Source organism: Lathyrus oleraceus, chromosome 2 (assembly GCF_024323335.1).
Source record: "Lathyrus oleraceus cultivar Zhongwan6 chromosome 2, CAAS_Psat_ZW6_1.0, whole genome shotgun sequence".
In the NCBI taxonomy this organism is placed as follows: Eukaryota; Viridiplantae; Streptophyta; class Magnoliopsida; order Fabales; family Fabaceae; genus Lathyrus; species Lathyrus oleraceus.
Window position 1 is genome coordinate 488,429,185 of NC_066580.1, and position 72,089 is coordinate 488,501,273.

General features: G+C 34.2%; 3 protein-coding genes and 1 long non-coding RNA gene across 4 annotated transcripts; 1 reads left to right on the plus strand and 3 right to left on the minus strand.

Annotated features, from left to right (window-relative positions):
• Positions 1 to 9,351: 9,351 nt before the first annotated feature.
• LOC127120830 (NAC domain-containing protein 100) lies at positions 9,352 to 11,759 on the plus strand. The gene is made up of 4 exons (XM_051051398.1): positions 9,352 to 9,530; positions 9,614 to 9,810; positions 10,141 to 10,421; positions 11,169 to 11,759. The coding sequence occupies exons 2-4, from the start codon at positions 9,615 to 9,617 to the stop codon at positions 11,694 to 11,696; spliced, it is 1,005 nt and encodes a 334-aa protein (XP_050907355.1). The 5' UTR covers positions 9,352 to 9,530; position 9,614; the 3' UTR covers positions 11,697 to 11,759.
• Positions 11,760 to 32,132: 20,373 nt separating this feature from the next.
• LOC127120833 (uncharacterized) lies at positions 32,133 to 35,592 on the minus strand. The gene is made up of 7 exons (XM_051051399.1): positions 35,430 to 35,592; positions 35,222 to 35,338; positions 34,188 to 34,676; positions 33,437 to 33,576; positions 33,243 to 33,363; positions 32,642 to 32,782; positions 32,133 to 32,501 (listed from the first exon to the last, which is right to left on the minus strand). The coding sequence occupies exons 1-7, from the start codon at positions 35,493 to 35,495 to the stop codon at positions 32,424 to 32,426; spliced, it is 1,152 nt and encodes a 383-aa protein (XP_050907356.1). The 5' UTR covers positions 35,496 to 35,592; the 3' UTR covers positions 32,133 to 32,423.
• Positions 35,593 to 42,595: 7,003 nt separating this feature from the next.
• Positions 42,596 to 48,028, minus strand: LOC127120834 (hexokinase-3). The gene is made up of 9 exons (XM_051051401.1): positions 47,453 to 48,028; positions 45,706 to 45,856; positions 45,424 to 45,603; positions 45,190 to 45,264; positions 44,268 to 44,423; positions 44,076 to 44,174; positions 43,867 to 43,997; positions 43,312 to 43,393; positions 42,596 to 43,238 (listed from the first exon to the last, which is right to left on the minus strand). Exons 1-9 carry the CDS (start codon positions 47,722 to 47,724, stop codon positions 42,888 to 42,890), a joined length of 1,497 nt encoding a protein of 498 aa, XP_050907358.1. The 5' UTR covers positions 47,725 to 48,028; the 3' UTR covers positions 42,596 to 42,887.
• A 17,677-nt stretch (positions 48,029 to 65,705) lies between these two features.
• Positions 65,706 to 67,546, minus strand: LOC127120835 (uncharacterized). The gene is made up of 4 exons (XR_007803267.1): positions 67,157 to 67,546; positions 66,848 to 67,018; positions 66,201 to 66,270; positions 65,706 to 65,966 (listed from the first exon to the last, which is right to left on the minus strand). It is a non-coding gene; the product is annotated as an uncharacterized LOC127120835 (long non-coding RNA).
• Positions 67,547 to 72,089: the final 4,543 nt, after the last annotated feature.

Sequence of the window (72,089 nt, forward strand, 5' to 3'; positions counted from 1 at the left end):
ATTCTTGGACCTGTTTGTGTTAGATTTGTCTGTCTGTCAGCATTAATCATACACAAATCATGCATATACATTCATAATTATATCATTCGGATATTCATGTTGCATTCGTTGCCATATATCTTCGCTTGTTATCTCCTGCTATTGATGAAAAATTCTTCCTCAAGCAGATGTTTGTGTCTGATCTCTCCATATAGAGTCAGCCCCATAAGCAGAAAATGTCTATCTTTCCTTCTTTATTCCCCACTGAGTTATGTCCTCGTGGATGATTATTGTTTTAAGTTTCCTTCCCAGTTGTATATCGGGATGGAATTACTCCCCCTGAGTTATATCCTCATCGGGTTGAGTCTTGTTTGATTGTGTCTTTCTAGTTTGTTCCTAGATTGACTCATTTCTTGTTATCCCCTGCAGTTTCCTGTGGTTTAGTTGTTCAATTGCTCAATAACCAGTCATTATTCATCATTTTCCCCAGTGGATTTTTGTGTCCTTCTACCCAGTAACTGGTAGTTGTAAGTCCTTTTTCTGTGGTTTTCTACCTAGTAACCGGTAGATGTAATCCCCTCTTTGTTGGTTATCTTTACCCAGTAACCGGTACTGATGTTCCTTCGTTTTGAGTATACTACCCAGTAGTCGGTGATATATCTCTTTGGTAATTGCTTTTGTTAGGCAATTTACCCCTTGCGAGTCATCTTTCATTTACCCGTGATTGGTCATCATTTTATACCCAGTAGTCGGTATCCCGATGTCCTTTCTTTTCGGTTGATTTATCCTTCATTAACCCAGTAACCGGTTGTGGATAATCTTCCATGCGAGTATGTTATCTACGTTATGACGGTAATAGATAATATATCTCATGCGCTCTTCAGTCGAAGTCTTTTTCTTCCCCAGTTGAGTAAGATTCGTATTTCCTTGTGGAATTGAATGTCCATCCTATAAGTCGAGTTTGCTTTTTCAGCCCTTCTTTTGGATGACGAGTGTCTTGGATGTGTTCCCAATTCACGCTTGGTTGGTCACCTACTATATACCCAGTAACCGGTATCCCTGGTGTTCCTTCCTTCTGCTCCCTATTATGACTATTTGTCCCCTATGGAGTCAGATTTTCCTGAGTTGAGATGTGCCTTTTGGGTCCTCCTAAGATGTTTCGGATGATTGATATCTATCACCCTTATATCGGTCTTAGATATTCTTTCTCCTTGAGCGTGTTATTCTCTCACCCAGTAACCGATGTTTTGATAACATGTCTCTCTTTGAGCTTATTACCCAGTAGCCGATAATATCTCGTTGTTTCTTCCTCAGCTGAGTCCTTTATGGACATCCCCGTCTGAGTCCGGATCTTTATCCGAAGTATCCTTTATGGATAGTTTTGTTGTATTGGCATATCCCCCAATACATGCATCCTTGCGTCAGCTCGAGTCTTTCCATTGATTTATTTTCGTGGAATCCCTTCGTGTCTCCCCGCAAGTTTTCAAGTCGTGACCTGCTCACACATTTTCACTTTTCCCCAGAGTCTTTGTCTCTCTAGTGAGTATGTTACTCCTATGAACTTTTTCATTCTTTCCCGATTTCTTTTCCTTTCATGGCAATTATTCACCATGAAAAATTTATTTTGCATGCATACATTTGCATCATGAGGTCTCTTAGGCACCAAAATTCGTCTCTTTGTTATTATTTAAGTCCATTATACCTCGTCGAGACGAAGATTTTAACCTTCATATCTCCAGCTAGAATGAACTTAAATATGGGCATATGTAAGACCCTAATTTTGACCCTAAGATCCCTCATGGCATCATATCATTGCTCAGTGCATTGCCTCAAGGATCATAGCATGTTTGGCTCCTTAACCCTAGGGTTGGGACTTGTGTGAGTGGTTTGAAACCAACGAGCATGCTTGTATTGTATATTATTGATTTTCTTATTTTATTATTAACCAAAAGCACAAAAATATGTCACTAACTCTTTTTGTTTTGAAGCTCGAGTGATCATGTGCTCCCATGCTCCTAGGAGGCTCCTAAGCTCAAAGAAATGGCTAGATGAAGATGAGAAAAAGCATGGCAATGGTCCACAAAGCTCTTAATCATCATATATGTCTCCCAAGTATCTCAATTTGCCAATTTTATCAAGATAACCCAAAGGGCTTGAGGATTGTTTCCCAAGGAAACCCTAATTCAACTATGCTTTGATTGTGCCTTGTTCGTGAAGCAACCTCAACCTATAATCAAATTTAATCAATGGAAGTTCTTTAATTCACTATTTTATGCATATATGAGCCTATGTTAGGCCCCTCAATAATTTATTCATCAAAATTGGAAGTTTGGCCTTGAAAAGTTGACCAGTCAAGTCATCTGACTAAACTGAGGATCACTAAGATATAACTTTTAATGTGTTTGTTAAATGAAGATGACCCCAAGAGAACAAGTGTTATTAAGAACCATATGGACAACTTTCATGTTCATCACAAATCCATTTGAAACTTAGAATGTCATCATTCATTTCAAAACATTATAGGTCATTTTAACTGAAACCCTAATTTTGGGTCAACTTACCAAGGACCTAACTTCCTTAATTTATATTATTTTGAGGTGATACCCAATGAATTGGAAATATTAAGATGTCTACTTCAAATGTTATGTTGGAAGAAATTTCATAATCCTAAAAGAAATACATGTGATAATACAAAACATTATAGGTCACTTTGGACCTAAGTCATTGAATTTGAAAAGTTCCCAACTTCGAGTGCCCATAACTTTCTCATGAAAAATACAAATGATGCAAACTTTGAGTCTAAATTGATTATATTGAAAATATATACAACTTTTATGTTGGAGGTTTTTCCATTTGAAGCATGCATCATTGAAACAAAGGGGCTTGAAGATGCTTGCTTTTGGTGAAAATTTTCAAAGGGTGACTTAGACATGTTTTGTGCCCAAACTTTCCCAACATGACTTTTGTTCCTTATTTCAAGAGCTTTCCAACCATTACTCACATTAATTTTTTGGACTTTCCATGTGGGAGTTTCGAAGAGCTTTCTTTTTATGTCCATTTTGGCATTTCAGGATGTAACTTGATGTGCAAGCTTGTGAAGATCATTATGCACGTCCAATTCATTTCCAGATGATCTCAACATGTTGTATCACCCATCATTGGGCCTTACATGCGCCTGTACAGGCCCGTGCAAGAGGAATTCAAATCCCATGCACACGAGAGAACCAAGCCTTGCAATCCATTTCAGCTATAAATAAGTGTGCATTCTCATTCAATTGGCAACCAAGTGGAGATCTGAATTGCTGGTGAATTGAAATCCCAACCCTCACTAAAGGAATTTTCAGTTTTCTCTTTCTCTTTCAAGCTTGAAATTCAACATCATTAGTTGATTTTCAAAGCTCAATTCCTTAACCTATCATCACCATCACACTTCCAGAGCAAAAGCAGATCAAGATCTTGGAGAATTCGTGGCATTTGAAGCTTCATTTCAGAGGTAGAACCTCAAACTTTTTTGATCTAGATCTTGTAATACAATGTGATTTTCTTTGGTTTGTGTGGTTTTCTGAAGTCCTCTCACTTGAGGCAGGCCAATGGTGGTCTTAATTGTTCAAATCGTGCCATTTCAGTTCACACACCATGATCTTCAAGCTCACATTTCTCCCTAAATAGGAATAGTGAGGATGATCTATGGTTACAGTGGTGATGTACATCACCTCAGCTTCATTTTGATGTCCTCTTTTTTCATTTTCATTGCAATTTATTTTCCTGTGCGTGGTGGCCGGAAATGGTTAGATCACCGGAGAAGATGGTGGTTTCCACCACCATCCCCACGTGTTTGAGTCCCAGCCATTGGATCGTGCCTAAACGTTTTAATCTTGGCCATTCCATGTGTTGACTTGTTTTAATGCCATGTGTTGCGCGCTTGACTTGAGATCACCATGAATCCGCGCCTCTGAGCCATGTGATCCATGCCACGTCAATTAATGAAATGATCTGATGGCGCTGGATTTTTCTATTTTTCTTATTTTCTTTTAATTTCAGTTAATTCCTTTTATTTTCAAAAATTCATAAATATTTTATTTGAAGTCACAAAAATATGAGACCAATGCCAAAAAAATTCTTGAAAAATCTAGTTTCATATTTTGATTTCTAATTATTTTTGTGACTTTATTTAGTATTTTTTGTGAATTATTTGATTTTTAATAGTTTTAATTCATTTTAATTACTTTTTGATATTTGAAAAATCCAAAAATATTTTCCTAACACCTTTGGATCATGATAAGTCAATGAAAAATAGTCTCATCAATTTCTTATTTGATTTGAGATTTACTTGAGATTTTAATTCATATTGTGTTATTTTTATTGTTTTTAATTGTTTTTAAATAGTTTCTGATTTCAAAAATTGTTGAAAAAATTTGTTAAAGTTTGTTTGACCATGTTAGACCTATGAGAATTTAATTGGACTTGTTGAAGTTGATTTGAATTAAATTGGAGGTTTTACCATATTTTGTTTATTTTATTTTGCATTTATTTTTAATTCAAAAAATACCAAAAAATTATGGTTGACTTGTTGACTTGTAATCTTCATTTCTCTTCTGTTTAACATTGATTGATGATGACTTGGTTCACATTTGATCAATTGAATTTGATACTTGGATTCTCTTTCCATTCATTTCATCTTCATCCCTTTCTATTTATTTTGGCCAATGAGTTAATGTCTTATGGTTGGTCTTGACAAATGAGAGGTTTAATCTTCTTTGATCCAAACCAAACTCAACTTGATCCAAGATCAGGTGAGTTGTTTTGTGTCCAAGATAGATTGCTTCTTGGTCAAGCAAAAAACCTAAAGTCCATACAAGGCCTCTCCCCTTTTGTTTTGGCATGGCAAGTTTTTGGAGCTTGGCTTACTAGTCATGATCTCTAACTTGTGTGTATTTGCCTGTAGTTTTATTGACCGGCCTCAGATAGGTGTGACTACTATATTAGTCCACTTACGATTGCTTAACATAGCGCTACATTGTCTTATGACAAACTAACATAACTTCACTAATTACTAACTTTAATTTGAGCATTTAATTTTTTGCCCTTTACTTTAATGCACTTTATTTCTTGCTCATTTATTTACATTGCTTTTCACTTTGCTCACTTGAGCACATATTTTATGTTTATGTCATTTTTCTTTTGCTCATTTGAGCTCATTATTGTATATAAATATATTGTTGTCTTGTGGTTGTTTTGCCTTTGTTTTGTGTGAACCTAATGCAAAAAGTAGAAAGGACTTAGAATTAGGATATACCTATGCTTAAAGGATTTCAAGAGCAACTAGGCATCATGCCTTTAGAATGCTAAATTTGTTGAAAAGCAACCAGGCCTCATTCCTTTAGAATGCTAAATTTCAAAGTTGACTTCAAAGGACTTCCCTTCCAAAACTTATTCTTTGTCCATTCCCCTTATTGTGTTGTGAACTTTTTGATGTTTGCTCTTGTGTGATAGGGATTCCATCTTGAGATAGTAAAGAGGACCATTGTCATGAGTAGCCAAGTTAAGAGAGACAAGTCAAATGGAGATCCTAGGAGCTTGAATCTAAATAACTGCTTGATTGCTTGATTGTGTTTGCTAAGTCCAAAGGAAAGGAGCATCTTGAATCATCTCTATGATTTCAAGAAAAGGAACTCCAAGGGTTTTATCTTCCCTCTTATCTTTATATGCTTTAGGACTAGCCCTTCTCTTCTTCTCCTCACTCTAACCAAGCCAAAATCTTTTCTTTCAAACTTTGAGATTGTTTCAAATTAGAAACCTAGGCCTTATGCCTTTGATTTTTCAAAATCTTTTCATTAATACTCATTGTGAATGAATCTTAATCCAACTTTGACTTCATTTTGCAAATAAATCTAACTTGTAAATATAACTCACTTCAAGTTGTTTTGTGGTTCCAATGGCCACCTTATTAAAACCTTTTCAAAAATATTAGTCATAGGTTTGAGTTATCATAGTGGTTGATGTAAATCTCACCTTATCCTTAGTGATTGGATTATAAGTCTTCCATACTTATTATAGGGTTAACCCCTCACTAGTATGTTGAAGCTCTCCTTACATGGTGGATTGTTGGTTTAGGTTGAGTTTTCTCCCTTTGATAACAAAAGACCTTAAGGCTTTTGATCAAATCAATTCACCAATCTTTGTGATTTTTACCCCGAACTACGAGGTTTTGGTCCTCCTTTGTGATGGTACGTAGGCAATGGGTTCATCCATTCAAACAACAAAATTTGTACATATAATCTATTCTCTTCTCATCCCCCCAATCTTTTGCACATAATTTCACAAATACAAACCTACAACACCTAATTGCAAAAAGAGGTTCCCTTAGATTACTAAGGATGTTTTTGGTGCGTAAAACCTTCCCATTTCATAACCAACCCCCTTACCCAAATCTCTGACATTTTTATTAGTTTTTGATTTGATAAAACTTCTTACTTGACTTTTGTTCGCTTTTTAGCCTTTCCTTTGGACAAATAAAAGTGTGGTGGCGACTCGAATTGTATGTTTACTTTTGGTTTAGTCAATAAACTTAAAGGTAACGAAAACCCCGCTACAAATCCAACACTGTTACAATATAAAAACATAATAAACAAAATAAATTAAATTAACATACTTTGTAAAATGAATCCAACACTTAATAAACAAAATTAAATTATATACATGCAGGAGAGTAGGATATCCACCGAGCTGCTTGCAACTGAACATGGACGCATCTCCAAGGTATCTGTATAGAGTAACCAATGTAGCGGCTCCCCAACTATATCCCAAACATCTATCTAAGTCCGTAAACAATAAGAGATATCGTGCCTCAACAAGTGTAAAGGTCTTGTCGGAAAAAATTGGGGAATCCACCAACATCAACAAATATGCTCTAGTCGCATATGCCCATCTAGAAGCAGATCTATGTTGTACTAATAAATCGTATAACCACTCCAATTTATAATAAGAACCCCTGCAACTACGCACATGTGATTGTGCCTCACTATGTGACACTCATAAGTAGTCAACAACAAGTTCAACAACAACCTCTTCAATGACATCTTGAGGACTCCAGAACACACCTCTGATGGGAAAATGAAGCAGACATGAGACGTTATCCAAAGTAATGCTCATTTCACCAAACGACATGTGAAATGAAGATGTCTCTAGATGTCATCTTTCCACAAATACGAATACCAAATTTATGTCTATCTTGTTCAAACTAGTTCTTTGAAGTGAAGATAACCCAGATCTAGAAATTCAACTCTCCACCTGTTGTGGAAGAGCTAGTGGAACCCCCCATGTCAGCTTAAGTCCGTGTCCAGCAACCTTTAACTCTTTCTTATGACCTCTTTCCTGAAAACAATTAAAACACATATTATAAAATACAATATAAATTATTCAAATGTTATTCAATTTCAAATATACGTCGTTTATTTACCTCACCAAACCATAAATGGTGAGCAACATGATGCTCGTACTTTACCAAAAGAGACGTATCGTACGACCCTCCTGGATAGCCAGTCGGCTCTGCTGCAGATGAAGATGCGTCCATCCTAAACTACAGTCTAGAATCCTACCGTCAACACCTCGTCTTCGAACCACTATAAAAAAATATTATAAAAACACACACTGGAACACTTCTAAAATGAGTTCCGGTGTGATGAAAACACAGGTTGAGTTCCGGAACACTTTCCATAAGACTTTCGGTTAAATGAATGAAAATCGGAAATCTTTTACAAAGAGTTTCAGTTAACACTCTTCCAAACCGGAAGTCTTTCTTAAAGAATTCTGGTTCAACGCCCAAAAATTACAGCAAACCAGAAGTCTTCTGGAAAGTGTTCTAGTATATATTTTGTGAACCGGAAGACTTACTCTTAGTATTCCGATTTACACGGCCAAAAACGCTGATCCGAAAGTCTTGAAGCGAAAATGAAAAAAAAAATCAAATTTTGGAAAAGATACCTTATTTAGACGAGGACATTTAGGTCCAAAAAACTATATTATAGAGGTATGGGTATAATTATAGGGGTACGGGGTAAAACTTCTTAATTACAAAGATAGATTAGTCAATACCATACTTAAAAATAACATTTGCTTGTTAGTTAAGGATTCGTTTGATTTTCATTTTCATAGTGTCACGTATATTTGTTTTTAAAAAATTACATTTTTTTTAAAGTTTCAAATGAAAATTTTATTTAAATAGTTATTCCTAAAATATTATTTTAGGTATTTTATTATTTTATATAATTTTTTTAATATCAAAACTTCAATAAAATCACTTAAATTTGAAGCTATTTCAAATAACTTATTATAAAAATCATTTTTGAGATATATTTTTTTGAAATATTATGATTTGGTTATTTGATAATCTTCAAAAATGTATATTTATGTTTCATGATATCAAAAGTAGTCTTTCAAATTATAAAAAATAAATTTAATATTTTTTAAAATATTTTTATAAAAATCATTTTTAAAATTATAAAAAAAAAAATTAAGGTAAACAAATGGGCATGTATAGTTAAATGGTTGAAAATTACGCATTAAAATATATCAGATTTTAAATTTCATACACAACTAATTATATAGGTTACTTTTTGAAGCAATTTGATTAAAATTTAAATATTTTTCTTAATAATTTGATGATCATGATTGATTGATGATATAATTTTTTTAATGCTGATAAATTTCCCATTATACAATATATATTATGTTTAGTTTAGAGTTTCAATAAAATTTAAGAGATGATAATTATTTTTTTTTTTGTGAGATTGAATGTGATTGGATATTCATCACTTGAGTTCACAAGATCCTCATTGAAGCAAACTAAAAATTATTACGTTTTAGGTTTATGTATAAAAAGAAATACATTTCAATAAAACTGTGTGCTCTTTATCAATAAACGACAATCTAGTTAGTAGAGCTTTTATCATCTAAAACATCATCTTGATTAAGTCATGATAAATATTGTTTCAATAAAAGTGCATTGGAACTCGATATTTAACCGTTTGTGCTTTTAGGTATTTGAAACTGACTTTCCAGTACTCTAGTTTTCATCTACTTATGCTTATGCATCTCTGATATTAAGGTCTATTTGATCAAGATCAAACAATCCTACCTTAACCTCAATATTTGAAATCATATAAAAATAAATAAATTATGTATTTTTAATCAATATTGTATAATCTTAATTAAATAATCATTGATATCACCGACTATATTAATTTAGGTAATCCCAAAAACCATCATTTCACAAGTTTCACCTTTTAATTTTGGACATATTAAACCATACACATCATCATATAATACCTACAACTTAAAACATGAAACATTGAATCCTCCCTAAATTTTCTAATATACCACATTATGCATCCCTAAAAGACTAGTATTTAAGGAGTATTGTATTCGTATAACTCAATACCTTCATTACTTTCACATACAAAAATCGTCTTGCATCATTCACTCTTTTTTCCATCACTCAACCAAAGATTTATTTTCTCGTCTCATCTCGCTCCATTTTTAAACACTCATAGGTTGGTGTCATACTAGTTCTTTTATAACTTCAACTTAATTATGATACATTTTTCTTATTTTTAACATTATTTTTTTGGTGTAGGATGGGATCAAATGTTAACGTTTCCGAACCAAAAATGGATAATAAAAAATTTGAATTTCCGGCAGGTTTTCGATTTCATCCAACTGACGTAGAACTCATAAATCAATATCTTGTCAAGAAGGTCAATGACAATAGCTTCTCTTTTATAGCTATTTCTGAAGTTGATATGAATAAGTGTGAACCATGGGATTTGCCAGGTGATTTCAATATTGTTTTTATTACAAATTAATGTTAGTTGTTAGTATATTATATTAATATTAGGGAATCGAGAAATTACGCCGGAGATATATTATGTATTTTCTCATAATTAATATGTAGCAACTAAAAATCATAAAGTATTAGAATCCACACCGACATGATACTAATAAATGAAGTTAAATTTATTTATTTTATTTTCTCTAATTATTAATAATTTTATTATTATTATTATTATTATTATTATTATTATTATTTATCTATCTGTTGGTATCGTGGTTCGTGTCTGTTTCAATGTTTAATAATATTTTTGTTGTTTTTTATTTTTTTAGAGTTGGCAAAAATGGGAGAAACAGAATGGTATTATTTCTGTGTGAGGGATAAAAAATATCCAAATGGTCAAAGAACAAATAGAGCCACTAATGCTGGTTATTGGAAGGCTACGGGAAGAGATAAGAAGATTTATGACAAAAATTTATTGATTGGGATGAAGAAGACATTGGTTTTCTATATAGGAAGAGCTCCGATTGGTGTAAAAACTAGATGGGTTATGCATGAATACAGATTGGAGGGTACCACACTCTCTAATGACATTTTAGCGAAGAGAGAAACGGTAAATTTGCTATGTTTATTTTACACCTCTAACTTAAGGTGATTTTTTTTAATGTATTTTGATAAATATTTTACTTTAAAGTTTTGACATAATTGTGGTTTCATAGTCATTAAATTATTGTCACCCAGAATATTCATTTAAGATCTATTTGTTATGGATTTTTCTTTTATATTTATAATTTAAAATGAATTTAAATATTTATTTAGTCTTTGAAAATATGTCACATTATTGTTTTAGTTCATAGAATTGTTTTGTTTGATTTAGACATTAAAGAATATGTTATTTTACTTTTTATCTTTATTTTATTTATTTTAGTCTTTAAAAAATTGATTTATATTAAAATTTGGCATTGCCATTTTTATAATATTTTACTTTAGAACCTCAAATATTAATGACATAAGTTAGTTTATCGAAAATAATTTTATATTAGATTCATGTTTAAATGGTTAAATCTCATATCGACTATGAGTATCTAAAAAAAGTTAAATTTATAAAAAAAAAAGACACATATTTAATATCTCAAATTTTAGATCGAAACATGGAGTTGCACTCTTGAGTTATTCTGAATATTTGGATCCTTGTTGCTCACAACTTTTCCAAATCTTCAATATTTCTCATATAAAATAATTTTTAATATTTTTAAAATTCTCATATATTAAAATATTTGTAACAACTTGATAAAAAAAAACACTTTATTTAAAAAAATATTTTTTCTCCTAACATTGTGTGTTTACCTTTTTTTTATAGGGTGAATGGGCTATCAGCAGAATCTATGAGAAGGGTAATTATGAAAAGAAAATGTGTGGTTCAAGACTTGGAATGTTTAACTCCTCTAGAGAAGAACCACTAAACACTAATGAATCTCCATTGATGAATTCTTCTCCATACACTAATGGGGAGTTCTCTTATGCAATTAATTCATTCACCATTCCAAATCAAATGCAAGACAACAACATTGTTGGTAACAATGAAGCTAGTATCATGAACGTTTCATCCTCTTCAAAACAAATTGATGATTACCCTTTTGCTGAAGCAACACAAAACTATTTCTTATCTCAAGAAAAATCTATGATGAGGATGCAATCGGAGAATGAAAATTATGGATCAAGTTCAAAGCAAACTCTTCAACATGATTTTTCTTTTGGTGGAGATCTTGATGCTGATATCTCATCAGTTGTATATGGAAATGACATGTTTCCAAGGTGGTATGAGAATCAAGAATTGATACCTGATTCTCATGGACCCGTGGTCACTAATCGCTCGTGGAATTACTAATGAATAAGGATCAAGAATATCATATAGTTTTATTATTATATAAATAAAATATGTCTTGTATAATTATATTTAGTAGGGGAAAAACAGATACTAATATATATATATATATATATATATATATATATATATATATATATATATATATATATCTTTTTTTTCTATTCTATTATGTTATATATATTTTTATTGGGTGTATTGATGTATAATGTTTGCTTAACTAATCTATTTTGGTTTAAGATTCCGATATTTATTATTTGCATTTATTTAAATTTTAATATTGATGTTATGTATTTTAAAATAGTATTAAATATATTAAAATTTATGTTGTCAAAGTTAAATTTGTCTAAAATAATAATCAACCAAAAATTAATAATAGTTAAACTTACATTATTTTTTGTTGTTAAAATGTTATCTTTGTATTAAAGGAAAATAAACTTTAATTAACTACAACAATATGATTTTGTAACCGAAAAGAGTAAAAAAAACATTACATGATGAGTCATTATATATTAATTAAGTTCACATTCTTTAGGCGTCATCTTGAAGGTTACGGAAACACAAGAAAGGAGAGTTTGAATTTAGTTTCTAGAATAAAAATCTTTTACAACCCAAAACAACAAGGAGAGAACTTAGAATAAAAATAATGAACACAAATATTTTTATCATGGTTCCCTATTAACGAAACTACCTTAAGTCCACCCTCCAAGGTGATTTCGTCTTATCACAAAGACTTAATCCACTATAATCAAACTTGATTACAACCACAAAGACAAACTGTAAATGTCTTCTTGAGAAATTCTGACTATACCCTAGTCTCTCAAGGAAATACAACTAAAAAGTTGAGAAACAAAATGTGTTACAAAGATACTACTATGAAAGCAGATTACGCAAATGTATTACAAAGATTTACACATAAAAGTGTTTTATATGAAAGTGTATGAACTAAAGTTCCTTGTGCGTATACTTTTCTTTCTCTCAAAAGTTTCACAGTATTCTAGTTTTTTAGTGCGTGGATGTTGTTCCATTCTTTCAAGACTCCTTTATATAGGCAATAGAAAGATCTATTGAAGGGTGTAAATGGAATTCCACAAGTAGTTGTATCCTTGCATAACGGTTTGTGAAAATGAGAGACAAAATTGTACAATAGTACAATCATTTTCCCACAAAATCAGTATAGTGGAAGAAATATTGATCTTGTACTATGTACTATTTTCTCATGTAATTTTTTTTATCTTATCTTCTAATATTTAGAGGCTTCAGAAAGAGAGTTGATGAAACATGCATAGGAAAATCAAAGTCTGTATGAGAGTCTTTAGAACATGATCTTCAGAGTCTTGATCCAGAGTTTGGTGACACAGTTCATCAGAGTTGTTGAGCGCAAGACTTCATAGCTTGCTAACATCAGAGACTTCTCTTATCGGAGTCATAATCCGAAGCTTTCTGGATTGTCGCAATGCTAAACCATCGAACGCACATATAATATCGAAATAAAAAAAAACAATTAAAGTGTATGCGAGGCTAAACATAATGTACTAAAAAGTCAGTTTATACGTAACGACAACAAGCGAATATTGTACCTAAGTGTAACAAAATGAGTCATAAACGCGAAAAATATTATATCAATATATCGAAACTAAAATCCATCGGCATAACGACATGAAAGTGATGTCGAATCCGCAGACTAATATCCGACTAAATAATGCAAGTAAAAATAAAAACAACAACAATTCAAGAGGCTATAGAATTACCTCCCCCAATGAGGTCTGATCATGATATTAATGCTCAAAGAAGGCTTTTTGATTCCCAACATAAGGCCATACATATATAGCCTCACCACCAAAAGGAAGCCATTGAAATTTGAAGGATTTGTAAGATATGTTAGTGGCGGGACTCATTCGTCCTAATGTAAGTCCTTTCACTAGTCCCTTGATTTTGGTCAAGAAAAAAGATGGAAGTTGGCGATTTTGCACATATTATAGAGCATTAAATAGGATTACCACTCCTAACCTGTCTCCTATTCCATTGATAGATGAATTATTAGATGAGTTGTCGGAGTACTCATATTTTCCAAACATGATTTGAAATTCGGATACCATCAAATAAAAATAAAGAATGTAACATTCCCAAAACCTCCTTTAGAACTCGTGATGGCCACTATAAGTAATTAGTGATGCCCTTTTGTTAACTAATGCATCACCAACCTTTCAAGCTATCATGACTTAAATTTTTAATCCCTACTTCAGGGGAAGAGACATCGAGGAGTTTGTTAGGAAGTGTAATGTGCCTTGGGGTGTTTTCAGAAGATCTCACTTCCATCACACTCCTCTTTGGTTTTGCATTTCATTTGGGTGATGCTAATGTTTCATGAGTTTCTACTCTTCACTCAATTTTCGTGTAATCTCTTTTTAGGCTTTGCTTCTTTTTATATCCAAAAAACAGAAATATAACAATTGGGATAATTGATAACATTACGTCAAGTTAAAACTACATCATCACTACCTAATCAACATTATAACATGAAGCATTACATCAACCACTTTCCAACATGCAATGTCAGCGAAAATAGGAAAGTAAAAAAGAACAAAAAGACATTAACAACATTGGAGATTTTAGTAACCACTGGTTTATAACAAATGAGAAAGAGTCTTGATGTGCATAGTAGTGGAGTGCGGATCTAAAATATATGCTCAATCCAAAACATGCAGAAATAGCTAACAAAAGGACTGACTTATTTTGCCACTCGTCAATATATATATATATATATATATATATATATATATATATATATATATATATATATATATATATATATATATATATATATATATATATATAAAATAAAAATTATTTTAAAATTAATATATAAAATCATCATATTATTAATTAAGAATGTTTTCTTGTCACTTTATAAACCGTTAATTTATAAACACACACTGATTAACTTATTAAACATGAACTATAGTTATCAATTATAAGTTACATGCTTCCTATCTCCCAACTTATTAGTTATGAACTATTTTTTCAACTTAGAGCCAAAATGAGTGGGATGAAATTTTTCAAGGCTATTGAAATTTATTTTTCCCATACCATAGAAAGAAGGAGGGAATTGAAATGTATTTTCCCCTAACTCCCAGCAACTTGCAACGTATCAAAGGCAAGACTTATTTTGAGGGTTAATGTAACAATCCAATAATATGGGTGCCTAGAATCACATACTATTAAGGGTTAAATATGGTATAAAACATAATACAATAGTAGAACTATATTAGTATAACGGTTTTGCATCTAAACAAGGCATGCCAAAATAGTATAAATATAAAAAAAATTCAGTCATTATAACAAAATACAACAGAATCACATCAAGATATACTAAAGTAAGGTCTTCTCGTGGACATCCTCAAGCATCCTTATCCTTACCTTTAACAACTAATTGGATACCTGTAATCATTATAATAAGGAAGATGGAAAATAACTATCTCAGTGAAATTCTCCTATCTTAGAAATCCTCTCGGTCATAGAATGTACTAGTACTAATTAGAAAAAAAATACAACTCTCGTGAGTTATTTCTTACGGAATTTCAACAATCCATGGATACCAGGGACAAGCCCCATGCATGAGGGAGTATTTTGTCAATTACCAATTATTTAAGGATAGTCTATACCATAGAAGCAGTTAAAACTATGGATAACATTAGGGCTAAGTGTGTCATCTATCATTATCAGTCATGGTCAGTCATTATTCATTATCCTCGCTCATTATACCCTAAAAATTCAGTATAAAGTCTATGTTCAATCTTATGTTTCCTTACCTTAACTCGACAGTGACAAAACATTAATCTCAATAATTAGGGGGATATCACATGGTTCGTTCCCTTAGACATCAGAGCACCATATGCATTAAGTTAATTCATTACAACAACCATGTGTTATATGCCTTATCTTACGATATTATGGGATAACTCACTTAATGAGCTTTACGATGCATATGACCGAGTCTCATTTTGATTTACAAACCACAAGATACGATAAAATCAGTGTTATCAAGAAACTGTATTATAAGACTCGCTTAGCCACGGTACAGCAAGCTCGGAGCGATATAGGTCAGAATGGAGACTTTTCTAAAAACTGCAGTCTTGCTTAGCCATGAGGTAGCGAGCTCAAAACGAGACCTAGCTTAGCGAGGAAGTCCAAAATTTCAGTTCTTCCTCGCATGAAGCCTCGCTTAGCCAGTATTATACTCTTTGAGCAAGCGTAGTAGAACATGCAAATTTCAACAGAAACTATCCTTAATCCACACTCATATACACACTTTAGCCTACTCAAACACACATTAAGCACAGGATATCAAAACACATACATTAATGGCACAAAATTCACAACAACATAAACAAAGTAGCATGCAAGATCAAGAAATCACACAACACCCCAATTTCCATTCATGTAGATCCCTTTCCTAAGGTTTCTAACCAACTAGCTATAGAACCCCGCTTGATCAAGCCTTCAATTCTGACTAGGTGGTGGTGAGATATCAAAGCTTCCTTTGGCTTGTTCTTCGAGAATCCACGCTCAAGTTACCTACATGCAAAAGAAAGAATTGAAATTCTTGAGAAAAACCTTTCATTTCCTTTGAGGTAGTTGATGCTCTTCTTATCTCCAATTCTCTCTTTCTCAACTCAGCAAGAACAAGTGAGGAGGAATGAGGAGAATTGGATCAAGGGCCCCCTTTTTATAATGTTATGGTGAAAGGACCAAAACACCTCCAACTTGATTAAGTTACAAATCTTGATATTAACCATCCAAATGACCTCTAATCTCAAACATGTAGCCCTAATCCGACTAATTAGATATAAAGCATTTGAAATTAGGTCGGGGGTATTACATCCCCCTTAAATTTTAATTGTTCCTAGAATTTATGACCATGCCTAAAAAAGATGAGAATTTATGACCATGCCTAAAAAAGATGAGAGTAGCTTTCTTGCATATCGAATTCTCACTCCCATGTAGCTTCGTTCGAGTTTGATTCTTCCCACAACACTTTCACTAAGGGCGTCTCTTCTTTCTTAATTTTTTTACCGTGAAGTCAACAATACGACTAGGATGGGTTGAAAAGTAAGTTTTTATGCTACCCTGATTGAGTCAGGAAGGATTGGTTGAAGGGGATCTAGCACATATTTTCTCAACTGGGATACATGGAACACGTCATGAAGGTCGGACAGGGTATGGGGTAATTCTAACCAATAAGCCACTTCACTTACCCGCCATATGATCTAGTAAGGGCCAATGTACCTCGAGCTTAGATTCTTTGTCTTGGAAAGTCCTTTCAGTTCGAGTCTAGGTGTAATTTTAAAGAATACATAACCCCCTTCCTCGAATTCTAAAGGTCTCCTTCTCTGATCCGCATAACTCTTTTGTCGATCCTGATCCTGCTTCATCTTTTCTCAAATTACTCGAATCTTCTCAGTGATCTCTTGGATTATTTTTGGTCCAAGAATCCCTCTTTCACCAACTTCTGTCCAACACAAGGGAGTTCTACATTTCCTTCCGTACAAAGCTTCATACGGAATCATTCCAATGTTAGAGTGGTAAAAGTTATTGTATGCAAATTCTATGAGTGGTAAGTGGTATTTCCAATTACCTCAACTTTCCAAAACACAAGCCTCTAACATATCTTCCATATTTTTAATGGTCCTCTCCATTTTCCCATCATATTAGGGATGATTTAAGGTACTGAGATTCAATTGAGTTCCCATTTCATGGTGAAAAATCTTCCAAAATCTTGAAGTAAACTCTTAGTCTCTGTCGGATACAATACGAATATGATACAATGAAGTCGGGAAATTTATGTGATGAAGAGTCATGCTAAGTGGATAACCTTGTAGGTGGTCTTAACGGGTAGGAAGTGAGCCGACTTGGTTAGTCTACCAACAATCACCCAAATCGAGTCACTGAAGGAGAAGGGTGATCCAAAACACAGCGGAAATTAAAATTTTCTCCTTTAGTGATCCTTACGAATGGGCATGATCAGTGATGGAACATTTACCTCTTGTGACGATTGAAACCTTTGATGCAGATCTACGGAGCGATCACGAACGTTGAACGATGACAACGCCTCTACTCAGTCCACACGAACGGATTCCTTCAATCTCAGTGCTAGTTGCTACGAATGAAGGTTTAGAGAGAGAGAGAGAGAGAGAGAGAGAGAGAGAGAGAGAGAGAGAGAGAGAGAGAGAGAGAAAACGGAAATGCAACCGCAATAGATGCTTCTACACAAGGATTCTATTTATAGAACCACGTGTGTGGGATTCAAGCTAAAAAGCCCACTTAAGTGTATGTGGCCCATATCTTATAATATGCCCAAAATCACTTAAACGCATGGTACCTTACCATATTTCGTATTCTACTTAAGTACATTGTACCTTACGATGTTCTACAGTTCACTTAAGTGCACCGTACCTTACGGTGTTCCTTAATTACTCTATCTCTCATCAATTTGTCCTTTGTGTGTGACCCTATAGGTTTTCGCGGCATTGGCAATTATATTAAATCACGTATTTAACATAATAAACAGTGAGCGGTATCTAGCAACACATCACTGCTACCCAATACACGAAAATGTCATGTGATCAGACAAATCCTTCTGTGATAATACTTATGTGTATAATTACCCTTTTGCCCTTATGTCTATATTGAACACAAGGTATAGACCGTGTCATCCTTGTCCAGTTCAATATTTCGCCCATAGACATTTATCCTGTTACGCAGGATAGGCAAATTCCATCTAGGTCACTCATGTCCCTCAGCATGCTTCGTGGAGTACCCATCAACTGCCTTTATGGTTATCCAGTTACGGACAACGTTTGATCAGCAATAAAGCACTCGACTCTACATCTAGGGTCCATAGTGGTTTCAGGTCGAAGGGTGGTATACACCATTATCACCATGAGAATAACTTATGACACTTTGCATAACTTTCTATATAGTATTCTCATAGCGGGTCAATCCGGTATAAATGTTACTCTTAATATCCATACCTATGTTTAAGACTTGATAACTCCTTATCCATGATCCATGAGATGTGATCATCGGTCTATATACATAATAGTTTTTATGCTTTAATGTTATCCCACTTCACAATAAAGCTCGACTACGGATACTTTAAGAATAGTGTCCTTATGTTTAATGTGATCTCATGATCAAGTCACACTTGATAGATTAAACGGACTAGCTATTCTAGGGACTTTGTTAAACAAACATAATAATGAAAAAGTCTTTTTATTATTAATAAATAATTCGATACAAGTACCAAAATCATTGGCCTCTAGGGCTTACACCAACAATCTCCCACTAGCACTAGAGCCAATCAGGCATACCCTTAATGCCCATAGATCTAGTATGGCCATCATGCTTCTGCTGCGCAAGAGGCTTTGTCAGTGGGTCAGCAACATTGTCAAGTGTAGGTACTCTGCATATTTTCACGTCTCCTTTATCTATTATCTCTCGAATGAGGTGATAACACCTAAGTATGTGTTTGGATCGTTGGTGAGATTTAGGCTCCTTAGCTTGTAAGATAGCACCATTGTTATCACAATAGAGATCAATGGGATCCACAATGCTAGGAACTATACCAAGTTCACTAATGAACTTTTTGATCCAAACAGCTTCCCTTGCTGCAGTTGAGACAGCAATATACTTGGCCTCGGTTGTAGAATCAGCAATTGTATCTTGCTTTGAACTTTTCCAGCTCACAGCGCCACCGTTTAAGCAAAACACATAATCATTGGAATCATGCATATTAAAGCGTCTCAGCACTTTGTCTATGTATGTACTCTGACTTAGGCCAAGCAGTTTTTTTGTGATCTATCTCTATAGATTCTGATTCCTAATATATAGGCTGCTTCACCCAGGTCCTTCATAGAAAAGCATTTTCCCAACCAAGACTTTACTTGTTGCAGGGTAGGGACATCGTTTCCAATGAGTAATATGTCATCTACATATAATACTAGGAAAACGATCATGCTCCCACTAACCTTCTCGTAGACACAAGGCTCATCTTCGTTCTTGATCCATGAGTAATACATCACCTTGATTAGTTATGAGATATCCATATCTCTCAGGTAGGTGACGTATCCTTCCTGGCCTACGCTGGTCTTGTTCTACTTAAGCAGGTTGCTCTTCCACAACTACTTGTGTTTCCTGCTCTAATTCCTCCATAGGTGTATCAATGCTTTGTGATTCTTGAATTTCTTCAAGCTCTCCCTTTGGAAATAAAATCCTTTTCTAGGAAAACTCTAGTTCGAGCGACAAACATTTTGCCCTCAGAAGGATTGCAGAAGTAAATACCCTCTTGTTTATTTAGGATACCCCACAAATAAGCATTTGTCAGATTTGGGCTCAAGCTTAGTTGAAACTTGTCGTTTCACATAAACTTCGCAACCCCAAATCTTCATGTAAGACATATGTGGTTTCTTACCACTCCATATCTCATATGGTGTCTTCTCAACCTTTTTGGATGGAACACGGTTAAGTGTGTAAGCTGCTGTCAATATTGCATGTCCCCAAAAGGAGTTTGGAAGATCGGCGTGACTCATTATGGATCGGACCATGTCTAACAGGGTTCGATTTCTTCTCTCAGATACACCATTCCACTGGGGTGTTCCAGGAGGAGTAAGTTGGGATAGGATCCCACACTCTTTCAGGTGGTCATCAAACTCTAGGCTTAAATACTCACCACCTCGATCTGATCGAAGAGTTTTAATATTCTTACCTAGTTGGTTTTGTACTTCATTCTTGAATTCCTTGAACTTTTCAAAGGACTCTGATTTGTGTTTCATTAAATACACATAACCATATCTACTGAAATCATCAGTGAATGTGATGAAGTACTGAAAACCTCCTCTGGCTTGTATGTTCAGTGGTCCACATACATCAGTATGTATGAGGCCCAAAAGATCATTCGCTCTTTCACCTTTTCCTATGAATGGAGACTTTGTCATCTTTTCAATTAAACAAGATCTGCATGTCTCATATGATTCATAATCAAAAGAGTCCAAGAGTCCATCTTTATGGAGTTTGGAAATGCGTTTCTCATTTATGTGGCCTAATCGACAATGCCAAAGGTAAGTTGGATTTAACTCGTTAGGTTTCATCCTTTTAGTATTAATGTTATAAATAGGCATTTCGAGATCAAGGACATATAGTCCATTGCTCATTTATGTAGTAGCATAGAATATATCGTTCAAATAAATTGAGCAACAATTGTTCTTTATTATAAATGAAAAACCAAACTTGTCCAAACAAGAAATGGAAATAATATTCCTGCTAATTGCAGGTACATAATAATAGTTCTCTAACTGAATTATTAAACCACTAGGTAAAGTCAATACATAAGTTCCTACGGCTAAAGCAGCAACCTTTGCTCCATTGCCAACTCGTAGGTCAACTTCACCTTTTGCCAAATCTCTACTCCTTTTCAGCCCCTGCACATTTGTACAAATGTTAGAACCGAATCCAGTATCTAATACCCATGATGTAGAAGTAGATAAATTTATTTCAATAACAAAAATATCTGAAGTTGAAGTCTCTACTCCATTCTTCGTATCTTCCAGGTACTTTGGGCAGTTTCTCTTCCAGTGTCCGGTCTTACCGCAATTGAAGCAGGTGCCTTCCTTTGCTAGGCCTCCACTAGGCTTCAAAGCAGCAACAGTGGGTCTGGGTTTGGAAACTTCTTTGCATTTCCCTTTATCACCCTGCTCGATGGGCCTTTTGTTTTGTCTCTTTCCATTTCCGATCATCAGAATGGACTTCCCTTTTAGGTTCTGCTCAGCAGTCTTTAACATGGCTAGCAGTTCAGGAAGAGATTTGTCCATATCATTCATATTGAAATTTAGGACAAATTGATTGAATCTATCTGACAACGATTGCAAGATCAAATCAGTCGCAAGTTCCTTTCCGAGGGGAAATCCCAACCTTTTAAGGTTTTTCACATACCCAATCATCTTGAGCACATGGGGACTTACAGGGGCTCCCTCAGCTAACTTGCCTTGAAAAAGGGCTTTTGAAACTTCAAACCTTTCATGCCTTGCTTGCTCTTGATAGAGCATCTTCAGATGTTCGATCATATCGAACGCTGCCATGTTCTCATGTTGCTTTTGCAATTCTGAGTTCATGGTAGCTAGCATGAGACAAGCAGTTTCATTGGCATCATCGACATGCTTCTTATAAGCATCTCTTTCTGCCTTAGGTGCAGAACTAGGAGGTTCCTCTTTAGGAACGGGTTTCTCCAAGACATACAGCTTTCTATCATGTTTGAGGACAATCCTCAGGTTTCGGTGCCAATCCAGAAAATTTATCCCAGACAATTTTTCCTTGTCAAGGATTGATCGCAAAATGTTGTTAGATGTGTTTGTTGTCATGGTAATCTACATGAAATTAATGAAAATATAAGTATCAATGACATATTTAATTAGGCCTTTAATTAAACATGCTCCCACTATTTTACTCAAAACACATGACCCTCATCATTTGATTCGGAAAATCTTGTTGGAAGATTTTCTAGTGGGTCGAGATCCATATTTCACTTTGTTCTAAGTCCGCGTAGGTGGATTACACAAAACTAGGTTATTTAGGTAGGAACTCCTTCCAATTGTATCTAATACAACTCTCAAAAATTTCAGTTGGGTGAATAACTCCTTATTTCAATCCATCATATGGATCATCTCCAACTCTTGCTTCTAAACATATATAATCTTATTATAATTTGTTTAGTTAAGTTTGACCCATTGTTTTAGCAATTGGATATTACAATTATCCCATCGCACCTTACTAATATAGAACATGCACCTCGCGTAGGCAAAACTTACATTATCCGATACTAGTCTTGATGAGTGCTAAAACTTGGAAAGCTTAAACTTAATATTTAATTTGAGGGAATTGCAATTGTTCTGATCTCACCGGCTTATTTATCATATAAATCGTCTCTCACATGCATCAACATATATTCACATGCATCAACATACATACACATGCATCAACATACATAATGAAACAGTTATGGCCCCTAGCGCAATTGTTCTCCTAAGCCAATGAGAGAACCTAAGCTAACCTAATAACGATCTAAGCTTCTCCAAGCAAGATCTTCAAGGTTGTCCTCCTTTGAATTCTTCTCTTTCTTCATAACATTGTCCTCCTTTGATATTGAATTCTTCTCTTTCTTCATAACATTACATTACAGAAGAAACTCGTTTTACATACGAGGGATTGAGATGAGAAAAGAAGTTACATTAAGAGATTAAAAGAGAGGCACGACACACAGGTCGTATTTTAAAACCCAAAAATAAAATAAAGGAAAACTAAGGCCATAACCGATCACCACAAGACAATAATAAACACATTATTATTATTAATTTTAATTCCTTTAATTAATTAAAACCAAATTAAATTTCGGCGATCGATCACACTACGCAGAGTTAGCCGGGGGTCCGCTGCCCGGTCAGCGGGAACGGGGTCGACGTCGTTTTGCATCGACACAACTCTTGTGCAGTCACAAAACAGAAACCCCGAGAATTCTGACTCTGTGAATGTGACGACCGTCACAAGCATGTTACGATCGTCACGTCCAGCTTGTTACGACCGTCACAGGCCCATGATGAACGTCACGCGGCCAAAACAATAGAAACGCCTAGAATTCTGGATCTGTGAATGTGATGACCGTCACAAAGCATGTGACGACCGTCACGTCCAGCTTGTTAAGATCGTCACAGGTCCATGACGATCGTCACGCGGCCAAAAAACAGCGCTTTGAAACAGTCAACAGACGTGTTCCAACAAGCCCTCAATTCACAACTCCTTGACGGCACAACCCTTGTGCCGTCACTAACCCAAATGCACCAATTTCAGACCGTCAAACACACCTCGGTTGTTGATTCAGTATGATTGATCAACAGGTCATTGCTTCACCATACTAATGTCGGATTCCGAAGCAAATGACCATTGATCGCTCAAAGGAAAACAACCATTTAGTGTTTGAATGAACGAAACAGAAACAGTATATCATATATACCGTACTTTGCATTAGGATTACTTATATCATATATAAGTTGATCGGCCTCAATTGCGTAACCTATGGACGATCGATGTATCACTGTTTCACCATATTAATGTCGGTTCCGAAGCATAGTCAACATCAATCATCCAAATCGTACACATATGATGCCAAATTTAATTACTCGTTTATTCTTTGATTCATTCTGTCTTTTAATCATATTAATACAGAAAATAAACAGCTATTCGATGCATGGTTTTGTAAGTGGCTCTGATACCACTGAAGGAGAAGGGCGATCCAAAACGCAGCGGAAATTAAAATTTTCTCCTTTAGTGATCCTTACGAATGGGCATGATCAGTGATAGAATATTTACCTCTTGTGACGATTGAAACCTTTGATGCAGATCTACGGAGCGATCACGAACGTTGAACGATGACAACGCCTCTACTCAGTCCACACGAACGGATTTCTTCAATCTCAATGCTAGCTGCTACGAATGAAGGCTTTGAGAGAGAGAGAGAGAGAGAGAGAGAGAGAGAGAGAGAGAACGGAAATGCAACCGCAATGGATGCTTCTGCACAAGGATTCTATTTATAGAACCACTTGTGTGGGCTTCAAGCTAAAAAGCCCACTTAAGTGTATGTGGCCCATATCTTATAATATGCCCAAAATCACTTAAACGCATGGTACCTTACCATATTTCGTATTCTACTTAAGTACATTGTACCTTACGATGTTCTACAATTCACTTAAGTGCACCGTACCTTACGGTGTTCCTTAATTACTCTATCTCTCATCAATTTGTCCTTTGTGTGTGACCCTATAGGTTTTCGCGGCATTGGCAATTATATTAAATCACGTATTTAATATAATAAACAGTGAGCGGTATCTAGCAACACATCACTGCTACCCAATACACGAAAATGTCATGTGATCAGACAAATCCTTCTGTGATAATACTTATGTGTATAATTACCCTTTTGCCCTTATGTCTATATTGAACACAAGGTATAGACCGTGTCATCCTTGTCCAGTTCAATATTTCGCCCATAGACATTTATCCTGTTACGCAGGATAGGCAAATTCCATCTAGGTCACTCATGTCCCTCAGCATGCTTCGTGGAGTACCCATCAACTGCCTTTATGGTTATCCAGTTACGGACAACGTTTGATCAGCAATAAAGCACTCGACTCTACATCTAGGATCCATAGTGGTTTCAGGTCGAAGGGTGGTATACACCATTATCACCATGAGAATAACTTATGACACTTTGCATAACTTTCTATATAGTATTCTCATAGCGGGTCAATCCGGTATAAATATTACTCTTAATATCCATACCTATGTTTAAGACTTGATAACTCATTATCCATGATCCATGAGATGCGATCATCAGTCTATATACATAATAGTCTTTATGCTTTAATGTTATCCCACTTCACAATATAGCTCGACTACGGATACTTTAAGAATAGTGTCCTTATGTTTAATGTGATCTCATGATCAAGTCACACTTGATACATTAAACGGACTAGCTATTCTAGGGACTTTATTAAACAAACATAATAAAGAAAAAGCCTTTTTATTATTAATAAATAATTCGATACAAGTATCAAAAGTATTGGCCTCTAGAGCTTACACCAGCAGTCACGTCCACCAAGAGTATGAGGTAACCCCATTATAAAGTCCATAGATATGTTTTTCCACTTCCATTAAGGTATATCCAAGGGTTGTAGCAGTCCTCCAGGTCTCTGATGTTTGATCTTCACTTGTTGGCACACCATACGCCTAGCCACAAGATCAACAATGTCTATTTTCATCTTTGGTCACCAGAAATTCTTTAAATCTTGATAAATCTTGGAAGAACCAAGGTGAATGGTAAAATGGCTCCTGTGTGTTTCCTCTAAGATTATTCTCTTTAACTCAGAATCTTCAGGTATACATATTCTCTAGTTGAACAATAGAATTCCATCAGGGGATCAAGTGAAACTTGGATTTTCATCATTTGACTACAACCAGACGTCATAAAGTTGAGCTTGTCTTATTCTCTCCCTCAAGTCACATATGACGTCCAAGTTAATAAGTAATACTCATGTTGGCGTCCATGTGCACCTAAGGTCAAGGTTCATGAATTTCTCCAATAGATCATACTCTAGCACCATCAATTTTGTCGTACGCACCTCTTTCCTACTCAGAGCATATTCCAGTTTGTTAGCTTTTATCTAGTGATCTTCAATAAAAATCATAATCATTTAGGAATTACATTCACCATAGTTGTCTCATTTTCAACTGCTTATGATCGAACAAGTACTTTAAACTCTTATGATCGCTAAACATCTCAAAGTAGACTCCATAAAGGTAATGTCTCTATACTTTAAGTGCAAACGCGGTCGTTTCCAATTCCAGATCATGAGTTTGATAATTTTCCGCATGGGTATTTAAATCCCATGATGCATAAGTCACCACTTAACCATTTTGCATTAACATACATTCTATCCCTTTCTTAGATACATCGCAAAACACTTTAAATCCTAAGGATGGATATGAAATTATTATAACTAGAGTCGTTGTCAACTTCTTCTTTAGCTTATGGGAACATACATCACATTTGTCATCCCATATGAATGGAACTTCCTTCCGGATAAGTCTCGTCACAGGCAAAGCTATTTGAGAAAAACCCATGATAAACCTTCGATAATAGCCTGCAAGTCCTAGAAAACTTCTAACTTCTGATGCATTCTTAGGTCTCTCCCAATTAAGTATTGCCTCTACCTTAGACAGATCCACTACAACTACTCCCTGGGATATTACATGTCCAAGGAATTTGGCTTCTGATATCCATAACTCACACTTGCTAAGCTTGGCAAATAACGCCTTATCTCGTAAAACAGAGAGTACAATCCTCAAATGATTGTCATGCTCTTGAGGTGTACGGGAATAAATAAATATGTTATCAATAAAGATTACCGCAAACCAATCCAAATAAGATTGAAATACACGGTTCATATAGTCCATAAAAATGGCTGGAGCATTAGTCACTCTGAAAGGCATTACAAGAAACTCATAATGTCAATAACGAGTGTCAAAAGCGATCTTCGAGGTGTCAAAACTCCTCACTCGAATTTGATGGTACCCAGACCGTAGGTCAATTTTTGAGAGCATGCAGGCTCCTTTCAACATATTTATGAGGTCATCAATCTGAGGTAAAGGGTATTTGTTTTTAATAGTGACTTTGTTTAACAGACATTAGTCAATACACAATCTCATACCACTATCTTTCTTTTTCACTAGTAAAACAAGAGCACCCCAAAGAGACACATTGGACCGAATGAAATGTTTTTCCAATCATTCTTCCAACTGCATATTTAACTCTTCCAATTCCGCTGGGGACATCTTTAACTCTTTCAGTTTCGTTGGGGACATTCAGTAAGGCGCCATTGAGACTAGTGTGGTTCTTGGAACTAAGTCTACCGAGATTTCCATTTCCCTCTTCAGAGATAAGGAAGTGACATCCTCCAAAAACACATCTGGAAACTCACACATTACCAGAATTGGAGATGTGACATTTCCTCCCTCTGAATCCATGGTGAGAAGCAAAAGGAAATATTTGTCCTCTGAGTATATGTATGGAATCATATTAACCATACCTTCTAAATATTCAGAAATCACTTCTTCAGGAGTTGTTGATTCCTTTGGAATGTAGATTTCCTTCTCTTTACAATCGACATACATTGCATTGGTGGGAAGCCAATCCATACTCAATACTACATTCATTTTCTTCATAGATAAGAAAATTAGGTCAATCACAAAAGTGCGGTCTCCCACGATAATCAGACACCCTTCACAAACCCACGTAGTCTCTACATTATCATTTGTGGCAGTGGTAACTGACATCGGGTTTGGTAACCGAGTGGCTTCTAGCCCAAGTCTCTGGGCACACTTTGGGGAAATAAAGGAGTTTGTAGCTTCACTATCAAACATAACAAACAAAGGTTTCTCATTCACATAACACGTACTAGCAATCAAGTTGTTGTTGTTTCCCTTCACCTTTCGAGCATCCAAGGTATATACTCTCTCAGTTGTACCTGATGCTTCAACAACTATCCTCTTAGGACAATTTATAGTTATGTGATTGGTCCCTTGAAAATAGAAGAACTTGGAGGAGCCAAAGAGACATTATCCACTGTGAGGATTCTTAAAATCTTGCACTAAGGTGGTTGCATTGGTCGCACGCCTTGGCCATATTTCCTTTTGGAAGGTGACCCTTTTGATTTCAAGTGTTGGCTAGTCTTCCCATGGTCACCTCGACTTTGTCTAGCTTCTTCCTTCTCCGACTGGATCTTCTTCAGACTTTGCTCAACGACGTAACATTGTTCAAGTAGCTCTGCATAAGTGTTATAACGTTGTTGACCCACATAGTAGTTTATCTCTTATCGAAGCCCTATCTTGAATTGGTTAATCTTCCAACGTTCATCTAGGGCATAAAGTGAAGGAGAATCGCGATCCAAAACGCAGGGAATTTAAATTTTTCTTCTTTAGTGATCCTTACGAATGGGCATGATCAGTGATAGAATCGTTACCTCTTGTGGTGATTGAAACCTTTGATGCAGATCTAAGGAGCGATCACGAACGTTGAATGGTAACAACGCCTCTACTCAGTCCACACGAACAAATTCCTTTAATCTCAGTGCTAGCTGCTACGAATGAAAGCTTTGAGTTAGAGAGAGAGAGAGAGAGAGAGAGAGAAACGAAATTTTAACTACACAAATGCTTCTGCACAAGGGTTCTCTTTATAGAACCACTTGTGTGGACTGCAAACTAAAAAGCTCACTTAAGTGTATGTGACACATATCTTATAATATGCCAAAATCACTTAAGCGCGTGGTACCTAACCATATTTTGTATTCTACTTAAGTACACTGTATCTTAAGATGTTCTAAAATTCACTTAAGTGCATCGTACCTTACGGTGTTCCTTATTTACTCTATCTTTCATCAATCTGTCCTTTTGTGTGTGACCCTATAGGTTTTCGTGACATTGACAATTATATTAAATCATGTATTTAACATAATAAACAGTGAGTGGTATCTAGCAACACATCACTACTACCCAAGACACGAAAATGTCATGTGATCTGACAAATCCTTTTGTGATAATACTTATGTATACAATTACCATTTTGCCCTTATGTCTATATTGAACACAAGGCATAGACCGTGTCATCCTTGTCCAGTTCAATATTGGGCCCTTAGACATTTATCATGTTACGCGTGATGGGCAAATTCCATCTAGGTCACTCATGTCCCTCAGCATGCTTCGTGGAGTACCCATCAACTGTCTTTATGGTCATCCAGTTACGGACAACGTTTGATCAGCAATAAGGCACTCGACTCTACATCTAGGATTCATAGTGGTTTAAGATCGAAGGATGGTATACACCATTATCACCATGAGAATAACTTATGACACTTTGCATAACATTCTATATAGTATTCTCATAGGCAGTCAATCCAGTATAAATATTACTCTTAATATTCATACTTATGTTTAAGACTTGATAACTCCTTATCCATGATCCATGAGATGTGATCATCAGTCTATATACATAATAGTCTTAATGCTTTAATGTTATCCCGCTTCACAATAAAGCTCGACTACGGATACTTTAAGAATAGTGTCCTTATGTTTAATGGGATCTCATGATTAAGTCACACTTGATACATTAAACGAACTAGCTATTCTAGGGATTTTATTAAACAAACATAATAAAGAAAAAGCCTTTTATTATTAATAAATAATTCGATACAAGTACCAAAAGTATGATTTTTAGGGCTTACACCAACATAAAGGGCTTGGATTAAGTAGGTTGTCATGTCCTTACACTTTATTGCAAACTCTCCCACCATCATGGAGCCTTGGGGTAGTTGTTGAAACTCTAGCTCCTTTTGAGCTCTCATACTGTCTGAAAAGTATTTGTCTAACATGGTTGCTTTGAAATGTTCCCAAGTCTTGAAAATTCCTAAAGTGTCCATTTTGTTAGAAGCACTTGTCCACCATCGGGTTGCAGGTCCCCTAAACATTTGAGTGGCACAAACTACCTTGTCTTCCTCAGAACAAGGGGTTACTTCGAAAATATTTTCAATGCTTGTAAGCCAATCATGAGTTTTAAGAGGATCAAGATCACCATGAAACTCTAAAGGGTTCATCCTGTAGAACTCTTGAAAACACTTACTTCTGACATTCTGTTAGAGGTAGTTGAGCACCCCGTATATGTTGCACCAGCTGAGTCATGAACTCGTGTTATTATTGTTGCATTTGCAACTAATGTTGTTACTGCATCTGCATAATTTGCGCCCATTGCGCACTACTTACTCCTTCCTTAGAGTTGTCGTTCACGGGTTGGGCACGAGCGGTTCTTCGCCTTCCTAGCCTTCATGGTCGATCATCCATGATACTCACATGTTACATACATAGACATCAAGTTGATCATGCCCAATGCTAAGTAATATAATAGGAAGTATCCTAGCGATATTGTACATGAAAGAGAAAAGATTGAACTATTGATATTTCTCAACTGGGTCGATGATCGACTTTCTCATATACCAACTGTAACAACCCAATAATTCATATTTTTAGAATCACATACTATTAAGTGTTAAACATGGTACGAAACATAATACAATTGTAGAATTGCATCAATTCAAGGGTTTTGCATCCAAACAAGGCATACCAAAATAGTACAAATATAAAGAAATTTGGTCACTATAACAAAATACACTATAACAAAATACAGCGGAAACACATCCAGATATGCTAAAGAAAGGTCTTCTCATGACCATCTTCAATCCTTTTTATCCTTACCTTTAGCAACTGATTGAGTACTTGTATTCATTATAATAAAGATGGGTGAGAAACAACTATCTCAGTGGGATTTTCCTATCTTAGGAGTCCTCCCGATCACAGGGTGTACTAACTAGAAAAAAAATATAATTCTAGTGAATTATTCCTTAAGAAATTTCAATAATCCATGGGTAATAAGGACAAGCCACATGCCTTACCACTTATTTAAGGCTAATGTATACCATAAAAGCAGGCTGAAATTATGGATACAGTTATGGACTAAATGTGTAATCCTCCATTATCAGCCAGGATTAGTCCTTATTCATTATCCACGCTCACTGTACTCGGAATAATTCATCATCAAGTCTTCGCTCTATATGTTTCCTTACCTTAACTCGTTAGTCACAAAATGTTGATCTCAATGATTGGTGCATTATGTAAGTCATTATGTCATGGACACCCTAGGTGGTATCAGCGTACTAATCATTGGGGGGATATCACATGGTTCAGTGCCTCAGACATCGCAACACCATATGCATTAAGTTAGTTCATTACAACAGCCATGTGTTATATGCCTTATCTAACGGCACTATGGCATAACTCATTTAATGAGCTTTTAGATGCATCGGATCGCATCTCGTTTCGAGTTACAAAACACGAGATACGCAAAAATCAATGTTATCAAGAAATTGCATCAGAAGGCTTGCTTAGCCACAGTCCAACGAGCAGAAAGCGAGACAAGCCAGAATGCAAACTTTTCTGAAAACAGTAGTCCCACTTAGCCACGAGATAGCAAGCTCAAAGCAAGTCCTCGCTTAGCCACCCTTTTCCTTGCTAAGCTAGGAAGCCCATAATTCTGGTTCAAGCCCCCACTTAGCCAGTATTATGCTCGTTGCGAGCGTAGCAAAACATGCTAATTTCAACAAAAACTCTCATTAATCCACACTCATACACACTCTCTAACCTACTCAAACATTCATCAATCACAGGATATCAAAACACACACATAGATGGTACAAAATTCACAACAAGACAAACAAAGTAGCATGCAAGATCAAGAAAGCACACAACACCCCATTCCCATTCATGCAATTCCCTTTCCTAAGGTTCTACCCAACTAACTATAGAACTCCACCTAATCAAGTCTCCAATTCTTACTAGGTGGTCGTGAGAGATCAAAGCTTCCTTTTACTTGTTCTTCGACCCTTCCTTTCCTTTGAGCTTGTTGCTGCCCTTCTTATCTCCACTTTTCTCTTTCTCAAATCAGCAAGAACAGGTGAGGAGGAATGAGGAGAATTGAATCGAGGGTCCCCTTTTTGTAGTGTTACAGGGAAATGACCAAGACACCCCCAACTTAAGTAAGTTACAGATCTTGACACTAACCATCAAAATGATCTCTAATCTACATTTAGCTCTAATCCACCTAATTAGATGTAAAGCATTTGAAATTAGATCAGGGTATTACAGTTGGCACACAAATAATTTTAGTATTTCACATAAACTAGTTTCAAGCCTTTGTCTCAGACTCGCAGGCAAAGGAATCCACATACAGGATGAGAGCAATGGCTGGCCACGATGAGGACCAATATAACATTATGTTTATAAACGCGTTTCAAAAGTCATTTATGTTAAGAAAATCACATCAAAGCATGAATACAACAGATATTCTAAATGATTTGAAACTAATATTCTAACCGGAATTCAAGCATAATATTGTCTTTGGTTTGTGAGAACTAAATTACATTTAAAGGACTTGCTAAAACTACGATTTGCTGCAAGTATAAATACTAAAGGTATTAAGTTTGCCACAACCACAAGCATACAGACTGTCTGGAAGACTCGTACTTATCGTGATGTTAATTGCCTAATATTGTACTTGGAGAGTTCCTTGTACTTCTCGATGACCCCAATCAAGCATACAGTCTGCAAAACAAACACTGCGCATTAATTCTTTGACAAACTCATACAAATCATATGCAATGTCAACCACAGATTGAAACTCATTCATGTATATAACATATGTGCACCCAACCTAGTTTAAATTGAAATTCAGTCTTTCTTACCCTGGCAATTTCAACTATTATGGTTTTATCAGGATTAGTGAGATCAACTTTATGAGGTGCAGGAATAGACTTTGCCACGGCATTGATTATTTCCATCCTGTCAACACCAGTATTTGCCCGGGCTTCATACAGCACAGCAAACTGCACGCGTAAAAATAAAATACTGGTCAAGCTCAAGCTACAGAAAAAAGGATCAAGTCATAGAAAGATGTGGGTATTAACATTTGTTTATTGTAGGGAGAATGAGAAACAAGATTATAAATGAGCAGATCTACATTAAGAACTAAGTTTCCCAAAAATATAGGCAATTAGGTTCCTCTTCTAATGCAGCCCACCGCTGCAAACCCATGTTGGTAAAAAAAAATAGACGATGTGCGGAATGTGGATATAAGAATTTGAATGTAGGATTTACTTTTTAGACTTACAATTTCAATTCTGATTGTGATAACTCATTCATGATCCTAAAGTTGTCTAGATTATTACATGCACAAATTTTGAATTTGAACATATTTCATTGTTTAGGTCTATTAAGTACGAAAATCTTGTGTGTAAAAGTTGGTGGATTGGGAGAAAAAATAACCAAACTGATGCCAGTATTTACCTTGTGTGGATTTTCAGTTTCCGCAGGAAAGTTCTGTTCCACAAGAGGCTGGATTGCTTTTGAAATTTCCTCCTTTGAAGCATAACATGAGACTTCAATTGGCAAAATTCTCAAGATAAACCTAGAAGTAGCCAGCACTGTATCAATGTTTCTTCTGTACATGTTCCTTCTTAGAATATAAACTAAAAGCTTACCTTGACATATGTTTCTTAGTCAATGCTGCTGATGTCACTATCCGAGTAACGATATCCTTGGGGCTTTTGTCTCCATCTTTCTTCCTCATTTGAATAAATACGACCCCATTACAACCTGATTCAAGCTTGGCAAAGCGCTTCTGTGTAAAACAATGAAGAAAAAAAGACAGACTCTTAGCAAAACACACACCTATTCACAAATATAAAGGAAATACAAAACAAATGCTTAGGCAGGCATCAGCCTTAGGTGCCCCAAAGTCATACCCCAATGCACAAGAAACTGAAGAATTAAGTGTATTATTGTCTCTGCAAAACAAAAAATACTCTTGGCCCAAAATCACAGTTTTTTGAGGAAAAATGACAAAATAAAAAACCCGATCCTGCCAGTATCATACTATATTTTCCATCTCATGAGTCATAAAGAAGGACAAGTGAAAGAAAACTCAAAACAGGGAGACAGCCTTGAAAAGCAATATATACAGCATTGCCATTAAAACAAAAGAAAACAAGGAATAAAGAGAATCAACATCTAGCATGACTAAAACTCTCAGCACCAGTTGCATAAATATGTATGTGATCTTGAATATGCTATAATGTAGAAAATTATGAGAGAGAGTATTAATATTAGATAGCCACATCAACGTCTGAGCAAGGCCAGAAAATATAAGAAAACATAAGATCTGTGAGTTAAAGAAGCTTTTAATAGAAACAGAATAGAATAATATACAGAATGGTAGTCTCATCAAAGCACCTTATTCTTGTCTCTCAGTTCTACAAGTTCATCTTCAATTAACTTGTCAATGGATTTCTCTTCCACTTTCTTTTCACCCAAATCACTTGTTGGCACATTTGTTGCGCAGCACTGTTTCACAGCTGGTGGCTCATCAGCTGTCTTTTCTATAGTCTTAGGAATGTCAACACCTTCTTTATCGCCATCAGCTTTATCCCCAGCCTGAGCATGAAGATCATCAATTTTATGAGGATCTGATTTTTCACCCGTTCCATTCTCATGGTCAGTATTGTCCCCATTGCTAACATCCAGTTTAGGCTTTTTGTCCTCCTTTTCCTCACCCTCCTGCACCTTCACCTGCACCTCCTCCTTCCCATCCTCATCCTCTTCCTCTTCGTCATCACTACTAGAAGAGTCGGAATCTGCAAATGTAATTTTTGTATTTACAGGTCTATTTGACAGCCCTTTCACAGTTGGATGTTCCCCATCGTCAACTAGATCTTCATAAAACTGCAAGAAAAATCGAAACAATGGTGTGATATCAATTTGCAGAGGACAAAAATCATCTCACTAAAAAGTGAAGGTTACCCAAATAACAGATATCCATATGCCATAACAGAAACAATAAAGGAACAAAAAAAAGCTATAAATTGACATCAGAAAGAACTGTGTGGTATCTTATTAAAGTTAATGAGAAAATTCAAGGATGTATTTTCATACAATTTGTTGTATAAAGCTCAACTCTAAATTTCTTTTCATCCATAACTAACACTTAAAGTCCTCATAATCAACTATCAAGATATCCATATGCCAATACGCCATAAGCAGTTTCAACATAATTTACAAAATAATATTGTCTCCTTCCTTACATTCTAATCTTTACTTCCAAACAGAAAATTTTCACATCAAAGAGAATTATGATAAACTTCACTTGTGAAAAAAAAATCTACTTGAAAATTAGCAATTGGAAACCTAACAAGGAGACTAAATAGAAATTAAATTCAGAAATTCAGTGTTGATAATGATAAAGCGAGTATGAGAGAAAAAAAAGGTACGGAATCGAGAATATTGAGAGCTTCGCGTGAGGCTTGATGTTCTCTTCCTCCATCGCAAGTGATGAAAAAACCTTGCACACCAGGATGCAATGGATACGAACCCTTCTTCACTGCTTTCTGCAAAAATTAACGAAAAAAGTATAAGTAAACAAAACGAGAGAAAGTGCGATAGGTTAAAAATTGAGAAGAGAGATAACGGAGTAGAGACGTTGTGAGGAAGATAGCGTTTTCTCTTCTTTCCACCAGCGGCGGCGGCGGCAGCATCGGGCGCCATTATCACACAAAAACGCGACTTGGGAAAAGTAACTGAATGCCGAGTAGTGATGGTTTATGCGAATTTTTTTTTTTTTTTTTTTTGTAGGTTTAAATATGATCTTTTATTCTTTTTACTGCGTTTAAATGTGTTCTCGATCTTACTAACCGTACGCGCACACGCAATAATAATGTTAGGGTTATTTTTATTTTAGATTTAATGTTTTATTCAATTAATTTTTAATTTAATTTAATGTTTCTATTTAGTCAATCAATTAAAAAATATTATAAGTTAATCTTTTAATTTTATTTTTTTATTTTATTTACTCTCTTTTGTTAATTTTTGATAAAAAAAAATATTAAGCTATGATAACATGATACAACAATGATACAAAATCTAAGTCTGCATATGTATTTAAAAACGGATAAATATTTTAAATTGTGGAAACAAAATCCTCACAGTTTAAACTGTGTATCAATTTTTAACTAATTTAATTAAATTTGCAGACTCAGATTTAATAAATGTTCTTGCTGTCATACTATGTCATCTGACCTTAACTTTTTTGTCAAAAACATGATAGAATAGATTAACTAAAATAACAAAAATGAAGTTAACAGACTAATTTATAACTTTTTTTTAATTAAAGTAAAATGAAATATTAAATTAAATTAAAGGATTTTTAGTGATTAATTATGCCTTTATTTTATTAAGGGTGTGTGTGTTTGGTTGAGCCCCGATAATTTTTAAAATTGAGAATTAATTTTAATATATTATTTAAAAGTCCTTTTGTCACTATTATTATAAGAAAAAAATTATATTTGATAATTAATGTATTTAGTTCATATATGTAGTAGATATATTATTTATCAAATGTATTAAAAAGATAAAAAGGGTGATATAGTGACCGTGTAAATTAATTTACACTATTAATCAATGACAAAATGATTTATTCATATTTATATGACATGGCAAAATGATATATTTATATTGGATGATAGTGTGAAAAAATTTACACAGTCAGAATATCACCATTAAATCCATTAAAAAAATCGATTTTATTTATATTGATGACTGCATGGTTGATTTTTTTTATAATTGATTTTATTTAAAGTTGAGATTTTTCTAATTTTTGCATTTAAATATAATTTTAATATTGAAATATAACTCATTTTTAGATTAAAGAATCTAAATATAAATCTTCATAACTCCAATTCATTTTTAATTAAAATTAATATAATAATTATTGTGTAATTGAAAGGTTAATCACGTTAAAAAATTTAATATGTGGAGACAAAGAACAATGACAATCTAAATAATGGTCTTTGTTAAAAATAACTCTTAATGCAATAAGACATCAATTTAATTCGGTAGAAAAAGATAAAATAAAGACAATAAACACAATAAATTATTTCCGATCAAACGATCTACTTTTTGAAAAAGTACAGCTCTTTGATTCATTATACTTCCAACTTTCAAGAGTTACAAAAAAATTACAAATAAGTTACCATTACCTCTCTAAGATTACCACTGGGATCCCGAAACTCTTTTCTTTATCTTCAACTTTGAAGTTTAGAAGAGTTCAAAAGATTGTGATAACGAGAATGACATATATACATGTTTATAATTGTTGGAACCCAACGGATCTATAATATGCCCAAAAGACAATCCTTAACGAACATATATATGAATCGAAAGAGAGAAGCCTAAAACACATGAATTGAGAAAATTGGACAGGATGACCAAAAACCCCACTGCATACCGACCTCCAATGTCGTCGCTGCTAATCGACTTCCAATTTTAACGAATGCCTTCCTGCCGTCCTAACGCCTTCTAACGGCCTCCTAACTACATATACAACTTTTTTATTTATGCAATCTTGAAATATGTTATTTTTATCTTCATAACTTAAGGTTTTAAGGCATACTTTGACATCAATTTATCTAAAAATATTTCCCGTCACCACTGAATGAAACAAATGCTAAATTTTTATTTATTTTTAAAAATCAACCTTTATAAAAAATTTAATATGTAAAATTTTGATTTATTTTTAATTTGAAAAGTTAACTACATATAATTACATGACTACTTAAATTAAGTTTTATTCTTAGTCACATAACTAAATTTAATGATTATTCTTCCGTTAGGGACCTAAAATCATCGGTTAATGGATGAGGTGAATTCTTGATATGGTGGTGTAGATCTTTGGTGCGATAGCGCGGAGGTGGATTTGCAAGGTTAGCACTCCAACAGTCAAGTTAATGAGTGAACCAAAAAGGTGATAGAGTGAATTATGATCAAAATCGTACCTTAGACTGCACACGTGGTAATCTATATATTATGGATGGTAATTAGGCTTATATCATATTGGTCATGTGACTGATCCAAAATAGTTACCCCTAAGGCTTGTCATGGTATGGTATATAGGAATAATTTCAAGAAAGTTAGTCGGGTTCTCTATGGCAGGATCTTTACATGGAGAAGTGGAAGAGATATAAGGATCGGGTGCATTAAATGCTAGTTTCGTTATTGAGAGGTTTCACGGGATTTCCTTACATGTGGCCTTAGGTTCGTAGGCTAGAGTATGACGCTTCCCCCTAGATGCTTGGGTGCATTCAAGTGTCGTTGGATTTTAGAGGCGATATTTGACCATTGATTTTTATCTTTCCACTTTTTTATTTTGGATTATTGATTTATCCATCTTACTCTACTATATAAAGATTATTTTGGTTTTTCAAATGATTGTAGCTCTTTTTTAGAAATAGAGGCGTATTTTTCTTCTCACAACCCCTTTTTTCCTTCCCTAAGCTTATGTGACCTTTGATTTTTCTTTTTTTTTTCTTTTTTTTTCTATGTGGATTATGCATTTCCTGATTCACCATCATCTCTGAGTTTCACCTACCTTTAATAGTTTCTTTACTTCACATATTTATTCATATATTATTTCCACCCCTTTTTCTTATATTTTGTTGATTTGTTGTCTTGTCTTTTACATGGGCAATATAAATAATATACTTGCAACCATGTGTATTCTTTATGTTATCCATATCACACACGTATTCACTATCAATGTACATTAGCAATTTATTGTTAACTCTTTTTTCGTAGAAAACTCATATCTTCATGATCCCTTTTAAATACTGAAGCACCCCTTTTGCAACTAACATGTGTCCTTCCTTGGACTTAGCCATGTATATGATTATGAGGCATACAATATACATCATATCGAGTCAAGTTATAGTCAAATACATAAGACTTCCAACCATATGTTAAACAATGTTGAATTTGCATTTGCACATCCACTATCTTTGGTTAGCTTTGTACATGGAACAATAGGATTCTTCACATCATTTGTGTTTCCATTTCAAACCTATGAAGAAATTATTAAGCATACTTCATTTGACACTTATAAATACCTTCAAATATTTTATGTATTTCAACACCTATAAAATATTTCATTTTTCCTAAGCTTGTCATGCCAAACTCTAAGTTCATATAGCTTTTGAAATTCTCACAAATACCAACATCATTCTCTATAAATATCAAGTCATCGACATAGAGGATAACAAGTGTGTTTTGTATTTATCGATCTGCCCACTTTCATTTAGTTTATTCTTATACACCCATTTGAAACCAAGTTTTTTTTATCCGTGCAATATATTCGCCAACTACCATGTGTCGTTTTTCTCTGTTTATTTAATATCTAAACACATTGCATTCCTTCATTTATTACTTTTTTCGGCCTCTCAATAATAGGTTTGATCTTCTTATGACATAAACAAAACCAATTTTTACATATCCTCCTCCTCAGACAATCCTTCACCACTATCATAATATTACATCCAAATTAGTGGTCTTATATTTCTTACTTCATGAGAGCTTGATATGCTTCCTTCATTTGAGTCACTTGAGGCACGTGTTTCCTTGTATTCTTCATCTACATGTTTTGTTTCCTTAACATCACTAAATTATGAATGAACGTCTCTCAAGTTAAGTTGTACTTCTTCTTTACTCCTCCCCCAGTTCCATCTCTCATTTTCATCAAATCTCACATATTCACTTGTCAACATCACCTTATCAACGAGACCAAAAACTTTGTAAGTTTTGGACTCATTACTTAATGTCATAAGGATAGGTAATATATTGCAAGATCTTCTAAACAACAATCGTTTTATCCATATTTTCACCATGTATTTTCATTTTGATAGCAATTGTTAGAGTACAAGAAAAGTATTCGTCAACTCCTTCTTCTTCCTTTTCTGCAAGATCGTAAACTCATTTCTTACTGCTTGCAGTTGAATTGTTTTCACTCTAGTAGTTCCTTGATACTTTTGTTTCGTATATTCTCAAATTTGTTTTTGTTAGAACAGCTACACGAATACATATTAGAGTAAAAAGAAACACAAGAAAGATTTTTTCACACAATTCTGCCAAATTGACTACGTCTGCGACTATAGAGCAACTATAATTCAATCTTATTGATTTGTTATGAATTACGCATTAAGGTTTCAGTGTTACAAGTATGTGTGTGTGTGTGTGCACATGTGTGTGTGTGTGTGTGTGCGCGCGTGTGTGTATGGATACTAATAATCCAAATTACAATAATATCTCTAAACTGATTCTTGCCCACTTGACATTACCTATGAGTCAAACTCAATAGTTTCGTAATGTACTTTATAAGAAGATTCTCAATTATTGCTTAATTTATAACCTGAAATAAGTAATTATTAAGTATGAGATCCTTTAACTTCTTATCCTCGATCAACTTGCATTGGTCCTTTGTCATGCAAGATCACTTGGAAGTGAAACAACGTCGATTTACACTAAGTCCCAACTCCTTCGAATACAAAATGTTTTATACTAACATGGCTAAATGTATGTATGTGTATGTGCATGTGTGTGAGTGTGTGTGTGTGTGTTTGTGTGTGTATGTGTGTGTATGTATGTGTGTGTATGTATGTGTGTGTGTGTGCGCGTGTGCGTGTGTGTGTGGGGGGTGTATGTGTGTGTATGTGGGGGGTGTCTGTGTGTGTATGTGTGTGCGTGTGTGTGTGTGTGCATGTCTGTATGCGCGTGTGCGTGTAGGGGGTGTATGTGTGTGTGTGTGTGTGCATGTTTGTATATGCGCATGTGTGTGTTTGTATATGTGTATGTGCATGTGGGTGTATACGTATGCGCGTGTGTGTGTGCGTGTGTGTGTGTGTATGCATGTTTGTGTGTGTGTGCATGTTTGTGTGTGTGTGGATACTAATAATCCAAATTATAATAATATCTCTAAACCGATTCTTGCCCGCTTGACATTACCTACGAGTCAAACTCAATAGTTTTTTAATGTCCTTTATAAGAAGATTCTCAATTATTGTTCAATTTATAATCTGAAACAACTAATTATTAACTATGATATCTTTTAACTTCTTATCCTTGATCAACTTGCATTGGTCTTCTGTCATGCAAGATCACTTGAAATTGAAACAACGTCGATCTACACCAAGTCCCTACTTCTTCGAACACAAAATGTTTTCTATTAACATGGCTAAATGGTCATAATATCCATAACATTTTGGAATGGTAGATTGAACAAAGCTACATTCAGTGGTCATTTCACATTTTTCTTTATTTTTTTTCTTTTCGCACAATCAATGCCCTAGTAAGGAGCTTTGATACCAGATGTTGAAAAATTAAACCTTTAAATAAGGAAAATATTTCTCTATAGTCAAAAGTGATTCTTATTCAATTAGAATAAAAGAAAAACGTTAAGTATTTGTTAGAGGAAAAACAAATTACTAATTCATGTTTCACAATCCCGATTAATGTGGAGGTAGCTAAATAACAAAAAACAACAACTATCATTTTCTTGCTAAGTAGTACAATGTGTCCTTGCGCTTTTAGGGCGCAAACCTTTGCTTGCATCTGAATATACCTTTCGGCCTTTTGTTTACGTTTAGTCTGAACTTTCATAGTTTTACTTTGACTTAGTCTTTGCTAGTTGAATGATGATTTTTTATTTCTAAAAATTAGAATTATTGAACAAGTAAAATAAGACTCAATAGACTAGATTAAATCTAATTCAATAACCACTAATTAATTAAGACTCCACTTACTAAAATTATCAAATGCCTCTCTAACATTTTGAGAACATCAATTGTCATTATTTTTAAGGTCTTGCGTCTTTATAATTCATATATCTTCTTAGAAAATTAGAATAATTTGAGACGTAAATTTTCAAAATTGAACTGAAAAACAATTATTTTTTTTAGTTTAATATCCTTTTGGTCATGTATCTTAACTTCGAGGAACATTTTGATCATTTAATTTAAAAAGGATTCATACTGCTCCATTAACTCTTTAAAATGTGTTATGTTTATCATTTTTGTCTAATTAACTATAGACTTAACGATTAATTTTTTTAAAAATTATCATTAATTTAAGATATCAATATGGACTTTTTTTTCATATTAAGAAAACAAAATGGTCTTTGAGGTTAAATAATGAAGAAAAAAATTAAACCATTATTTTTTTTATAAAAAGAGTCTAAGCCCAAAAATATTACACTTCATCGATAGGAGTACACTTTTGTAATTATCAGATGATGTTAGGAGTACAGCCGTATTTCTTTCGGGTCTCAAATTCTATTGGTGTCGTGAAAGTCTAGATTTTGAGTCAAAAACAGATGAAAGTCTAGATTTTTTTTGTCAAGTCTTAAAAGTCTCAAATAGTCAAATTATTTTGCGGCGGTCAAAATCTTACCCTAGATTAGACAACTAGAGTTTTTCAACAAAAAATTGATAGTCGTGTTTTTCAATGTTGCGGTGAAATTACTTCCGATTATTTATTTATTTTTGTATACTTAACTTTGACATATGGTTGAAATTTTCAAGCAAAATGTTACGCATGTCTATTTACATGTAGCATTAATATCTTATTTATCCACATAAATAAATTTTGTTATTTAAATGTTAAGACTTGAAATTGTACTGTAGAATTTAGTTCAAATGTTGAAAGTTTTATAGGATAAAATATCATTAATAATCATACCAAAAAAAATATCATTAATAATACAATAATAATCCAATCCAAATAAGGTTGGATTGAAACATTTTGGATGCAACTTCCAGGTAACAATATTTGAAAGAAAACAAGAGTATATATAATATGATATTTCAAGTCAATACTCCTAATACTAATGCATTTACAACCCAAAGGATCTCACAACTTATAAGAGAAGAGATCAATGTCATCATAATATAAACATTCAGTAAAAAATAATAATATAAATGAACATAACCTGATCAAAGAATAGATGAAACCTCTATACAGAGAGATATTACATATAAAGAACAAATTCTGATTTACAGGGCTATATATGTGTGTGTGTCTTGTCCATATAAATAGCAGGTGTGTACCCTATCCACATTTTTAAGAATATGATGCAGCTAGCAGTGCTGCTCCAATGCCTGATCCATCTTCGGTGACATTTAGAGTTACATGCTTTGCAATATCTTCCCCCAGTATTTCGTTTAAAGCTTCATGCAAGTACTCCCTAAACAATGTATAGCTCGAGTATAATCCTCCTTCGATTGCCACAACTGTTCTTTTCATTTTTATATCGCTCCTACTTCGTCCTCCTGTGATCCCACCACTCCCATCACGACCAATCTTCTTCAAGATACCAACAATACCAGCAGCTGCTAACCGAGCAGCCCTACGAGTCACCACATCACACACCTTCACCACAATTTTTCTTGCTTTCAATGGAACATCTGGAATCTAAGACAGCCAAATACAAGATAAATTATTTTTAGACTTGCGGGTAGGACTATCATTTAGGGAAACTATTTACCTCAAATGTGTCATTGAGGATTCTTGCTACTTCTATCAAGTCAGGTGAATCATCCTCGTGCATAGCAGCCATCAAAGGAGTCCTGAAATGACATCAGGAAAAAGTTTCAAATCTAATTCAAGCAAGAGAATTGGAAACAAAAAGAATCGATACATCATGTTTCAGGCACTAAAATTAAAGATGAACAACCAATGAATTGAACTTACAACATAACTAATAATTTAGTTAATATATGCCATATGATAGAAAAACAGAAATATTCAATGTCAAATAAACAATGGCAGGTTGTGATCTTCAGCTTAGAAATGATAAAATCACCAAATAAACATTAATACTGAAAAAATAATTTCATATTTTAAAAAAATTTGAATATTTTCGAGGGTAGAATTCGGCTTTTGCAAACGCTTTGTTAACTCAAGGTAAAACTGCTTACAATAGAACTACAATGGATTTGACCCTACCCTACCCCCCTTACCTTGATTGCCATTTTTAATTGCAAACACATACGGCCTCAGTATTGACTATTAAGTATGTTTTTCTCGACATAGCACGTACCTCAGTACGAAGGGTGTTGAAAGCTTGGTAGAAATAGGTCCAAACAACATATCCGACTCTAGTGACATCCTAAGAATGACTCTCCTCACGACATCACCGAGATACATTCCTGATATCATTTTCTCAAAACCCTGCAACCAAATCACCAAAGTTTTAGCCATGACAAAGGACAAATCAAGCAACAGAAGCCGTTAGCAGCAGAACCTGACCTGATCATTTGGATTAGGGCTTTCAGCATCTAACTCAATGTCATATGGTGTTCTTGGTAAGTGAGACGACCAAAAGTTTCCCCATTCCATATTGACAACCTAAAAAACAGAAGAGTTACAGTAAGTTCATAACTAGAACCCAAAAATAAAAAATAAAAATAAAAAAATAAAACTGAAAAGAGAGAACAATACCATGCGTCCTGATGTTGTAAGAAGACCCTGACACTTGATAATAGCATCAATTCGTTCCAGATAGCATGCATTAGTACCAGTACCAATAACTATTGCAGCAACAGTGTCTGGATCATGATAGTGTCCAACAGCTAATGTTCCAACAGTATCATTAACCTGCATAAAGTGAAGAGAAAAACATATATTAAGTAATATAGTGAAACAAATAGGATTTATTTTATACAACACCTATTTTCCTCCACACCAAAATTAAGATATTAAAAAAAAAATAACTACACAATTATAGAAATAAAAATCAAGACACATCAATGTATCTAAGCACCATTTACAACTATTATCCAATTCAAAATTATAGAATTAAAAAACTTGAAAGAAGAATAAGGGGTTTGCAGCAAAATATCAATTCATTCAACAGAAACATAATTTCCTTACATATGTAGATTGATCAATCAAACACTATTGCATTGATTAAAAAATCCAAAGACAGTGACTTAAAAAAATCAGAGATCCTGTAAACACAAAAATATGCCCTAGAAAATACAATTCGTTAAAGGTGGAAACAAGCTCTAAATCACAAGAGGATTCATTGAAGGTCGAAACAAGCTCAGAAATTACCTTGGTAAGAAATTACAAGATACCTTAAATCCCAGTTGTGTAAAACTCTGTTGCTTATTACTAGTCACATTTAGAGAATATTTCTGTTCCTATTTACTTGTCATTTACAAGGTTCAACGCAACATTGATATAGATTTATCTAAAACACCCTTAGTTATTTATTGCAGAGAGAAATAGATGAATTGAAATAATAAATGATTAAGGTTATTATAGGAAAATCAGAAATAATAGTGTTAAAAGTATTACTTTCAAAGGGAAGAATTGGGTATAAAAAAGCATATAACACCAAAGGAAACTAATTCCTTACCAAGGCAGCTACATGCACATCCAGGCCTTTTCTTACAAATGCTTCCTGCAAACACGCCACAACATCTCTTCCTACCTGACAACAAATAGATTTTGTTTGTTGATATTTGCATCATTATATTGAAAAACCAAGGGCAACTTGAATGGGATTTACATATCGGTTTTGTAACTAATTAAGGAGGATAAAAGAAATTAACCAATTTTAAAGATCAATCAAAAAGATCAAGTGACTGACCATATCTACAATGGAAAACCCTTTTGTCCACTTGATTAAAATGCCCGAAGAAACAGACATTTGTTTCATAGGAAAGGAGAATGTAAAGCCAAGTTCCCTTCTGTCCTGTGAAGTATTGGAACCATCTCCTTCTTTTGCAATGAATTCCTTTAACGATGATGCGATAAAATCAAAGAGATCCTGCAAGTAAAAAATTGAATTTAATCTTATTACATGAAAAAGACATTCCAGAACAAATGAATACTAGAGAGCACCAAAGTTTTAAAGTGTTTATCACATCACCTCGCTTGTGCTAGTCATTAGATGTGGGGGAATGGGTTGTCGCTCTACTTCATGCTCCAAGAGAGGAGATGGTTGACCGCTTAAATGAACCCGCGTGACCCTAAAATTTGTACCCCCAAGATGCAGCGCATAATATGGTCCTTTCTCAGTCCTGACAAAAAAAACAAACCAACTTAACACATGGAGTCTGAAATCGAAAATTGAAGTTATGATCTTCATGAGTGTTGTTGATAACATGTATGAGCATCACCATTGCTTGGTAAAGAAAATGAATGCATTAACTGCATTGTGTGCTCATAGTAGCAAACCCAGATCCACAGGGTGAATCTTCTTGATGCAGTAACGCTCAAAGCAGATATAAACAAAATTGCACAGCTAGAACCAACAACTTTTGGCGCGTGCCATAGCGTTAAATGCCAACGCAATAAATAGCTGTCATTGATTCAGCTGACAGATAGACAGATGATCTCTCCCAACACCAATCCAAACACGCAATCTATCAATCATTCTAGAAGCTTACGAATCAGCTTATTATTGAAACAAATCATGCATTAACTTTCTAAAGTACACTAAACGACAGGAGCGTCATTTGGCGCGTGACATAGCACATTAAATACCAGTGCAATAAAGAACTGTCATAGACTCGGCCGACAGTTTCACACATTGTGTCTCCAAACAACAATCCAAACACGGAATCAGTCAATCATTCTAGTAGCTTACGGATCAGCTTATTATTGAAACAAATCATGCATTAACTTTCTAAAGTACACTAGCCGACAGAAGCGTCAATTGGCGCATGCCATAGCGCGTTAAATGCCAACACAATAAATAGCTGTCGTAAACTCAGCTGACAGATTGACACATGGTTTTTCCCAACACCAATCAAAACACGCAATCTATCAATCATTCTAATAGCTTGTGAATCAGCTTATTATTGACACAAATCATAAATCAATATCCCAAAGTACACTAGCCGACAGGCGCGTGCCGTAGCGCATTAAATGCCAATACAATAAATAGCTGTCATAGACAAAACCGACACAGGGACACATGGTTTCTCCCAACACCAATCCAAACACGCAATCTATCAATCATTCTAGTAGCTTACAAATCAGCTTATTATTGAAACAAATCATGAATCAATATCCCAAAGTACACTAGCCGACAGGCGCGTCCATTGACGTGTACCATAGCGCGTCAAATGCCAACACAATAAATGGCTGTCATATACTTAACAGACAAAGTTACACCTGGTCTCTTCCAACACCAACCCAAAGACGCAACCTATCAATCATCCTTACACCTTCCAGATTAACTTATGAATGAATACAAACCATCCTTCACTTTCACAAAGTTAATTAGCCAACAGACATATATTGAATGTCCAAAGAAAATTTTGCATCAACAAGATTTAAAATTTTCATAATTAAAGTGTCTTTCACATACATCAAAAATCAAAACCACATACAGCAGAAATAAAATGCACACAGCTATGAACTAAGCTTAAAATGAAAGAAAACACTAATAGACAACAGAAACAGCTGCACATAAAAATTACAAAATCACAAGAGCGTGAAAAACAAAAAACATGAAACTTGAAAACAACCTCTGAAATGACAGTGATGAAACAAAACGGTCAGCATTTTGAAAGCAACAGCTGAATAGTCAATAGAATCAATCACATCAGCAACCAATTCAATTCAATAGCACAGTTAAGAAGACGAGAAAAAAAAACGAAAATAATTACCCATTGGGAAGATTATCAACATAGGTAAGAAGCATTTTGAGCTTAGAACCACCTTCAGATGCCAAACCAGCGTGCATCTCCACCGCCATAGCATCCACCACCTGCCTCAACCTCCCAACACTCGTATCGCAACCTTCCTCGAGCTCCTTCAACACATTCGCAACTTTCTTCCACTTCCTTCTACTTTTCACTCTCCTCCCAACCACAACCGCAGCCACCGCACATGCCGCGACCGCGACCGTCACCGTCAGTCCCACAACCACTCTTCCCATTTCACCGATCGATCAAACTACATCCGAAACGACGACGTTTCCCAACTCTCCTTCGATTTCCCACCGCAGCAAAACGTCGCCGTTTTAACATGCACGCAAACGAAGCACTTTAATAAACTCAACAACACTTCGAAAATACTAAAAAAATAATAAAAATAAGATTAAGGTGAAATAATGAATCTCCGGTAAAACGGGAAAGTCGCCGGCGATTTAATTTCCCGGCGAAAGTGACTTGAAAAAGTGAGAGAGTGAAAGAGAGAGAGAGAGAGAGGCGGCTGAGAGAGAGCACTAAGTTTAGAATTAGGAAGAAGAACCGGTATGGTAAGTTTTTATAAGAAGAGTGTAAAGACATATTTACCCTGGAACAGGTATGGATATTACGGATTTGTCACGGTATCTGTAGGCGATCTTTTTACCGTTTATGACAGATTTTGAGGTTAATGACAAGTTTGACTTGTGCTCTTCTTTTTCGTTCATTCTCTTTCTACGTTCTATCCCCCCAACCATCTATCTATCTATTTTCCACAAAAATAAATATCACATGCAAAATACTTACGCTCTTTTTTTTATTTATTTTTTTATTTTGTTGTCAATCCGTATCACGGTTTGAATATTTTTAAAGCGATACCAATTCTGTGAATATTTACACCACTGTATTATTATTAAGAATAAGAATGAGAATGATACGTCTTTGATAAGATCAGAATAATAACAGTAATAAAACTATTAAAGGAAATGCCTATATTATTCTTCTGCTTCTTTCTTATACCCGTTTTTTCATCATCAAATTTAATATCTCATTTTTAACAACATGGTGTAAATTTTATTTTCATTTTCTTTATTATATTTTCTTTCAAATCAAATATTTATGTTTTTTAATTAACTCATTAAATTTAAATAAGTAATAAATTTTACATAAGCACAAATTGTGTAAAAGAATTTATGTTCAAATTCTATTATTTTATACCGTCCATTTTTTCTAGAAAGGAGGGTTAGTAAAATATTTTCATATTTTCACTTTTAAAAATATGATAATATGTAATTTAATTTGATTTTATATAATTAATTTAATAAATATTATTCATTTTATTTTATAAAGTTTATTTTAAATTCAATTTTAATATTCAAATTATAAATTATGAATATTTATTAAAATTTATATAATAAATATGCAGTAATTTAATATGTTAGATATAATATAGGATACATTCATATTAATATTAGAGATGATAATCATTTATTATATTTGTAATAATAAATTAATTAGATTAAATTAATTAATATTTAAAAAATTAAAACTAACTAATAATAAATTAATTTAATATATAATACTAATAAAAAATAAAATATTAAAACATATTTATGTCTTCTAGTTCAATTTGCTTCAATTTTAAAACACTAGTCTACGATATATTCGAATAGTTTTTACAAATTAACCTTCACATGCATTTTATAATATATTTTTTTGAGATTGATTTGATATTTTATTTTTAAAAAATAAGTGTATTGATTGATCATATAATATTATTTTATATGACTAATTAGTTTTAAAATTGAATGGAATATACTCGTTTTAATTTATAAAATATTATTATATTATGCAAATAATACGCTCTCCTTTTATTACAAATTCTGCTCCGTTAGGTGCAAGGGATGTTATTTTGTCATTCTAGAAATACCTTCCAAAAATTAAAATTTACACATTCTACCAAATAAGCATTGTGCTTATCTTTATGAAAAAATAAACTATCAAATACTTCCTTAAACCATGACCCTCCAATTTAACCTCTACCATATATAAATATAATAAGTAATATTTAAAAAAGTATAAAGTTATTTTGGTTATTAGATTATTTAGAAAAAAACAGATTTTATATATTTCATATTAATTTACAAAAACAGCTCATCTGATGCACATTTTGAATTTGGGATAGTGTGCATTGTGTAACAATTGTACGTAGTCATGTAAATGGTTTGTCCTACGTGTATTGATCTTTTTGGAGTGGGGTCAAATGTTTTCACTAAGATGTTTGGTTTGAAACAATAATGTGTTGTGTGTACTAGGATTAATTTTGAAAATATGGTTAATTATTCAATAGCATGGGCAAATGTTTGTGCTCATACACTTGAAATGTTTATGGTTTAAGTATTAGTATATTAAATTAAGAGCATATGACAGAAAAGCTTCCATCGTTTACAACAAAGTTCAAACACATAGCTGGCATTGATTTATATTATTTGTTTTCTTCTACCCACCCTTCTAATATGTTTATACATGTGTGTGGTTGTTACTTTCTCATCATTACTAACTTTTGAAATATAAAAGGTTAATTAGGATTTTTTTTTCATATTCATTTTAAGAGTCTTATATTTATGAAGGGGTGTACTAATAGAGAAAGAGAGAGTAATGTGTTATATTTTTTGATGTAACTAACTCAAACTAGTTGAAATATCTTTCCTCCCTTGATTCGTTTTTGAATCTTGTCAAAATTTAAAACTTAATCACTAATCCCCTACACTTGTTGGAAAAGTTAGAATTTTCCTACATTGCCTCCATAAAATATATAAAATAATAAAAATCAATTTTATTATAATTAAAATAATAAATCAACAATAATTAGACAATAATATAGTTAGATTACTAAAATTAAATTGCATACTAATAATAGATTAAATTTTGTAATATTTATGATGTTGATATAGTGACAAAGATAAATTTAGATTTATATAATAAGCTATATAATATAAATCGAGAGAATCGCATAACAACTAAATATAAGTATCTTGGAATTGTAACTTTCTTCTAATTCATAATTTTGGAATCTCATTATAAGTCTAAATGGAAAGTGTTATCATCACATTTGAAATATGTATTTCTAAAAAATAAAATAAAAAATAAACCATTCATTATCAACGGTTCACTATCCATTTGAGAGGAACAAAGATTAATTCAAGTTTTGAAAGAGAACAAGAAAGCAATAGGATGAGTGTTATTTGATTTAAATGGTATCAGACCATCATACTGTATGCATAAAATCATGATGGAGGAGAATTTCAAACATGTAGCTCAACCTCAGCGTCGCTTGAATCCCACCATGAAAGTGGTTGTTAGGAAAGAAGTGGTGAAATTGCTTGAAGCCTGAATGATCTATCAAATTTCAGATAGTGTCTGGGTGAGTCTCATCTAGGTAGTTTCAAATAAAGGAGGTATGATACTGATCACAAATGACAAGAATTAAGTGATCCCGACAAGAACCGTCATTGGATGAAGAATGTGTATGGAGTATATGAGACTTAACCAAGACACCATAAACGACCATTTTCCATTATCGTTTATAGATCAAATGTTAGAGAGATTGTCAGATCAAGAGTTTTATTGTTTCCTGGATGGTTATCCAGGATATAATCAAATCATTGTCATCCGGAGGATTACGAGAAGACAACATTTGCATGTCCTTTTCGCATCATTGCTTGTAGACAAATGTCTTTTGGACTATGTAATGCTCATACAACAATTCAACGATGTATGCAAACTATTTTTTCTGATTTGGTTGAAAAATACATTGAAGTCTTCATGGATGATATCTTGGTATTTATAGCTTCATTTGATCTATGTCTAAGAAACTTGGATATCGTGCTGAAGTGGTGTGTAGAGACAAATCTGATTTTGAACTGGAAAAATACAACTTTATGGTGACTGGAAGTATAGTACCCGGGCATAAAATCTCCTACAGAGGCATTTAAGTCGACAGAGCAAAGGTTGAAGTGATTGTGAAACTTCCACCGTCAATGAATGTTAAAGAAATCAAAAGCTTTCTTGGCCATGCCAGATTCTACAGGTGATTCATCAAAGATTTCTCCAAAATTGCCAAGTCATTAAGCAATTTTCTTAACAAAGATAAGCCATTTAATTTTGATAATGCATACTTTTTTGCTTTTGAAGACTTAAAGAAAAAATTGATAACTACCTTATTAATCACAGTATCTGATAGGACATTTGATTTCAAACTTATGTGTGACGTGAGTAATTATGTAATAGGTGCAGTTATGGGGCAAAAGAAGAATAAAATTGTTCATGCCATACATTATGCGAACAAAGTTTTGAATGAGTCTCAAATTAATTATGCTATCACATAAAAAGAATTGCTTACAATAGTGTATGCATTAGAAAATTTTAGGTATTACCTAATTAGTTCAAAGATTATTGTATACACTGACCTTGTAGCTATAAAGTACTTAATCACCAAGTCTAATTCCAAGTCTAGACTTATTATATGGATGTTCTTGCTACAAGAGTTTGATCTAGAAACTCGAGACAAAAGGGGAACAAAAAACTTAGTAGCATATCACTTATCCATGTTGGTGAACAATGAGATAACCAAACAAGGGCGTGAAATTTTGGAGGAATTTCTCGATGAGAATTACTCATGTTGAAGAAATATCGTGGTTTGTTGACATAGCTAGCTATAAAGCAAGTGGTTTGATACCTGGTGATTTCAATTGGCAACAGAAAAAGAAGTTCCTTTGAGATGTAAATCAATATGTTTGGGATGATCCATATTTCTTCAAAATAGAAGCAGACAACCTCTTAAGAAGACGTGTCACCAAAGAGGAACCCATGAGCATATTATGGCATTATCATAATTCATCATGCGGTGGTCGTTACAATGGAGAGAGAATTGCAGCCAAAATTCTACATTATGGGTTTTATTGGCCTTCTTTGTTCAAAGAAACTCATGAACATGCTCAAACATGTCAAAGGACCAGAGGAATGTCTAAATGAAACGAGATGTTGTTGCAAACATTCTTGAAGTGGAAGTTTTGAATTGTTGGGGTATCGATTTTGTTGATCAATTTCCCGTGTCATTCTTAAATGAATATATATTTGTGGCAGTAGATTATGTTTCAAAGTGGGGAAGCAATTGAATCACTGAACATTGACGGAAAAGTAATGATTAAATTTCTCAAAAAGAACATTTTCACTAGTTTTGGAACTCCTAGGGCACTCATTAATGATGGAAGGTCGCATTTCTGCAACTCTTAGCTAGCAAAAGCCCTTGAACATTATGGAGTCAAACATAAGGTAGAATCACCTTATCACCCACAAACCAAGGGGAAAGCTAAGGTTTTTAACAGAGAAATTAAAAAGATCCTTGTGAAAAATGTATCAACATCAAGAAAGGATTGGTCAATAAAACTGGATGAAGCACTATGGACCTACCATACAATGTTCAAATCACCTATAGGTCTCACACCTTTTCAAATGATTTATGGTAAATCTTGTCACCTTTTAGGGGAATTGGAACATAAAGCTTATTAGGCATTGAAGCTCTTGAATTTTGACCAATCTCAAGCAGGCGAGAAAAGAAAGTTGCATTCACATGAATTGGAAGAAATGAGATTCCAAGCTTACGAATCTTCCAATTTGAATAAATAAAAGGTCAAGAGCTATCACGACAAGTGTATTATCATCAGAGAATTCAAACCGAGTCATATGGTATTATTTTTCAATTCAACGCTTAAACTATTTCCCGGTAAGTTGAAATCCAAGTGGTCTGATCCATTTACAATCAAAGAAGTGAGATCATATGGTGTTGTTGAATTGGAGGACCTGGTTTCAAAGATAGTTAGATTGTTATGGACAGAGGTTGAAGCCATATCTTGGTGGTGAGATTTATCGACTCACCATAATAATTCCACTAAGTGATCCTTGAAATCACAAGAAAATGTGTTGAGCTAATGAAGTTAAACAAGTGTTTATTGGGAGGCAACCAAATTTTATAAGTATTTAAGTTTTTTAATGCATTTTATGGTACCGTATATGAGAGTGTATTGGCATAGTTGTACATAAATGAAAATGATAAAAAAACTATTTTCGGATGCGCTCGCTAAGCCACATGTACTTGCTAAGCGAGACTTTTTGCTGCAATGCTGGCTAAGCGAGCATGTACTCGCTAAGTGAGACCTGTAGGATCAACAACACAATTTTCAATGCCATTTACTCTCATTAAACCATTTCTCACCCACTACCAAATGCACGGTTTTCTATTCTTCACATAAAACCCTAAAATAATTTTTCAATATCATTTTTTTCTCTCCCCCTCACACCAAACCCTAAAATCACTCTCAAACACTCATTTTATAAATTCTCAAGACATAAAGCATCTCCAACACTCATTTTCTTATGTACTTAGCATATTGACATATGCAAGAAGGAATGGGTCCCCAAAAGATCACTACATCAAAGAAACAAAATACATATGCAAGTATTTCTAGAGCATTGGGACCCTATGTTGCTATAAAGTTCTTAGGTGTTGGCCAACAATCTAGATTCAAAGAGCTAGAAGCGAGAAAGACATGGTCAGAAATGAAATTCAAATTTAAGGAAATGGATAATTTGGGAACATTGCTCAGATCATTGAAGCGAGAAAGTGGGATAAGTTAGTTTACCCTTCCAACTACCAGAACTATGAATTAATAAGGGAGTTTTATGATAATTCTCTTACATCGGATGAAGAGCCTTTCACTTTCACCATTATGGTTCATGGGAGAACTATTTGTTTTGATCGAGATGCAATTAATGAATATTTAAGCAACCCCGTCAACTTGCAGAAAGGTGAGCTTTATGTGTATACATGACATCACAATCGAGAGAATTGGAACATTAATGATATTTCTAGGTCTATTTTGGTGGAACGCCGAAGTTGTCAACTTAATACTTAAGGAACCCTAAATAGATTTATGAGAGATAATATGAATATCGTACCTCAAGTAGTTCTCCTTCTAATTCTCCATAACATCCGACCTCGGAGCCATACCCCTTCCACTACTCTTAATACCTCATACATTCTTTATTATATTGTTGAGGGTCGACAAGTGGACTTAGCTTGAATCATAGCTAATGAGATAAAATTGGTTGTTGAGAGTGGCTATAAACCATGAGCAAAACTCAACTGCCCATTGGTATTTCCAAGTCTCATCATGGGACTGTGTAGAGCTTCTATGGTGGTAATTCTATCTCATGTGCATGAAACTATTTTTGGATCCATTGGTGATATATATGTTTCAAGGTATTGCATGGGGAAGATAAACAAAAACACCAAGTAAGCTCAAACAAACCCTCTAGCTCCTCAAGAACCACAACCTGGTGTTATGCCACCACCACTTGGATTCGTTAATTGGGATCCAATATTCAAAGATACATTTTCTTACACTAAGGACCAAAATGAGTCCAACCATAAAGCTTTTACTTCTATTCATGACTCTATGTATAGTTTGCATCTGCATATGGGGATATCACAGGATGTTGCCCACCAGGTGGTAACTCCAGAAGCTTTTCATACTCATATTGCTTGGCCTGGGGTCAGGCCATTTTCTCATAAGGAGACATATATTGCTGGATTCGTTAATGAAGAGGATGGAAATGAATAAAAGGAAGAGGATGGTAATGAAGAAGAGGAAGAGGTAGAAGAATAAATAGAAGAAGAGACGGAAGGAACATGGAAAGGAACAAAAGAGGAACCTGGTTATATGAGTGATGATTATGAGATAGATAGACTAAAAATCTCCCCATTACTGAGTGATATCTTTAAAAGCTTTTAGTCATTTATTTTTTAATAGTAAGCTTTTGTTTCCTTGTCTTATGTAAACTTTAACAGGGACTGGATTTGTGATTCTCTATTTAAGCAAATGTGTCCTTTTGATTTAAATGGTAGTTTGTTTTAGTTAGTTAGTTTTATTTAAGTTTGTCTTATTTAGAAAGGAGTAAGTAGTAAATATTTTAATTTGTGTTGAAAGATTTTTGGTGTTTGTTGTTTTAAATATGTTATTGAATGCTTAAAAAGTGTAAATATTAAACACTCGAGGTTTAAGTGAGTCAACAACAAATGCATGGTAATGATAAACAAACTTGAATGGATTGCACAAAGATAATGTACATGTTTATTGCTCTTCTAGAATGTTAACATGAATTTGAAACTTGTATTTTATGCAAAATCATTTCATGCATTGCTCCACAATAACTTTTTTTTAGCTTGAATCACTTATAACAAATCAAAAGGTGAGGAAGCTTTCCAATATTCACTATATGCATAAAAGACCGATAATTACTTGTTTTAACTTGGTTACTTTATGTTGAATCTTGCGATTATTTTGAATGAAAGCATAGAAAGGATCAAGCTAAATCTTTAAAATTGAGCACAACTATTTGACCAAATGTAGCCTAGATTGTGAATGGGTATTTGATAACCCCTTTGAGCCAAATTAACATAATTTATATCAATTATGAGCTATAAAATTCACTAAGTAATCCCGATGCACTTAGTGAGTTTACTATATCTATCCAAAATTCAGCTCAAAGTTGATCCATTGAAAGATTCTGATTTTTCATGAATGATTAAATCCTGAAACTTAATTGTTTTCTTAATTTATGTCCCTTGCTTTAGGATAGGGGAGCATTGAAATTAAATTCCAAGGTTTTGTTTAAGTTGGAGAGAAAAAGAAAGGATTACTTGAAATACAAGTAACATGAAGGAAAAAAATGAATGTTGCAAACATGAATAGATTATAAAAAGAAAAGAAGAATTTTGAAGGACAACAAAATGTAAAGAATAGATTGTATCAAAAGTTTATCACCAAGGATGTGTAACAATCAAAAGAGATGTGTTTAAATAAGTTTTGTGTTGGAAATATCAAAGTAATTGAACGTTCCTCTCGACTTTGATTACTTTAATTCAATTTCCCACAAATATGTTATTTCTTTTGCAACCAGACCACATTACAACCCTTGAAAGTCTTTAGTGATGTATGATTTAATACTTTTAAAATAGTATGCTTGGATTAACACATAACTTGATTAAGATGTTTGCAAGATTGTTGGATGTGAGTTCAAGTCCCCTCATATTGTTTTTATTTCAATATCTACTTATAAAGAAGTGTGTTAGGTGTGATTCCAAATCAACTATATTATTGGCTTGTAATGTATGAGATGAATTTTGTATTTAGAATTTGTTTCATTTTCATGTTTTTATTCTAGGCCAATGATAAGCATAAAACTTGCATGTGCACTTTGTAACACCCTAACTTTAGTTATTTTATTTTTTTGAATTTATATTGATTTATTTGATTTATTTAAGTGTTATATGTGATTTATTGGAATTTTTTATATTTAATTATAATTAGTTAATAAATGGAAAATTAGAGAGAATGTGTTTTGAGTAAAGAGCTAAGAGTGTGGTAAGATTTGAAAATAATAGAACTATTAATTATTTGAGATAATTGAGTTTATTAGAATAACTAAATAATTATTTAATTAGAGTATTATTTATTTAAATAAATAAATTGGAATTTTAGAAAACTAGAGTTTAGTGAGGGTGTGAATAGAAATTGGGGGTGAAGTAAGTAAATAAGAATTTTAGGTTAAACAAATAGATCCTAGGAGGGAAAGTTCAGTTAGATTGTGAAATTGAGAAATTGGAAAAAGAGGCACGAGGCTAGTTCTGTTAATTCTGTTAGATCATGAAAAAGAGAAATTGGAAAGTTCTACAGGCTCCTTTGTGTACTTCTGCTAGTACTAGGAAGGTTTCATGCTCACCTAGGCACCGTAGAATGAGGGAATCCCTCCCTATTTTGTAGATCTTCCCAGAGGGTGAGGTGCCCACCGGGCCAACTTTTCCCTCATTTTTTTCACAGGGAGAGTCAAGCTTTTAGTCTTGCACTCTCAACAATATTTGTTTTACCCCATTTTTTGTAGGTTTTTATGGCACATGCCTAAACGGGGTGGGGATGACCATATTTCACCTCTAGTAACAACTTATATCCATATATTCTTTCTTAATCCTTAAATTATCTAGAAGACTCAGTAACCATAATGCTTTCTTCACTTTTTTTTTACAACCATGTATTATGCATTTATAGTAGATAACGCCAATGTAGCTTGTAACATTGATCTCTAACTAACTGGAGGACCATGTATTTTAAACATATAATTAGCAGTAGATTATTTTCTATCTAGATCACCAACGTGATAATAATCAACAAAGTTATTCAACTGACATGTATCTCTATCAAAGCGAAAACATGTGCCAGTTGCACCTTCTGAGTACCTAAAATCCATTTCTTGCTTTCCAATGTTTTTTTTCTAGATTCACCATTAATCTATTGGCAACGTTAATAACTTATGAAATATGTGGACGTGTACATATCATGACATGCATTTAGTTGCCAATTTCACTATCGTAAAGAACACATTTCATGTATGTCTTATATTTTGTTGTAGTGAGAGATTGTTTACTAAAAAGCTTAAAGTGTGGAGCCAATTGAGTCACTACTAAATTATAATCTTTCATCCCAAATATTTCAATAACATGTTTAATTTATACTTTTCGACTAAAGAAAAAATATTGGTTTGATCTTTCTCTTCTAATATTCATACCTAGTATTTTTTTGGTAACTCCTAAGCCTTTTGTCTCAAACTCTTTACCATGTTGAGTTTTTAACTTATTTATCTACACATTCCCTTTTGAAGTAATAAGCATGTAATCCACATATATTAGAAGATAAATATAATCACCTCCATAAAGCTTACGAATGTACACAATTATAATCACTTATAAAAAACCTTGTTTTAACATAAACAAGTCAAATTTCATGTACCACTAGTGAGGAGAAATTTCAATCCATAAATTGGTTTCCTTAAGTGACATTTTTTACTCTGTTTTCCCTCAAAGCTTGATGTTGATCATATAGATTTCCTTATTCAAATCATTGTATAAGAAGATTATTCTAACATCAAGTTGTTCTAACTTAAAATCACCACGAGCAACAAGACTTAATATCACCCGAATAAAAGTATATTTTACTATTAGAGAAAAAATCTCATTGGAATAAAGACCTTTTTTTGTGTGTAAATCCCTTGGTCAATAGTTTGGCCTTATGCCTTATAATTGCATACTTGTTAGGATCTTTTTTTCTTTTTTGCAACTAATAACAGTCTTTCCTTTGGGCAATAGAACCATCTACCATGTCTTTTTTTAATGATGAGATTGCATTTGTTCATCCATAGCAACCAACCAACTCTATATATATCCTTTTATTTGATAGCTTGCTTGAAGGTGATCACGTCATCATCGTTAATCGTCATGGCATATTCCACTAAGTGTACCTGCCTATAATGCCTCAAAGATTTTTCTAAGCCAAACTTATGCACCAGTTTATAATTCCTCATTTTCCTAATGGTATGCAAAGATTCCTCGTGTCGGTGTTTAATGTATGTGTATTTTTTTGTTGAACATCCTCATGATCAAGCTCATCCTCCTCACTGTTTTGAGTGATGATAGGGTGATTCATCTTGTAGTACCCCAAAATTTGCCCTCCCCTTTTCATCTGACCCATGACTTGAGATTCATCTGCATTCATTCATATGAATAATGCATTCAGGTTAATACAAGCATCAAAGACTCAAAGTTGTTGGTTGAATTGAACTAGAGTTTTGTCTGAGTATTGGAGTCTTTCTCATAATATGGATTGTAAACCCTAATCTCGTGCCCTCCCGGGCCTTGGTTCAAAAAGGTCACAATCATGACACTCAAGCCCTAATTCCTGACTTTGCTATCCTTCAACCTCGTGAGTTTTTTATCTTTGCATCTGAAACCCTAATCAGGGAAGGGATGATCATGTGGCGCCAAGTGGTTTAAGTTATCATCTTAGGATTAATAGAATCCCTGATTTATCCTTCATTTGTATGCCCACATGCTTGATGTTTCATCTGATTCAAACATTGCATAGGCCTTTGATTTAAGTCTCGTGGTAGTGGCAGAAACATTGGCCCACATGTCCTGATTCATTGTGGATTGTACAACAATATCTGTTTCATGTCTTGCTTGCAATCATGTGAAAACCCCAGTTCTCGGTCCACTGTTGACTTTGATCAGTTGTTGACTTTTTTGTCAACGGATTGACTATAGTCAACCATTATCCATGAGTTATCACTAAGCTTGTGCTCATTTCACGGTTCAACATGCAGAGTCATTCCATCTTTTGTTGCTAACTTTTGGACCTAACTTGTTTTCATTCCCTGTTTTCATATTCTGTTTCATTAAACCAGTCAATTGCGAACTATTCTCTTTTTAAATTATTTTAAATTGTATCCTAAATTAATACTAGGGAACGATTTGTAACATGATTGTTGATCCATCTCAACCTTCTCTTTAAACCATTAAAATCTATCCATTAACCCTTAAAAGTATTTTACAATACTATTTCAAAGTCATCTTCAAAGTCATTTCAAAAATTTTTATCGACATTGAAACCCATTATTAATATTCAAAACCTTGCATTAATTCGATTTAATCACAATTCATGGCTTGCCATATAACTCTATTCTTAATTCATTTCCAACCAATATTTGGTTCATTTGCATTTAAACTACAATTAATTCATATTCATTCATTCATCATTAATTTTATATTTAACAAAGTTCAAGTTTCATAAACTTTCAAATTTCCAATATTAATTTCAACTCCAAATCCATTCAATTTAAATTAATGCATTCAATACAATTACAAGTAATATACAATTATTCCAAGCCATCATTAATTCATAATAAAGCCAGATTCTTGATTAACTTCATATTTAACAATAATATTCAATAAATTTTCAATCATAATCAATTTCCAAATTTAATTCAAACCAATTTTCAATACAACTCCCAAATTCGACCAAAATTCCATTACATTCCTTCTATAATCCAAGTCATTGTCTAAACCATAAACCATTTATAAATTACAATCATGTTCATTTCATTGGAAGTAAAATTATAAGCTATCAAGAAAACACATTATCCAAATATTCAAGTATCCCATACACCATAATATAATCTGAAGCTAGCAAAAATATACCCGAATGTATCGCACGCTTAAACATACAACAGAGTCGCCATCGAACTTTATTTATTCCCGAAGAAAAAGGTATTTTGGTGTCAAAGAAATAGTATGTCACTAGGGTGAGTGGTTTATGATCGAAGGTAGATAATGGATCATGAAAGTTATGAATGGCGCCCTAAGGCGGAAGGAGGAATAATTAGGAGTATGCTCGCCAAAGATTCACATCCTCGTGCCTACGTATTCTCATTGCACGATGAGAAAGTTAGAGCAATCGTAGTTCACGTAACCACGGGAACAAAGAGAGAGATAAGTGATGAAAAGTGTAACTTGTACCAACAAAATGGTATCAAGGGAACCCATAAATGGAAGGAACTTGGAACCAAAGAGTAAATAGTCGTTTACTAGTATGTGGGCTAGCATGGTTGCCGCTATAGGGTAAAGCCAAAAACAAAGTGAATTAAATGTCTAGGTATAATCCAAACAACTATTGATTCACAAGATGAATTGCCGCTATATTGTCTTAAAAGGGTATATGTGAGGCCCAAGGGAAAGTATTGTTGAATACAAGGAACATTATATCACTGATTAGGGAACAAACAGTTCGAGATCAAGGAAGAATAGTATCTTGGATCCATGAAGGAGATAGACTCTAAACCGAAGAGCAAATCAGTGTTTAAACCCGAAAGGACTAAAATAAATGTTTGGGGATGATCCAAACAACTCTCAATTGATGAAGTGGACCACCGTTATATCGTCCTAAAAGGATGTACAAGGAGTCCAATGAGGAGTATATTTGATCTAAAAAATATGGTCTTGATTGAATGAATGAAGAATGATTGATAAATAGGGTAGCTCGCGAAGAATCTGGATTCTCCTACCTACGTATCCTTATAGTGCAATAAGGAAATCAGAGCTTTTGTAGTTCAGCCCACTAGGGCTGAAGACAAAATGATTAAGGAGGCAAAATGAGTGATTGATTGATGGAATATACTTGATAGTTATTGGATAAGAACCACACTAAAGTCTATGAGTAAAGGTGGATACGATAAGCAACGGGCCAAACGTCCCGCACTCCAAGATAGCCAGAATGAGTGTAAGAAAGCTTCAGTCCCATTCCTTATTTACTACTTAAGGCTCGTGACATATAACTATCATCTTAACTTTTAAGTTGATGGAAGAGAATCTTTGCCATTGTTATCTCTTATGTTAATGATGAAGAATTTATCAATCGTTTGATTCAAATTGCACTAAAGTCTATGAATGGAAGTGAATACAATGAGCAACTGGGTCAAGTGTCCCGTACCCAAAGATATTCAGAATGGGGGTAGGAATTCTCCAGTCCCATTCTTTTTTCAATTCTTAAGGCTCGTGTCGTATAACTTGAATCATGATTGATAAGTTATTGATATGGTCCTTTGCTTGTTATATGCTACTTTGTAAAGAGAGAGACTTGTCAATCGTATGATTTGAAGTGTGATAAAGTCTACGAATAGAGGCGAATACCATGAGCAACTAGGTCATGCATCCCATACCCAAAGATATTCAGAATGGGGGTATGAATTCTCTAGTCTCATTCCTTCTCTATTACTTAAGGCCCATGCCACAAAATTCTAACTTTGATTTGACAAACTCTTGAAGATGTCGCCTATGAAGTGCTTTGTATTATCCACTTCTTGGTATGACTGAGGAGACCTTGATTGAAAGTCCGACTTGAGGCTTCGAGCTCCACAGCTTACAGAAAAAAGTCGTATTAAGTAACCAATGGTTTTTTGGTCACTCAAATTAGACTGTGGAATTATATAATATCAAAGAATTTAATTGATCAAAATTACTTTTGATCAATTTGAATCAGAGGGTTTGATTTGATTGGAAATTATGATTAATCCTAATCTAATGGTTAGAATTAATCAAACTAACCTAAGGGATCACGTTATTATTCATGGTTTGATTAAAAGGATTTATGTCAAGTTTTAATCCTAAGGGAACATGTATATGGCTAAAATGACAAACTAACCCCTAAGGGTATAAAGATCAATTCACCTGAATTTTCAATTAGGAATCAAATTGAAACCTAATCCATATCCTAACTAGAACCTAAAATATTAATCAAGTTCTAAAAACTACTTTAATCAATTAAAACCTAATTATTTAGAAATATAACTAAATTCTAAAAAGTTCAATCAATATTCTAATTAAACCTAATTTTAATCTAATCAAAACCTAAATCTAATTACCTCAAGATTCTAATTGATCACTAAAAAAACTAATCAATTCTAGCAATTTAATTATAATTCTAAAACCCTAATTGACTTCTAATTATCCTAATTTTCTAATCAATTACATAAAAAAAATATTATTGCATATTCATTAATCAAAGACTAATACTAATATGCCTAATTAATTAAACACTAATCTAAAACCTAAGTACTAATTGCATTTAATTACTAATTAAGCCTAATAGTTAACCAAAATAACAAGCCCAAAACTAAACCTGGAAAGGGGGTGCAACTGGCGATGATGCAAGCCCACACATCAAAGGCCAATAGTTACTGAAAGAGTCCAAGAAAGAATGAAAAAAGGAAGTTCCAACACGTTGAGGTGGTGTAACGGATAGAAGTAAGCTTGGGCTTCAGGCCCAAATTTCTCACTGATAGCCCGAGTCCACTTCCAAATTCCAGGTTCATGTTTCAAATATTGGATCTTCGGCAAACAGAGGACTGAGCCAAAATCATCGTCGCTTCACGTTTTCAGGTCTAGAATCGGCGTCCTCATTGAAATGCTTCGATCTCCTCCAATCGTGATCGTGAAATTGTAGAGCGTCCAAGACATAAGGGAGTATGTTGTGCTCCGTTCACACGACCGTGTCGGCACCGTGTCACCATCAGAAGAGGAGGATTCATTTTGTTCGAACGTTGCATGCGCCTTACGCGTTGTTCGTTATTATTGTTCAACTCCAGGTCCTTGATTCACGATGGTGGATGGTGAAGAATGATGGATAACGATGAATGCGACGAAGAAGAAACGAATACGACAGATATGACGACTTCAACGATGAATGTAATGACCTTGACGTGAAATCGAGTCGGAGCCGCGAGTAGGTAATGAATCTTCTCCCTCAGTGTCGATTCCTCATTCTTCTTCGTAAATTCTTCCTCCACGCTTTTGTTTTCTTCTGGATGTGATGTCGTGTTGTTATTGCTTCTGTGGTGATGCATTTCTAATGCATTGTTGTGGCAGGTTGAATGGAAGATGAAGGATAATGGTGAAACTCGGTTGCAACGTTGAAGAACGAATAGCGCGGTGTGTATTCTTTTGACTCAGAATCGAGTCTTTTGATGGAGAATGGAGAAGAGGATTGAGAGTGAGAATCGTGGAGAGGCGAAGAGAGGTTGAGAGCTTGTGCAGAATGATTCTCCCACCTAGGGATGACAATTTGACTTATCCCCAATGGACACCCGCAAAAACGGATACGGACATGGGCTCGGGTAATTACCCATAAAAAAAACGGGTATGGGTGCGGGTATGGGCACCTTGGTACCCATCCCGCCCCATACCCGCACACTATATATTATATGTAATTTTATTTATATTTATATATTTTAGTTTATATTACTATATAAAAATGTATGTCTATCAATTATAAAACCTATATCAATGTTAAGTCATTACATATTTAATATAAGTGTTTGTTTATTTTAACAATAAATTGTTTATTTAAAAGTGTTTGTTTATTTTAACTTGAATGAGTTTATGGAATTCAAATGAATATTGTGATCTAAATGATGAAAGAATGGAAATGGATTTGAATGTTATTTTGAATGGTTTTAAATGTTGGTTTGAAATTGTTTAGAAATGTGAATGCTGATGATTGATAATGATTGCTAATGATTGGTAATGATAATGATGAATAATGAATGCTAATAATTGGTCATGAATGATCATGATTGAAAACGTCATGGTTTAAAAATGAAATTGAATGTATAAATTGAAATTAGAAATGGTTCCAAAGGCTTACGGTTCACAATGAATGGTAGAAAAATTTAATGGTTCATGATTGTAATTCGGTTGACTTTGGTCAAAGTTGACCAAAAAGTAACTATTTACCAAAGTCAACATTTGGTCAAAGTTCAATTTTTTTTTATAATCTTCTCATGTATGGACACTTATGCTTTGTAATCGAAATTGAAGTTGGAATGTAATGATACCTTGAATGGTCTCATATGGACATGATTTGAATGAACAATGACTATGACTTTTTAAATGATCTTTGAAGAAGCCAAATTAGAAACTTTTGATCAATTGAATCATAAAGATCATAAGTATATGATAATACATGAACCAAGTGGACCAAAATTCATAGATGAATCAGGAATGCAAGCCATTATGGATCAAAACAAGCAATGCATCAATGCAAGCTTGAATCAATGACCTAGGAGTGTGAAAGTACCATATGCTTAGAATCAAAACTAAATATCTAATGAGAGGATATGAGAAGATGACCCAAGACCTATCTTGAATGAACCAAAAACCCTAGTAAGGGCCAAAGCAGTGAACATGACCTAACCAAAGATCCATGGTTCAAACATCAATGGTATGAATTGCATTTGTGAACAATGACACGAAAGCATTAGCAAGCCATGAGCATCAGGAGGTGGTCAGATAAAAAGAGTCTAAACAAGACAAGACAAAGGTATAGACTAAACATGGAAACAAAATCAAGGAAACAACATGAATGTTTGAGAATAAAGAGGCAATGGGATGAACCTTAACCAAGCAAATGGATCAAGCATAATGGATGATCAAATGAAACTTAGGTTATGGGGCATGATCAGGGTTTAGTAGTCAATGTCAGATATCCACAAAGTCAAGCACCAGACCCCATAAAATCAAATCCAAGAATTAAGGTTGAGATGCCCCTATGAAAAACATGGTGTATGCTTCAAGAGTCAAGGTCCCAAAGAATCAAGCAATTAGGGTTTCAACCCATATGATGAGGAGAACCACCATCTTCAGACCAAAGCCCTGATTTTTATTGACCAGAACCTTGAGTCTATGATGCCTGCAGGCATGTGTTAATCATGAATGAATGATGCACATCAATGAGCCTCAAGCCACATATCACGTAAGAAGCAAAAATGGAGGACAAATTTTGGGGTACAACACAATCCACTTCTTATACATTCCATTACAATCCACATAATACTGGTATGAAATAATTCGGTGCCTTACACATTCACACACAACAACCTGCAGTAACATGGCCAAGCAGCAACAGTCGAAGTATAGTGAATCCTGCTTAAATCTTCATGATCAAAGATGGCACGACTTGCAAAAAAATCAGGTCTTTCAACCTACAGAATTCTGGATAGCAGAATAATTAAAGATTCCACCATAACACAAACACAACACACAGTGAATCATAATACACTTGCTAACCAACACTCAACATTTGAGATATAACAGCAAAAGCAAGGAATTATCACCATCCATTAACTTCTATAACTTTTAGTTAATAAGAAATTAGGATAACTGATGACTAATTTCCTAAATTAATGTTCATAACACTCACTAACAAAACAAGAACTTTGTACTTACAAGTTCAGACCCAACGGTTGCAATGCGGTATTAACAAGCTGAACATGCCGTCTTTCTCACCATTCAAAATCTGAATTGGCAGCATGAGGTTATTCACAAAAGTTAACATATAACTAATATAGAACGAACTCAACAAACCTCAATTAACAATTAAGCATCAAAAGGTTTTAATCAAGCCTACTAATGGAATTAATGTTTGTTCAGAATTTGAGCAGGGCATTTTGAAGCCAACTAACAACATAACAGTTCAGTTTCATTCTAGCTCAATGATTCTAATAATCTAACGGGGTATTTAGCCAACTGACAAAAATTTAATGAACATTCTCATTTTACTAACATCAAACTTGCACATTTCAATTGATTTCCACCTGATTTCATTTATCTTTGGCAGGGTGTGTTTCATAAAGAAAAAAGAATTTCATTTACGATTATTTCATTTCAAATTCAGTTTCTAACTAACCTCATAAATCTAACAAATGCTAACCGTTTTCAAACTCACCAATAACTAGCCTATAACTAACCATTACCTGAATGTAATTGACAGTTAACACTTTTTTCTCTCATTTGCTAACAAACCGAATTTGTAGTGAATTTCAGATCAAATTTGAGCTACATTTCTAACCGAATTTTAGAGTCCTATATGATACCTCGTAGGCCTCAGAATTCAGGAGCTTCTTCTTCATGATTCTGCACCAAGGGCTTCTTCATCATTCTGCATCTAACTCATCATTCTGCAGCAAGTTTTGCACTTCCACCGCATCAAGCTCTTCCTTTATGTAGAAAATCCATTCACTCCGCAACTGATTTCCACAATTAATCTACATATCAAACATAACTTTTTTCATAATCTCACGTCACACACAGAAAAGCAGCAGAAGAGGAAGAAGTTACACGAGGAAGAAGAAGATACAGAACATATGAGAATCAGAGCGGAGTAAGCAAAGAAGAAACCTTACCGGCGAAGCTTTCGCCGAAGTTGGAGTTGCAGAGCCACCACGCCAGAAACTCTCATCGGTAAGTGTTTATTTATTCACGTCGATCTCTTACTTCTAATTCGAACATAGAACGAACCGCCAAATTTGCATTGAGATGAATCGATTGGAAGCGCAAACCGTGTTTGATTAACGAACGATGTTGAATCCGTGAGATATCGTTGAATCGTGGACGATTGGAACGCAGAGAGGTTGATGACGAAGTGCTAGCCGGCGATTAGAAGCGTGACGTTGTGGTGTTAAGGACGTGAATCTGCGGTGCAACCTGAATGCGAGACAGGAATCAGAAACGCGCGATGCGATTTTGGATTCTTGAAGAAAACACGTTGCTGAAGCGCTTTTGGCCGTTTCATCCAGCTTCTTGCAGCTTGTACATACTTGGGATTATGTTTGGGCCTAATGCCCAAACTTGCTATTCACACCACCGGTCTGGACCAGCACACCCCTCTACAGTTCAAGGCCCATTTTCTTGGGATTTCTTTTCTTTTTTCTAATTAGTTTATTAGATTAGTAGTTAGAATTATAGTTATTAGATTAATTAGGTTTTCCCAACTTGATAAGTTTAGTTAGTTAAGTAGATTTTTAGATTTTTAGGAATATTAAATTTTGATTTAGTTTAATAGTTTTTTAGAAATATTATACTTTAATTAGTTTTTCTAGGTTATTTAATCTTTTAGAACTAGAGCTATTTTGATTTGTTTAGAATTTAGAATTGATTTTAATTAGAATTGTCATGATTAGGATTTTAATTCAATGTTAATGATTTGTGAAATGACCATTTTGTCCTTAGGACTTAGAATCTTAATTTTAATGCATGTTCCCTTTGTTTAGGGTCTTGGTTAGAATTGTCTGACTTTTATTTCGTTGATTAATTCAATAGGCTTTTATTGTACATAATTCAATTATTCATTTCAATCCCACTGATTAGTGTTGACCAAATATCGCTTTGGTCAACCAAATCCTTTGTAATTGTGTTGTAAGCCCCAAGCCTATTCAAATTATCAAAAGACCCTTGATCACTTGATATGGCAAATTCGTTGTGCTCAAGCTATTGTGGATATGCTGAATCTCAAGAGCTCAAGATCCCAAGGTTCAAATGCAAGATCGAGACTTCAAGTTAACGTCAATCGAGCATAGCTAGCAAAGTGGACTACTTCTCAAGCACAACAAAGGTATCAACACTTGTCGATCATAATTCAGAGTGTGTGGCACGAGCCTTAAGAAATAGATAATGAATGAGAGTGGAGAATTTCTATCCTTATTCTGAATATCTTTGGGTACGAGACGAATGATCCAGTGTCTCATCGTATTCACCTTTATTCATAGACTTTAGCATAATTCAAATTACGTGGTTGTCATGTCTTCTTCTATAATAAGTAGCATTACATCAATAAGATCAACACTCATGATCTCCTATCAGTAACTTGTCAATTTTGATTTGAGTTGCACGTTATGAGTCTTAAGAAACAAAGAATGATGAGAGTGAATAATTCATATCCTTGTCTAGGATATCCTTGAGTACGGGATGAATAATCCAATTGCTCAAGGTATTCGCCTTTGTTCATAGAATTTAGTGCAATTTGAATCATGCAATTGACAAGTCTTTTTCTTCAAGCAAGTATCAACCTTTCAAAACTTCAATAATGGATCACTTTTACTATTAGCAACTTGTGGTTGTATACCCTCTCTCATTCAGTTCTTTGCCTTTAGAGGTGGTAAACCTTGGCACTTGTTCTTTGCCTTGAGAGGTGGTAAACCTTGGCAGTTCATTTCTTTGCCTTGAGAGATGGTAAACCTTGGCACTCATTCTGCCTTGAGAGGTGGTAAACCTTTGCACTTGGTTCCTTGCCTTGTGATATGGTAATCCTTGGCAATTCAGTTCCCTTTGCCTTGAGAGGTGGTAAACCTTGGCAGTTTAGTTCCTTGTCTTTAGAATTATAAACTCTGGTAGTGATACCTTTCCTAGAAGGTTGTGAACCTTGGCACTCCTTTTTTAGCCTTGAAGGGTTATGTACCCTGACAAATCAATTTATCTTCTTTTGTTTCATCCCTAGTAGGTTGAACTATGATTGCTCTGATTTTCTCATTGCACGATGATAATATGTAGGCACGAGAGTTCGATTCCTCCATGAGCATACTTATTTATTCCTCCTTCTGCATGAGGGCACCATTCATATCTTTCATGATCCATGATCTACCTTCAATCATTGAACCGCTCACCCCAGTGACATATTGTTTCTTTGAAACTGAAATACAACATTTTTTGGAATTCCATATATACCGTTTAAGGACACTTGTCCACCTTTGTGCCAAGAGATGTTTGTGTTGTGAAACCAAACATCTAATTCATTTTTGTGGTCATGACAATACAGTAGGTATGCCTTTGTCCCTCCACATCTTAGTCGTTCCACCATTACTCTTGGGTTGCGAATGTTATTTCTCCTATGGATTTCAATATACCCCTACCTTTGGTTTCAAACTATACTTGTTCAGTCATTTGTTACCAAATACTTCATTTATGTGACTTTTTTCATTCATTCCATTCATCTCAATGATGCATTCATATACTACCTTCATCCGCTTCATGTGATATACCCGTTATCTTTGAGCCAAATAAAATATCTCTTTGAGCTCCATATTGTATCTCCTTGTGAACCCATAGTTGTTTGTGCTGTAAAACCAAACACCTAATTCCTTTGTTTTCGATTATTCCAATACAATGATACCCTGCTGTATGCCCATCACTTGTTGGTTCATACCAGTTTTACTCTTGAGTTCATAGTTCATCCTCTTTTGGAGTTCAAATCATATTATCCTTTGGTTCAAACTATAATTTATCACAACTTCTTTTCACCTCCCACCATTATTTCTATGAACTACGGAGTTCTGAATTCCTTATTTCACTATAAGGATACGTAGGCATGAGGGCCCCAGTCCTCACCGAGCACTTTATCTATTTCTCATTCCTTTACGAGTAATCTTTGGATAATACCCATTCGATCAAGAACGATCAAAACGGTTCCCATGGAGTACCATGGATGTTAATGGTGTTAATACCTTCCCCTTGCATAACCGACTTCCTTATCTAACATATCTCTTTCTCCCGGGTTTTATCGATATTTTCCCTTTCCTTTGGGAATAAATAAAGTTCGATGGTGACTCTGTTGTATGTTCGAGTGTGCGATGTGTTCGGGTGTATTTTCGCTAGCTTCACATCTAAATATTATTCGAATATGGGTGGTCTTTAGATTATATATCGATAACTTGACTGTTTCATATTTTAACATCTTCATCATTACGAACCTTATATTTTTCATCAAATGTAACATCATTTCTAATCACAAACTTTGAATATTTTTGTAACAACCTGTATAATATATATCTAGAATAATATCATACAAGTGTTGATTTTTTGTACATACACAACATAAGAGCTTAATGGCGTCATTATACACACATGTCCAAACTAAATAAATCTATAGCACATATTATACAATATTTCCTAAAAATAAAATCTCGGCGACTCTGTTGTATGTTCGAGTGTTGGTGTGTTCAAGTATATTTTCGCTAGCTTCACATCTAAGCATGATTAGAATATGGTTAGTCTTTAGATTATATCTCGATAACTTGATTATTTCATATTTTAACATCTTCATCATTACGAACCTTATATTTTTCATCAAATGTAACATCATTTCTAATCACAAACTTTGAATATTTTTGTAACAACCTATATAATATATATTTAGAATAATATCATACAAGTGTTAATTTTTTGTACTGACACAACATAAGAGCCTAATGGAATCATTATAATCACATGTCCAAACTAAATACATTTATGGCACATGATATACAATATTGCCTAAAAATAAAATCTAAGAACTATGTACAATATCTTTATTATGCACAAATCCACAGCGGAATATCACAATAGCTAAAATCCTTTGAAACATCATCCCACAACTTCTCTTAGGTTTAACCTATAAATAATACCTAAAGAACAACAACGATAGGGGAATGAGATAATGATCTCACTGAGTTCTCATATCTTGTGGGCCCACTCGGCTCTATAGGGTTTTCTAATCGATTCCTAACTCAAGTCTTCATCTTCGTTACTTGTGTATCACTCACACAACATAACCAAGACTTAAGTATCAAAGGGATATCCACAATGTATAGAAACATGTCACCTGAGTTCTCATAACTTAGTCAATCACAATTCGAAAGCCACGAAACATCAATCCTCGAACGGACCTACGTCTAGGTCAGGCTCAGTTCATACATGCACGTATGGTTCGAATTTCATTGTGGATATCTTGCCCTCTATGGGATTCAAACCCAGTTCAAGCGACCGTCACTCGTATGAGACTCAAATCCACTTGAATTATCTTTCACCGTATGGTACTATAACCCGCTTAAGTGTCCATCTTTCCCTCATATCCCTATTTACCACTTTACGTAAGTCTCTGAAATGGTATGTGCACATCACTATCTGAATACGTGGTTAGGGTTCACAATAATAATAAGACTTTTGGAGCAAGGCTCCTCACCAAATAGAATTTTCGGAACAAAGGTTCCTCACCAAAATATCATACCAATCCTCATGGTATCCATAAAATACTAGGTGATACAATCACCAATTCTCATGTTACACATAAGCTCTCAGGTAACCATATCCACTCATACACATGTTCCATACAACGCTTATTGGTTCATAATCAGGCGAATACTTGTCCATGATACATACTGAGGTACCATTGCGTCCAAGCATCACTATATAAATTCATTTCCATAACTTATATTATCTTTCTAAGTCATTAATCAACCAATAATATCATTCATGCATATACACAAGCATCACAACCAATAATATATATATATATATATATATATA

Coding starts and splice junctions, on each gene's coding strand:
- LOC127120830 (XM_051051398.1), top strand. CDS start 9,615: ATGGGATCAAATGTTAACGTTTCCGAACCAAAAATGGATAATAAAAAA. Junction 9,811..10,140: donor TGAACCATGGGATTTGCCAG/GTGATTTCAATA, acceptor TTATTTTTTTAG/AGTTGGCAAAAATGGGAGAA. Junction 10,422..11,168: donor TTTTAGCGAAGAGAGAAACG/GTAAATTTGCTA, acceptor TTTTTTTTATAG/GGTGAATGGGCTATCAGCAG.
- LOC127120833 (XM_051051399.1), bottom strand. CDS start 35,495: ATGGCGCCCGATGCTGCCGCCGCCGCCGCTGGTGGAAAGAAGAGAAAA. Junction 35,339..35,429: donor AACGCTATCTTCCTCACAAC/GTCTCTACTCCG, acceptor TAATTTTTGCAG/AAAGCAGTGAAGAAGGGTTC. Junction 33,577..34,187: donor AACTGAGAGACAAGAATAAG/GTGCTTTGATGA, acceptor TGTTTTACACAG/AAGCGCTTTGCCAAGCTTGA.
- LOC127120834 (XM_051051401.1), bottom strand. CDS start 47,724: ATGGGAAGAGTGGTTGTGGGACTGACGGTGACGGTCGCGGTCGCGGCA. Junction 45,857..47,452: donor GTTGATAATCTTCCCAATGG/GTAATTATTTTC, acceptor TTTTTTTGTCAG/GACTGAGAAAGGACCATATT. Junction 43,998..44,075: donor GCCCTAATCCAAATGATCAG/GTCAGGTTCTGC, acceptor ATTTGGTTGCAG/GGTTTTGAGAAAATGATATC.